The sequence below is a fragment of the Salmo salar genome, chromosome 25, assembly GCF_965601325.2.
Source record: "Salmo salar chromosome 25, fSalSal1, whole genome shotgun sequence".
Lineage (NCBI taxonomy): Eukaryota > Metazoa > Chordata > Actinopteri > Salmoniformes > Salmonidae > Salmo > Salmo salar.
The window spans coordinates 51,319,175-51,381,561 of record NC_138315.1 but is presented as its reverse complement, the minus strand read 5'-3'; the positions used below and the strand labels follow the sequence as shown (position 1 = coordinate 51,381,561).

At 46.3% G+C, this 62,387-nt stretch overlaps 2 protein-coding genes across 10 annotated transcripts; one reads left to right on the top strand and one right to left on the bottom strand.

The window, feature by feature from the left end:
• Positions 1–9,970: 9,970 nt before the first annotated feature.
• slc23a3 (solute carrier family 23 member 3) lies at positions 9,971–31,295 on the top strand. 9 transcript variants are annotated; one of them, XM_082969202.1, is made up of 15 exons: positions 9,971–10,178; positions 10,210–10,392; positions 13,003–13,205; positions 15,908–16,059; positions 16,430–16,497; positions 16,763–16,839; positions 24,343–24,524; positions 24,865–24,964; positions 25,136–25,319; positions 25,598–25,851; positions 26,575–26,680; positions 26,840–27,007; positions 27,332–27,427; positions 29,047–29,266; positions 30,986–31,295. In XM_082969202.1, the coding sequence occupies exons 3-14, from the start codon at positions 13,062–13,064 to the stop codon at positions 29,247–29,249; spliced, it is 1,734 nt and encodes a 577-aa protein (XP_082825328.1). In that variant the 5' UTR covers positions 9,971–10,178; positions 10,210–10,392; positions 13,003–13,061; the 3' UTR covers positions 29,250–29,266; positions 30,986–31,295. The 9 variants fall into 9 exon arrangements, 8 of the variants coding, with proteins under 8 accessions (XP_082825328.1, XP_082825331.1, XP_082825330.1 ...); XM_082969205.1 differs by lacking the exon at positions 13,003–13,205 and having other exon boundaries at positions 15,911–16,059; XM_082969204.1 differs by lacking the exon at positions 13,003–13,205.
• An 844-nt stretch (positions 31,296–32,139) lies between these two features.
• LOC106586914 (indian hedgehog B protein) lies at positions 32,140–53,481 on the bottom strand. The gene is made up of 4 exons (XM_014174660.3): positions 52,526–53,481; positions 49,310–49,571; positions 38,588–40,233; positions 32,140–38,530 (listed from the first exon to the last, which is right to left on the bottom strand). Exons 1-3 carry the CDS (start codon positions 52,823–52,825, stop codon positions 39,536–39,538), a joined length of 1,260 nt encoding a protein of 419 aa, XP_014030135.1. The 5' UTR covers positions 52,826–53,481; the 3' UTR covers positions 32,140–38,530; positions 38,588–39,535.
• Positions 53,482–62,387: the final 8,906 nt, after the last annotated feature.

Genomic DNA, 62,387 nt, shown 5'->3' with positions numbered 1-62,387 from the left:
ACCAGCCCTAAGAGCCCCTAGACCATACTACCATGCTACCAGCCCTAAGAGCCCCTAGACCATGCTACCATGATACCAGCCCTAAGAGCCCCTAGACCATGCTACCATGCTACCATGCTTCCAGCCCTAAGAGCCCCTAGACCATGCTACCATGTTACCAGCCCTAAGAGCCCCTAGACCATGCTACCATGTTACCAGCCCTAAGAGCCCCTAGACCATGCTACCATGCTACCAGCCCTAAGAGCCCCTAGACCATGCTACCATGCTACCAGCCCTAAGAGCCCCTAGACCATGCTACCATGATACCAGCCCTAAGAGCCCCTAGACCATGCTACCATGTTACCAGCCCTAAGAGCCCCTAGACCATGCTACCATGTTACCAGCTCTAAGAGCCCCTAAACCATGCTACCATGTTACCAGCCCTAAGAGCCCCTAGACCATACTACCATGTTACCAGCCCTAAGAGCCCCTAGACCATGCTACCATGCTACCATGCTTCCAGCCCTAAGAGCCCCTAGACCATGCTACCATGTTACCAGCCCTAAGAGCCCCTAGACCATGCTACCATGATACCATGTTACCAGCCCTAAGAGCCCCTAGACCATGCTACCATGCTACCAGCCCTAAGAGCCCCTAGACCATGCTACCATGATACCAGCCCTAAGAGCCCCTAGACCATGCTACCATGTTACCATGCTTCCAGCCCTAAGAGCCCCTAGACCATGCTACCATGTTACCAGCCCTAAGAGCCCCTAGAGCATGCTACCATGTTACCAGCCCTAAGAGCCCCTAGACCATACTACCATGTTACCAGCCCTAAGAGCCCCTAGACCATGCTACCATGTTACCATGTTACCAGCCCTAAGAGCCCCTAGACCATGCTACCATGCTACCAGCCCTAAGAGCCCCTAGACCATACTACCATGCTACCAGCCCTAAGAGCCCCTAGACCATGCTACCATGATACCAGCCCTAAGAGCCCCTAGACCATGCTACCATGCTACCATGCTTCCAGCCCTAAGAGCCCCTAGACCATGCTACCATGTTACCAGCCCTAAGAGCCCCTAGACCATGCTACCATGTTACCAGCCCTAAGAGCCCCTAGACCATACTACCATGTTACCAGCCCTAAGAGCCCCTAGACCATGCTACCATGTTACCATGTTACCAGCCCTAAGAGCCCCTAGACCATGCTACCATGCTACCAGCCCTAAGAGCCCCTAGACCATACTACCATGCTACCAGCCCTAAGAGCCCCTAGACCATGCTACCATGATACCAGCCCTAAGAGCCCCTAGACCATGCTACCATGCTACCATGCTTCCAGCCCTAAGAGCCCCTAGACCATGCTACCATGTTACCAGCCCTAAGAGCCCCTAGACCATGCTACCATGTTACCAGCCCTAAGAGCCCCTAGACCATGCTACCATGCTACCAGCCCTAAGAGCCCCTAGACCATGCTACCATGCTACCAGCCCTAAGAGCCCCTAGACCATGCTACCATGATACCAGCCCTAAGAGCCCCTAGACCATGCTACCATGTTACCAGCCCTAAGAGCCCCTAGACCATGCTACCATGTTACCAGCTCTAAGAGCCCCTAAACCATGCTACCATGTTACCAGCCCTAAGAGCCCCTAGACCATACTACCATGTTACCAGCCCTAAGAGCCCCTAGACCATGCTACCATGCTACCATGCTTCCAGCCCTAAGAGCCCCTAGACCATGCTACCATGTTACCAGCCCTAAGAGCCCCTAGACCATGCTACCATGATACCATGTTACCAGCCCTAAGAGCCCCTAGACCATGCTACCATGCTACCAGCCCTAAGAGCCCCTAGACCATGCTACCATGATACCAGCCCTAAGAGCCCCTAGACCATGCTACCATGTTACCAGCCCTAAGAGCCCCTAGACCATGCTACCATGTTACCAGCTCTAAGAGCCCCTAGACCATACTACCATGATACCATGTTACCAGCCCTAAGAGCTCCTAGACCATGCTACCATGTTACCAGCCCTAAGAGCCCCTAGACCATGCTACCATGCTACCAGCCCTAAGAGCCCCTAGACCATGCTACCATGCTACCATGCTACCAGCCCTAAGAGCCCCTAGACCATGCTACCATGATACCAGCCCTAAGAGCCCCTAGACCATGCTACCATGATACCAGCCCTAAGAGCCCCTAGACCATGCTACCATGTTACCAGCCCTAAGAGCCCCTAGACCATGCTACCATGCTACCAGCCCTAAGAGCCCCTAGACCATGCTACCATGATACCAGCCCTAAGAGCCCCTAGACCATGCTACCATGCTACCATGTTACCAGCCCTAAGAGCCCCTAGACCATGCTACCATGATACCATGTTACCAGCTCTAAGAGCCCCTAGACCATGCTACCATGTTACCAGCCCTAAGAGCCCCTAGACCATGCTACCATGCTTCCAGCCCTAAGAGCTCCTAGACCATGCTACCATGCTTCCAGCCCTAAGAGCCCCTAGACCATGCTACCATGTTACCAGCCCTAAGAGCCCCTAGACCATGCTACCATGTTACCAGCCCTAAGAGCCCCTAGACCATGCTACCATGCTACCATGTTACCAGCCCTAAGAGCCCCTAGACCATGCTACCATGCTACCATGTTATCAGCCCTAAGAGCCCCTAGACCATGCTACCATGTTATCAGCCCTAAGAGCCCCTAGACCATGCTACCATGTTACCAGCCCTAAGAGCCCCTAGACCATACTACCATGATACCATGCTACCAGCCCTAAGAGCCCCTAGACCATACTACCATGCTACCATGTTATCAGCCCTAAGAGCCCCTAGACCATGCTACCATGCTACCAGCCCTAAGAGCCCCTAGACCATACTACCATGCTACCATGTTATCAGCCCTAAGAGCCCCTAGACCATGTTACCATGTTACCAGCCCTAAGAGCCCCTAGACCATGCTACCATGCTTCCAGCCCTAAGAGCTCCTAGACCATGCTACCATGTTACCAGCCCTAAGAGCCCCTAGACCATGCTACCATGATACCAGCCCTAAGAGCCCCTAGACCATGCTACCATGTTACCATGTTACCAGCCCTAAGAGCCCCTAGACCATGCTACCATGCTACCATGTTACCAGCCCTAAGAGCCCCTAGACCATGCTACCATGTTACCAGCCCTAAGAGCCCCTAGACCATGCTACCATGCTACCAGCCCTAAGAGACCCTAGACCATGCTACCAATCCTACCATGTTACCAGCCCTAAGAGCTCCTAGACCATGCTACCATGCTACCAGCCCTAAGAGCCCCTAGACCATGCTACCATGTTGCCATGCTACCATGTTACCAGTCCTAAGAGCCCCTAGACCATACTACCATGTTACCAGCCCTAAGAGCCCCTAGACCATGCTACCATGCTACCAGCCCTAAGAGCCCCTAGACCATGCTACCATGCTACCATGTTACCAGCCCTAAGCGCTTCTAGACCATACTACCATGTTACCAGCCCTAAGAGCTCCTAGACCATGCTACCATGCTACCAGCCCTAAGAGCCCCTAGACCATACTACCATGCTACCATGTTATCAGCCCTAAGAGCCCCTAGACCATGCTACCATGCTACCAGCCCTAAGAGCCCCTAGACCATACTACCATGCTACCATGTTATCAGCCCTAAGAGCCCCTAGACCATGTTACCATGTTACCAGCCCTAAGAGCCCCTAGACCATGCTACCATGCTTCCAGCCCTAAGAGCTCCTAGACCATGCTACCATGTTACCAGCCCTAAGAGCCCCTAGACCATGCTACCATGATACCAGCCCTAAGAGCCCCTAGACCATGCTACCATGTTACCATGTTACCAGCCCTAAGAGCCCCTAGACCATGCTACCATGCTACCATGTTACCAGCCCTAAGAGCCCCTAGACCATGCTACCATGTTACCAGCCCTAAGAGCCCCTAGACCATGCTACCATGCTACCAGCCCTAAGAGACCCTAGACCATGCTACCAATCCTACCATGTTACCAGCCCTAAGAGCTCCTAGACCATGCTACCATGCTACCAGCCCTAAGAGCCCCTAGACCATGCTACCATGTTGCCATGCTACCATGTTACCAGTCCTAAGAGCCCCTAGACCATACTACCATGTTACCAGCCCTAAGAGCCCCTAGACCATGCTACCATGCTACCAGCCCTAAGAGCCCCTAGACCATGCTACCATGCTACCATGTTACCAGCCCTAAGCGCTTCTAGACCATACTACCATGTTACCAGCCCTAAGAGCTCCTAGACCATGCTACCATGCTACCAGCCCTAAGAGCCCCTAGACCATGCTACCATGATTCCAGCCCTAAGCGCCCCTACACCATGCTACCATGTTACCAGCCCTAAGAGCCCCTAGACCATTCTACCATGTTACCAGCCCTAAGAGCCCCTAGACCATGCTACCATGTTACCAGCCCTAAGAGCCCCTAGACCATGCTACCATGCTACCATGTTACCAGCCCTAAGAGCCCCTAGACCATGCTACCATGTTACCATGCTACCATGTTACCAGCCCTAAGAGCCCCTAGACCATACTACCATGATACCATGTTACCAGCCCTAAGAGCCCCTAGACCATGCTACCATGCTACCATGTTACCAGCCCTAAGAGCCCCTAGACCATGCTACCATGTTACCAGCCCTAAGAGCCCCTAGACCATGCTACCATGATACCAACCCTAAGAGCTCCTAGACCATACTACCATGATACCAGCCCTAAGAGCCCCTAGACCATGCTACCATGTTACCAGCCCTAAGAGCCCCTAGACCATGCTACCATGTTACCATGTTACCAGCCCTAAGAGCCCCTAGACCATGCTACCATGTTACCAGCTCTAAGAGCCCCTAGACCATGCTACCATGCTACCATGTTACCAGCTCTAAGAGCCCCTAGACCATGCTACCATGCTACCATGTTACCATGTTACCAGCCCTAAGAGCCCCTAGACCATGCTACCATGTTACCAGCCCTAAGAGACCCTAGACCATGCTACCATGTTACCAGCCCTAAGAGCCCCTAGACCATGCTACCATGTTACCATGATACCAGCCCTAAGAGCCCCTAGACCATGCTACCATGCTACCAGCCCTAAGAGCCCCTAGAACATGCTACCATGTTACCAGCCCTAAGAGCCCCTAGACCATGCTACCATGCTTCCAGCCCTAAGAGCTCCTAGACCATGCTACCATGCTTCCAGCCCTAAGAGCTCCTAGACCATGCTACCAGCCCTAAGAGCCCCTAGACCATGCTACCATGTTACCAGCCCTAAGAGACCCTAGACCATGCTACCATGTTACCAGCCCTAAGAGCCCCTAGACCATGCTACCATGCTACCATGTTACCAGCCCTAAGAGCCCCTAGACCATACTACCATGTTACCAGCCCTAAGAGCCCCTAGACCATGCTACCATGTTACCAGCCCTAAGAGCCCCTAGACCATACTACCATGCTACCATGCTACCATGTTACCATGCTACCATGCTACCATGTTACCATACTACCATGTTACCAGCCCTAAGAGCCCCTAGACCATGCTACCATGTTACCAGCCCTAAGAGCCCCTAGACCATACTACCATGCTACCATGCTACCATGTTACCATACTACCATGTTACCAGCCCTAAGAGCCCCTAGACCATGCTACCATGATACCAGCCCTAAGAGCCCCTAGACCATGCTACCATGTTACCAGCCCTAAGAGCCCCTAGACCATGCTACCATGTTACCAGCCCTAAGAGCCCCTAGACCATGCTACCATGTTACCAGCCCTAAGAGCCCCTAGACCATGCTACCATGTTACCAGCCCTAAGAGCCCCTAGACCATGCTACCATGCTACCAGCCCTAAGAGCTCCTAGACCATGCTACCATGCTACCAGCCCTAAGAGCCCCTAGACCATGCTACCATGCTACCAGCCCTAAGAGCCCCTAGACCATGCTACCATGCTACCATGTTACCAGCCATAAGAGCCCCTAGACCATACTACCATCCTACCATGTTACCAGCCCTAAGAGCCCCTAGACCATGCTACCATGTTACCAGCCCTAAGAGCTCCTAGACCATACTGCCATGCTACCAGCCCTAAGAGCCCCTAGACCATGCTACCATGATACATGTTACCAGCCCTAAGAGCCCCTAGACCATGCTACCATGTTACCAGCCCTAAGAGCCCCTAGACCATACTACCATGCTACCATGTTACCAGCCCTAAGAGCCCCTAGACCATACTACCATCCTACCATGTTACCAGCCCTAAGAGCCCCTAGACCATGCTACCATGTTACCAGCCCTAAGAGCTCCTAGACCATACTGCCATGCTACCAGCCCTAAGAGCCCCTAGACCATGCTACCATGATACCATGTTACCAGCCCTAAGAGCCCCTAGACCATGCTACCATGATACCATGTTACCAGCCCTAAGAGCCCCTAGACCATGCTACCATGATACCAGCCCTAAGAGCCCCTAGACCATGCTACCATGTTACCAGCCCTAAGAGCCCCTAGACCATGCTACCATGTTACCAGCCCTAAGAGCCCCTAGACCATGCTACCATGCTACCAGCCCTAAGAGCTCCTAGACCATACTACCATGTTACCAGCCCTAAGAGCTCCTAGACCATACTACCATGATACCAGCCCTAAGAGCCCCTAGACCATGCTACCATGCTACCAGCCCTAAGAGCCCCTAGACCATGCTACCATGCTACCATGTTACCATGTTACCAGCTCTAAGAGCCCCTAGACCATGCTACCATGCTACCATGTTACCAGCTCTAAGAGCCCCTAGACCATGCTACCATGCTACCATGTTACCAGCTCTAAGAGCCCCTAGACCATGCTACCATGCTACCATGTTACCAGCTCTAAGAGCCCCTAGACCATGCTACCATGCTACCAGCCCTAAGAGCCCCTAGACCATGCTACCATGATACCAGCCCTAAGAGCCCCTAGACCATGCTACCATGCTACCATGCTACCAGCCCTAAGAGCCCCTAGACCATGCTACCATGTTACCAGCCCTAAGAGCCCCTAGACCATGCTACCATGATACCAGCCCTAAGAGCCCCTAGACCATGCTACCATGATACCAGCCCTAAGAGCCCCTAGACCATGCTACCATGCTACCAGCCCTAAGAGCCCCTAGACCATGCTACCATGCTACCAGCCCTAAGAGCCCCTAGACCATGCTACCATGTTACCATGATACCAGCCCTAAGAGCCCCTAGACCATGCTACCATGCTACCAGCCCTAAGAGCTCCTAGACCATGCTACCATGTTACCATGTTACCAGCCCTAAGAGCCCCTAGACCATGCTACCATGTTACCAGCCCTAAGAGCTCCTAGACCATGCTACCATGTTACCAGCCCTAAGAGCCCCTAGACCATGCTACCATGTTACCATGATACCAGCCCTAAGAGCTCCTAGACCATGCTACCATGCTTCCAGCCCTAAGAGCTCCTAGACCATGCTACCATGTTACCAGCCCTAAGAGCCCCTAGACCATGCTACCATGTTACCAGCCCTAAGAGCCCCTAGACCATGCTACCATGCTACCAGCCCTAAGAGCCCCTAGACCATGCTACCATGCTACCAGCCCTAAGAGCCCCTAGACCATGCTACCATGCTACCATGTTACCAGCCCTAAGAGCCCCTAGACCATGCTACCATGCTACCATGATACCAGCCCTAAGAGCCCCTAGACCATGCTACCACGTTACCAGCCCTAAGAGCCCCTAGACCATGCTACCATGTTACCAGCCCTAAGAGCCCCTAGACCATGCTACCATGATACCAGCCCTAAGAGCCCCTAGACCATGCTACCATGATACCAGCCCTAAGAGCCCCTAGACCATGCTACCATGATACCAGCCCTAAGAGCTCCTAGACCATGCTACCATGTTACCAGCCCTAAGAGCCCCTAGACCATGCTACCATGATACCAGCCCTAAGAGCCCCTAGACCATGCTACCATGATACCAGCCCTAAGAGCCCCTAGACCATGCTACCATGTTACCAGCCCTAAGAGCCCCTAGACCATGCTACCATGCTACCATGTTACCAGCCCTAAGAGCCCCTAGACCATGCTACCATGATACCAGCCCTAAGAGCCCCTAGACCATGCTACCATGATACCAGCCCTAAGAGCTCCTAGACCATGCTACCATGTTACCAGCCCTAAGAGCCCCTAGACCATGCTACCATGCTTCCAGCCCTAAGCGCTTATAGACCTTTTTGATGTGACTCGTTGGGTTTCTCCCAAACCCCCCTCACCCACTAAAGTGTGTTTGTGTCAAGGTTGCCAGGTTTCGTATGATGATTCCCGGGTTGCCAGGTGTTGTGATGATCCAGCTTGAATAGACTAACTAACCCTCATCCCTGTTCTATACTGTATGTAATAGTCCTCTTGAACCAAACGTTACTAACTTAACAATACATTTCCTGCATCCTACCTTAAGATATTTAAGGAAACAGACGATCTGTGTAAGGACACTAGATATGGTTCCTGAAGGCGTGATCATATACATCCAAGCGTCTGTATACTGAGAGATATGCTGTTTATTTACAGGAAGTGTAAATGTTTCTCCTGTGTGTGAAAGATGTTAAGTAACTCTGACCCTTCTGCGTTTAAAAAAAAAAAGTGTGACTGTTGGCTTCTGGTTCAGAACACAACTTTATTCTTAATTTTTTATTTTTTGTATGGCGTTAAAGCAATGATCTTGGAAGATATTGAAATGGAAATATAGCTATTGTTGTATCCCCATGTCATGCCCCAGTGCAGTGAGACTTCTGACATCTGGTTTTTCATTGACGTGATGTACCAGAGAGATTTTCATCTGACCTGTTGAAATGATGCTGTAACTGTGTGAGTGTGTGTGAGTGTGTGTGTGTGTGTGAGTGTGTGTGAGTGTGAGTGAGTGTGAATGCTTGCTTGCATCCACCAGTGTGTGTGTGTGTGTGTCCTCTTCATACAGAGTGTTTTTGTGTCCCTCTTCAGAAGTCCCTCCCACTTTATTAAAAAGCCTATTGTCATAGCTGTCACATTCTCCTGTGTGGTGATTGGATAAGACCGTTTTACAGGAGCCATTCTGATTGGTTAGGGACTCGGGAGAAGCCATTCTGATTGGTTAGGGACTCGGGAGAGACCTCTCCTAATCAGTCATATGTATTATTATTGTGCATTTGTCATGTATATTATATATGTCTAATTTACCGAACTGTGACAACGAAGAGACATTTATTGTTATTATAAAAATATTCATATCTGTGTTACGTGTGTAAATTTGTTAAGGAGCATGCCAAAATAAATCCATGTGAGTATTATACTAGAAATCCTCTGTGTTGAACTCATTAGGGTGATAAAGACCTTGTTCCTCCTCAAGCTATGGGGGAATAATACTGTTTTTTTTCGTTTCTAATTGACCAATGCTAATAAAATGGAATTTAGACGCTCAATTTGGGTCTCTATTTTACTTTACTCTGTGGTTCATACTTGCTTCCTGTCCTTGTGTCCCCTATTATCATCGTCAAAGTAAAGTTTTCTCTCAACACAACTTTACAGTATGTATGTTTTCTCTCAACACAACTTTACAGTATGTATGTTTTCTCTCAACACAACTTTACAGTATGTATGTTTTCTCTCAACACAACTTTACAGTATGTGTGTTTTCTCTCAACACAACTTTACAGTATGTGTGTTTTCTCTCAACACAACTTTACAGTATGTATGTTTTTATAACCTGTAGTCTTTTTTGTGACAGACTTAACTTTGTCAGTGTGACAATTTGGCTCAAGATTTACTTCTGGCTTCCCAAGATTATATAATCTCATAGTCATGATAGTCAGGACTTTAAAATCAATCCAGTAGGCATTTTAGCTCACCCACTCATTGTTTTGGTGTGTGTGTGTGTGTGTGTGTGTGTGTGTGTGTGTGTGTGTGTGAAGATAATGATTAAAAGAAAGAGATACAAGTAATGACAAACTACTGACTTGGAACTGTCCTGGGTCAAAGTTCACCTAGGACAGAAGAGAGGGGACAGATTGGCTACACGTTTCAGCTGATCCTCTGTTGTTGTTGTTGTATAGGGGTTTGCAGCGGATGAGTTGAAGACCGAGAGCAGGAGAGAGAGAGAGAGAGAGGAGTGAGAAGAAAAGTGAGAGAGAGAGAGAGAGAGAAGGAAATCTGTATTCATGTAAGGAGTTTAGACGAGAAGAAAACAGCAGTGTATGATAATGGATGCAGGTCAACGTTTTGACCCGGAGCTTCCTGACGAAACCAGAAGCACCAGCAGGACAGATATCTCAAGTGTGAACCAACATCCACCCTGCTTTCTAAACCTGCTGTTGGCGGTACAGGTAAGCCCCTTGGTCACTCATCTAAGTGACAAAGCCATTGTTGTAGTTAAATGGAATATATTTACGCATGACTGTAAGTTGCTTTGGATAAAAATGTCTGCATTATGGCATATATTATAGTATATATATACAGTGAGGGAAAAGGGTATTTGATCCCCTGCTGATTTTGTACGTTTGCCCACTGACAAAGAAATGATCAGTCTATAATTTTAATGGTAGGTTTATTTGAACAGTGAGAGACAGAATAACAACAAAAAAATCCAGATAAACGCATGTCAAAAATGTTATAAATTGATTTGCATTTTAATGAGGGAAATAAGTATTTGACCCCTCTGCAAAACATGACTTAGTACTTGGTGGCAAAACCCTTGTTGACAATCAGAGGTCAGACGTTTCTTGTAGTTGGCCACCAGGTTTCCACACATCTCAGAAGGGATTTTGTCCCACTCCTCTTTGCAGATCTTCTCCAAGTCATTAAGGTTTCGAGGCTGACGTTTGGCAACTCGAACCTTCAGCTCCCTCCACAGATTTTCTATGGGATTAAGGTCTGGAGACTGGCTAGGCCACTCCAGGACCTTAATGTGCTTCTTCTTGAGCCACTCCTTTGTCGCCTTGGCCGTGTGTTTTGGGTCATTGTCATGCTGGAATACCCATCCACGACCCATTTTCAATGCCCTGGCTGAGGGAAGGAGGTTCTCACCCAAGATTTGACAGTACATGGCCCCGTCAAATGATGCAGTGAAGTTGTCCTGTCCCCTTAGCAGAAAAATACCCCCAAAGCATAATGTTTCCACCTCCATGTTTGACGGTGGGGATGGTGTTTTTGGGGTCATAGGCAGCATTCCTCCTCCTCCAAACACGGCGAGTTGAGTTGATGCCAAAGAGCTCGATTTTGGTCTCATCTGACCACAGCACTTTCACCCAGTTGTCCTCTGAATCATTCAGATGTTCATTGGCAAACTTCAGGCGGGCATGTATATGTATTCTTGAGCAGGGGGACCTTGCGGGCGCTGCAGGATTTCAGTCCTTCACGGCGTAGTGTGTTACCAATTGTTTTCTTGGTGACTATGGTCCCAGCTGCCTTGAGATCATTGACAAGATCCTCCCGTGTAGTTCTGGGCTGATTCCTCACCGTTCTCATGATCATTGCAACTCCACGAGGTGAGATCTTGCATGGAGCCACAGGCCGAGGGAGATTGACAGTTCTTTTGTGTTTCTTCCATTTGCGAATAATCGCACCAACTGTTGTCACCTTCTCACCAAGCTGCTTGGCGATGGTCTTGTAGCCCATTCCAGCCTTGTGTAGGTCTACAATCTTGTCCCTGTCATCCTTGGAGAGCTCTTTGGTCTTGGCCATGGTGGAGAGTTTGGAATCTGATTGATTGATTGCTTCTGTGGACAGGTGTCTTTTATACAGGTAACAAGCTGAGATTAGGAGCACTCCCTTTAAGAGTGTGCTCCTAATCTCAGCTCGTTACCTGTATAAAAGACACCTGGGAGCCAGAAATCTTTCTGATTGAGAGGGGTCAAATACTTATTTCCCTCATTAAAATGCAAATAAATGTATAACATTTTTGACATGCGTTTTTCTGGATTTTTGTTGTTGTTATTCTGTCTTTCACTGTTCAAATAAACCTACCATTAAAATTATAGACTGATCATTTCTTTGTCAGTGGGCAAACATACAAAATCAACAGGGGATCAAATACTTTTTTCCCTCACTGTATATTAGATGTGTACTTACTCTTGAAACAGTTCAACATAAACCGGTATGGAGAAACATGCAGTGACCACAGACCACATGCAGGTTGTTGTTTAAATGTCAGTTGTAGTCTACCTACCACTGGCTTGTTGTTGGTACCTCCCACTGGCTTGTTGTTGGTACCTACCTACCACTGGCTTGCTGTTGGTACCTACCTACCACTGGCTTGCTGTTGGTACCTACCTCCCACTGGCTTGCTGTTGGTACCTACTGTCATGGCGTTGGCCTGTGGGTAAGGTTTATGACCCCCCCATAAATACCTTTCTCTCTTCCAATCTCTGAATCTACTGAAGGACAAGAATAGCTGTGTTAAATATAGAGAGTCTGGGAACATCAAACAAATGGGGAAAGGTACCACATATTTTGTTAATAAAACCAGTTGGAAATATGCTTGGGAACGTAATGAGTATGTATGTCAGTTCGGTTGTCATCTGAGACATTATGACTGATGACAGGACGACATAAACTGTACCTGAGAAAGTATACGCCCTCTAGTTATCAGAGTCACATGGAATTGTTATGCAATTGAAATGTTTGATATTGAAAATGTTTGTTAGGAGATTAAATGTAATTTTAGCTTCCGAATGAGAGATTTGGGTTTTCATAAGGAAAGTGCCCTGCTCGATCAGTGGCCCAACCCTGTGAAGAGACAGGGGTTATAAACGATGAAACACCTCCCTCCCCCTCTCCACTATATAAGCCTTTGACGAAAAGATAACCAGGGGTTCCAGTACGGGAGGTCTGCAGCCTCTACGTTAGAAGGACACACATGTCAAGAACAGAACTAAGCCAACCTCGGCGAGAGCTCTGGTATGAACTGGTATGAACTTTGAGCTTATTCACTACAGAAGTGCTACTTCCTAGCCGTTGAGTTAGCAGCGGCCGCTGTAACGTGGGCTAGGAAAGGATGGACGACGGATCCAGTCTAACAGACGGACGAAGATACCACCACGTATCCAATTTACCACCAGAGACATTCTTGCGAGGACAGGAAGGTCTGTTGGCCAACCCGGCCAGCATCTATGACCAATCTACCGAAGCGCAGCTCAGAGTAAATATTTATTGCATTTTCCTTTTCCAAATGGGCGGTAATTTAGAATGCATAAGATAATGTATTTACGATAGCATAGCTGCTGTTTCTGTGTTCCTAAATCTTCCCGCTCTTTCATTCAAGTCCAACCCCCTTTCCTTTGTGTAACCAGCTTTCATACAGGTTCCGTCCACCAGGACGTTTTCTGTATGACATCATTGTATTCTGTGTATTTGTAATTCTGTGTGATTAGTTAGGTATTTAGTAAATAAATAATTAAACCCAATTTTGTATTGCTGATTCAACTTGTTAGCCAGGGTTCGTGAAGATAGCCAAGAATTTACAACTTTCATTATGAGACTGAAAATAAGACAAGGGTTAATATTGACTGTTATCGATGTAAAATATTACAAAGTATTTTAAGAGTTTATTCGGAAGATAACGGCTCTATAAACGTTCTTCCGTGGTGCCCCGACTTTCTAGTTAATTACATTTACATGATTAGCTTAATCAGGTAATATTAATTACAGAGAAATCATTTTATAAGTTAGCATGTCATATCACTTAATCCGGCATAGCCAAAGACATGACACTACCTACCACTGGCTTGTTGTTGGTACCTACCACTGGCTTGTTGTTGGTACCTACCTCCCACTGGCTTGCTGTTGGTACCTACCTACCACTGGCTTGCTGTTGGTACCTACCTCCCACTGGCTTGCTGTTGGTACCTACCTACCACTGGCTTGCTGTTGGTACCTACCTACCACTGGCTTGCTGTTGGTACCTACCCACCACTGGCTTGCTGTTGGTACCTACCTACCACTGGCTTGTTGTTGGTACCTACCACTGGCTTGCTGTTGGTACCTACCACTGGCTTGTTGTTGGTACCTACCACTGGCTTGTTGTTGGTACCTACCTCCCACTGGCTTGCTGTTGGTACCTACCTACCACTGGCTTGCTGTTGGTACCTACCTACCACTGGCTTGCTGTTGGTACCTACCTACCACTGGCTTGCTGTTGGTACCTACCCACCACTGGCTTGCTGTTGGTACCTACCTACCACTGGCTTGTTGTTGGTACCTACCACTGGCTTGCTGTTGGTACCTACCACTGGCTTGTTGTTGGTACCTACCACTGGCTTGCTGTTGGTACCTACCTACCACTGGCTTGTTGTTGGTACCTACCTACCACTGGCTTGCTGTTGGTACCTACCTACCACTGGCTTGCTGTTGGTACCTACCCACCACTGGCTTGCTGTTGGTACCTACCCACCACTGGCTTGTTGTTGGTACCTACCTACCACTGGCTTGTTGTTGGTACCTACCTACCACTGGCTTGCTGTTGGTACCTACCTACCACTGGCTTGCTGTTGGTACCTACCTACCACTGGCTTGTTGTTGGTACCTACCTACCACTGGCTTGTTGTTGGTACCTACCACTGGCTTGCTGTTGGTACCTACCTCCCACTGGCTTGCTGTTGGTACCTACCTACCACTGGCTTGTTGTTGGTACCTACCACTGGCTTGCTGTTGGTACCTACCTACCACTGGCTTGCTGTTGGTACCTACCTACCACTGGCTTGTTGTTGGTACCTACCACTGGCTTGCTGTTGGTACCTACCACTGGCTTGTTGTTGGTACCTACCACTGGCTTGCTGTTGGTACCTACCTACCACTGGCTTGCTGTTGGTACCTACCTACCACTGGCTTGTTGTTTGTACCTACCTACCACTGGCTTGCTGTTGGTACCTACCTACCACTGGCTTGCTGTTTGTACCTACCTACCACTGGCTTGCTGTTTGTACCTACCTTCCACTGGCTTGCTGTTGGTACCTACCTACCACTGGCTTGCTGTTGGTACCTACCTACCACTGGCTTGCTGTTGGTACCTACCTACCACTGGCTTGCTGTTGGTACCTACCTACCACTGGCTTGCTGTTGGTACCTACCCACCACTGGCTTGTTGTTGGTACCTACCTACCACTGGCTTGCTGTTGGTACCTACCCACCACTGGCTTGTTGTTGGTACCTACCCACCACTGGCTTGCTGTTGGTACCTACCCACCACTGGCTTGCTGTTGGTACCTACCCACCACTGGCTTGCTGTTGGTACCTACCACTGGCTTGCTGTTGGTACCTACCTACCACTGGCTTGCTGTTGGTACCTACCTACCACTGGCTTGCTGTTGGTACCTCCCTACCACTGGCTTGTTGTTGGTACCTACCTACCACTGGCTTGCTGTTGGTACCTACTTACCACTGGCTTGCTGTTGGTACCTACCACTGGCTTGCTGTTGGTACCGACCTACCACTGGCTTGTTGTTGGTACCTACCTACCACTGGCTTGCTGTTTGTACCTACCACTGGCTTGTTGTTGGTACCTACCTACCACTGGCTTGCTGTTGGTACCTACCCACCACTGGCTTGTTGTTGGTACCTACCCACCACTGGCTTGCTGTTGGTACCTACCCACCACTGGCTTGCTGTTGGTACCTACCACTGGCTTGCTGTTGGTACCTACCACTGGCTTGCTGTTGGTACCTACCTACCACTGGCTTGCTGTTGGTACCTACCACTGGCTTGTTGTTGGTACCTACCTACCACTGGCTTGTTGTTGGTACCTACCCACCACTGGCTTGTTGTTGGTACCTACCTACCACTGGCTTGCTGTTGGTACCAGTTTCATACTGCAGTTCTGGTGAATCTCTCTCTCTCTCTCTACAGCAGGTGTTTGTGCAGTGCTCTCTGCTGATTCTGGTCCTGGGTGTGTTGCAGCAACATCTACTGTTACAGGATGGAGAGAGAGAGAGGTTACTGTGCTCCATGTTGTTCTACTCCGGTCTCTCCACTCTGATACAGAGCTGTCTGGGGACATGGTGAGGAATAATCACAATCAATCAATTAGTTAGTTTGCCCTTCTTTAAAACATTTATACATTATCTCTCCACTCTCTCACTCACACCTTTACATTTTTTAAAACATTTTTTTAGTCATTTAGCAGACGCTCTTATCCAGAGTGACTTACAGTAGTGAATGGATACATTTCATACATTTTTTTAGTTTTTTTGTACTTGCCCCCCTGTGGGAATCGAACCCACAACCCTGGCGCTGCAAACACCATGCCGGCGTTGCAAACACCGTGCTCTACCAACTGTGCCACAGGGAAGGCCTGTCTATGATGATCAAACCCAAGCATTAAACACATTTGACAGACATGAATACAAATCCGAACTGTCTCATCCTCAGCCTTCCTCTGGTCCAGGCTCCTTCTCTGGAAATCCTTATCCCTGCTATAGTCCTCACTGCTCAGATTGGTGAGTTAACTACATCAATCTGACAACCTACCATTTACCTCAGACCAAGTTCACACTCAGGTTGTACAACTGATGTAAAACTCCTTTGACACAACATTGTGTTTTGGCTGACAAACTCATCCAAATAAAAATAAAAATATCACAACCGTTGTGTGAAATGCGTTGTGTATCCGTTGTACAACACGAGTGTGAACATGGCCTTTGTATCTCGTTGTTTGTATCTCGTTGTGGTTAAATGGTACTTACTGCTATTGCTCTCCTGCAGTTACTGAACCGGCCTGCAGAGGGCACTGTGAGGAGAGTGAGGAGGATATTCTACCCAGAGCCAACCCAGTCAGAGAGGTACTGTACTCCGGCTGTAGTGCTGCTGTCCGTGGTGCTGAACCCACAGACCAGACCACTTCCTCTATCTCATTACCACTTCCTTTGTTACGGCAACATTCCGGAGTTATGTTTAGATTCAAATCATTTTTCATTACCTTTATCAAGAGACTTTACTACTAAAATAGTAAATCAAATCAAATTGTATTTGTCACATGCGTCGAATACAACAGGTGTAGTAGACCTTACAGTGAAATGCTGAATACAACAGGTGTAGTAGACCTTACAGTGAAATGCTGAATACAACACGTGTAGTAGACCTTACAGTGAAATGCTGAATACAACAGGTGTAGTAGACCTTACAGTGAAATGCTGAATACAACAGGTGTAGTAGACCTCACAGTGAAATGCTGAATACAACAGGTGTAGTAGACCTCACAGTGAAATGCTGAATACAACAGGTGTAGTAGACCTCACAGTGAAATGCTGAATACAACAGGTGTAGTAGACCTTACAGTGAAATGCTGAATACAACAGGTGTAGTAGACCTTACAGTGAAATGCTTTACTTACAAGCCCCTTAACCAACAATGCTTTAAGAAGTTAAGAAAAAAAAGTGTTAAGTAAAAAATAGAAAATAAAAGTAACAAATAATTAAAGAGCAACAGTAAAATAACAATAGCGAGGCTATATACAGGGGGTACTGGTACAGAGTCAATGTGGAGACTATATACAGGGTGTTACGGTACAGAGTCAATGTGTAGGCTATATACAGGGTATTACGGTACAGAGTCAATGTGGAGGCTATATACAGGGTGTTACGGTACAGAGTCAATGTGTAGGCTATATACAGGGGGTACCGGTACAGAGTCAATGTGGAGGCTATATACAGGAGGTACCGGTACAGAGTCAATGTGGAGGCTATATACAGGGGGTACCGGTACAGAGTCAATGTGGAGGCTATATACAGGGGGTACCGGTACAGAGTCAATGTGGAGGCTATATACAGGGGGTACCGGTACAGAGTCAATGTGGAGGCTATATACAGGGGGTACTGGTACAGAGTCAATGTGGAGGCTATATACAGGGGGTACCGGTACAGAGTCAATGTGGAGGCTATATACAGGGGGTACCGGTACAGAGTCAATGTGGAGGCTACATACAGGGGGTACCAGTACAGAGTCAATGTGGAGGCTATATACAGGGGGTACCGGTACAGAGTCAATGTGGAGGCTATATACAGGGGGTACCGGTACAGAGTCAATGTGGAGGCTATATACAGGGGGTACCGGTACAGAGTCAATGTGGAGGCTATATACAGGGGGTACCGGTACAGAGTCAATGTGCGGGGGCACCGGTTAGTCAAGATAATGGAGGTAATATGTATATGTAGGTAGAGTTATTAAAGTGAATATGCATAGATAAATACAGTTTTTTACAATCACGTCGACACTAATTTCAAAACTCTAGACACAAAACTCAAAACGGCCATCACTTGTAACACAGGCCGTCCAATGTTCAAAACATTGCACTGAGCATTCATATCTTTAAAGAAACATTGCACTTGCAGAATCATTGGTTCAAATAACCAATTTATCATGAAATACCATAGGAACATTAATTTAGATCAGCCAACACACAAGATACAATAGAAACAGTGTCTGATAAAGAATGATGATGAAAAACTACATCCATAGATAATGTAGTCCAATTGGTTCAATGTTCCACGGTAATTAATGTCAATATGGATCTGCTTTTAGTTCAATGAACAAATGATCTGACCTTTATGTGTTTTGTTTCCAAGCAATTGAGAAAAAAAGTGTCCTGAGTTTCGAATTTTAGATCATCGGTTGTGAGTTTTATGTCTAGAGTTTAGGAAAATGACATCAAGGTTCTGAAATTAGTGCCAAAGTGATTGTAAAAATCTTTAATGGAGATTAGATGTTCAGGAGTCTTATGGCTTGGTGGGGGGTAGAAGCTGTTTAGAAGCCTCTTGGACCTAGACTTGGCGCCCCAGTACCGCTTGCGGTGCGTTAGCAGAGAGAACAGTCTATGACTTGGGTGGCTGGAGTCTTTGACAATTTTTAGGGCCTTCTTCTGACACCGCCTGGTATAGAGGTCCTGGATGGCAGGAAGCTTGACCCCAGTGATGTACTGGCTCGTACGCATTACCCTCTGTAATGCCTTATGGTCGGAGGCAGAGCAGTTGCCATACCAGGCAATGATGCAACCCGTCAGGATGCTCTCGATGGTGCAGCTGTAGAACCTTTTGAGGATCTGAGGACCATTGCCAAATATTTTCAGTCTCCTGAGGGGGAATAGGTTTTGCCTGCTTGGAACATGTTAGTTTGTTAGTGATGTGGACGCCAAGGAACTCTCAACCTGCTCCACTACACCCCCCCCCCGTCAATGAGAATGAGGGCGTGCTCGGTCCCATTTGGTCCCATAAACTCTCCTAATATATGGGACTTCTAGTGCTTTTCAAGTCCCTTTACAATTATAGAAATGAACCCCCCCAAAACCAGGAGACTAAACAAAAACATCAAAGAAGGGAGAGAAGGCGATGTATCAGTGGAGGGGAAGGTTGTTTTTTAACCTTTATTTAACTAGGGAAGTCAGATACAATTCTTACTTACAATGACGGCCTACTCCGGCCAAACCCTAACCCGGACGACGCTGGGCTAATTGTGCGCCGCCCTATGGGTCTCCTAATCACGACCGGTTGTGATACAGCCTGGAATCAAACCAGGGTCTGTAGTGACGCCTCTAGCGCTGAGATGCAGTGCCTTAGACCGCTGAACCAGGGTCTGTAGTGACGCCTCTAGCACTGAGATGCAGTGCCTTAGACCGCTGCACCAGGGTCTGTAGTGACGCCTCTAGCACTGAGATGCAGTGCCTTAGACCGCTGCACCAGGGTCTGTAGTGACGCCTCTAGCACTGAGATGCAGTGCCTTAGACCGCTGCACCAGGGTCTGTAGTGACGCCTCCAGCGCTGAGATGCAGTGCCTTAGACCGCTGAACCAGGGTCTGTAGTGACGCCTCTAGCACTGAGATGCAGTGCCTGCGCCACTAGGAAATTAACCTGGTTTAGAGTAAAGGGTGGAATTGGGGTTAGGATACGAACCCAGTTTAGGGTAAAGGTTTGGGTTAGATGGTGCTCAGTATGGTAGAGAGGAGTGTCTTACAAGTGTATTGGTGTGTGTGTGTGTGTGTGTGTGTGTGTGTGTGTGTGTGTGTGTGTGTGTGTGTGTGTGTGTGTGTGTGTGTGTGTGTGTGTGTGTGTGTGTGTGTGTGTGTGTGTGAGGCTGATGTAGACATTAACGTATGACGAGTTTAATTCCAAAACGCTATATATCCATTTTCAGTAATGTTGGTAAATGAGCTTTTATTGTTTAAAGATATTCTGAGAGATTGGTGTGTTTTTCTCTCACTATCTAATCATGACAGTGTTCTACCCTACTTGGTACTGTCAGGGCACAGTGTTTCCTCCTACTTGGTTCTGCCAGGGCACTGTGTTTCACCCTACTTGGTTCTGCTTGGGCACAGTGTTTCCTTCTACTTGGTTCTGCCAGGGCACTGTGTTTTACCCTACTTGGTTCTACCAGGGCACTGTGTTTCACCCTACTTGGTTCTGCCAGGGCACAGTGTTTTACCCTACTTGGTTCTGCTAGGGAACAGTGTTTTACCCTACTTGGTTCTGCCAGGGCACAGTGTTTCCTCCTACTTGGTTCTGCCAGGGCACAGTGTTTTATCTCTACTTGGTTCTGCTAGGGCACAGTGTTTTACCCTACTTGGTTCTGCTAGGGCACAGTGTTATACCCTACTTGGTTCTGCCAGGGCACAGTGTTTTACCCTACTTGGTTCTGCCAGGGCACAGTGTTTTACCCCTACTTGGTTCTGCCAGGGCACAGTGTTTTCCCCCTACTTGGTTCTGCCAGGGCACAGTGTTTTACCCCTACTTGGTTCTGTCAGGGCACAGTGTTTCCTCCTACTTGGTTCTGCTCGGGCAAAAACTATATGTGCACCCAGGGTTGGCCCCAGGATCTCATTAAAATGCAAATAAATGTATAACATTTTTGACATGCGTTTTTCTGGATATTTTTGTTGTTATTCTGTCTCTCACTGTTCAAATAAACCTACCATTAAAATTATAGACTGATCATTTCTTTGTCAGTGGACAAACGTACAAAATCAACAGGGGATCAAATACTTTTTCCCCTTTTTTTTTAGCGTTTTTCATATAAATCTAAAATCAATTAATTAAAAGTCTTCCAGCAGCAATACTTTACACACAAATGTACATGTAGGTACCCAAATGTGAAAAATTGGTGGATTTAGTTTTATGGAAATAAACTCTTGTTCAGAAAACTTTATCTGCAGGTTATTTGTATTGATTTTATAGACCATTTATCGATATTTACTGCAATTAAACCATATTGTCACTGCAATTAAACCATACTGTTCAATGGTGTGACATATATCATGTCATCTCCCTTTCTGTCCTCATCTCTTGATATTTTTCTGCAATTCAGCCATTTTGTTTCTATCTGTACTGTACAGTGAATATTTCACCAACCTCTCCCTCTCTGTTCTAGTCTAATGCAGGACCATATGTAATCTCTCCCTCTGTTCTATTCTAATGCTGGGCCATATCTAATCTCTCCCTCTCTGTTCTAGTCTAATGCTGGGCCATATCTAATCTCTCCCTCTCTGTTCTAGTCTAATGCTGGGCCATATCTAATCTCTCCCTCTGTTCTAGTCTAATGCTGGGCCATATCTAATCTCTCCCTCTGTTCTAGTCTAATGCTGGGCCATATCTAATCTCTCCCTCTCTGTTCTAGTCTAATGCTGGGCCATATCTAATCTCTCCCTCTGTTCTATTATAATGCAGGACCATATCTAATCTCTCCCTCTGTTCTATTATAATGCAGGACCATATCTAATCTCTCCCTCTCTCTTCTAGTCTAATGCTGGGCCATATCTAATCCCTCTCCCTCTTCTAGTCTAATGCTGGACCATATTTCTCCCTCTGTTCTATTCTAATGCTGGGCCATATCTAATCTCTCCCTCTGTTCTAGTCTAATGCTGGGCCATATTTCTCCCTCTGTTCTATTCTAATGCTGGGCCATATCTAATCTCTCCCTCTCTGTTCTATTCTAATGCTGGGCCATATCTAATCTCTCCCTCTCTGTTCTATTCTAATGCTGGGCCATATCTAATCTCTCCCTCTCTGTTCTATTCTAATGCTGGGCCATATCTAATCTCTCCCTCTCTGTTCTATTCTAATGCTGGGCCATATCTAATCTCTCCCTCTGTTCTAGTCTAATGCTGGGCCATATTTCTCCCTCTGTTCTATTCTAATGCTGGGCCATATCTAATCTCTCCCTCTCTGTTCTATTCTAATGCTGGGCCATATCTAATCTCTCTCCCTCTGTTCTAGTCTAATGCTGGGCCATATTTAATCTCTCCCTCTGTTCTATTATAATGCTGGGCCATATCTAATCTCTCCATCTGTTCTAGTCTAATGCTGGGCCATATCTAATCTCTCCCTCTGTTCTATTATAATGCTGGGCCATATCTAATCTCTCCATCTGTTCTAGTCTAATGCTGGGCCATATCTAATCTCTCCCTCTGTTCTATTATAATGCTGGGCCAAATCTAATCTCTCCCTCTCTGTTCCATTCTAATGCTGGGCCATATCTAATCTCCCTCTCTGTTCTAGTCTAATGCTGGGCCATATCTAATCTCTCCCTCTGTTCTATTCTAATGCAGGACCATATCTAATCTCTCCCTCTCTGTTCTAGTCTAATGCTGGGCCATATCTAATCTCTCCCTCTGTTCTATTATAATGCTGGGCCAAATCTAATCTCTCCCTCTCTGTTCCATTCTAATGCTGGGCCATATCTAATCTCCCTCTCTGTTCTAGTCTAATGCTGGGCCATATCTAATCTCTCCCTCTGTTCTATTCTAATGCAGGACCATATCTAATCTCTCCCTCTCTGTTCTAGTCTAATGCTGGGCCATATCTAATCTCTCCCTCTGTTCTATTATAATGCAGGACCATATCTAATCTCTCCCTATGTTCTATTATAATGCAGGACCATATCTAATCCCTCCCTCTCTGTTCTAGTCTAATGCTGGGCCATATCTAATCCCTCTCCCTCTTCTAGTCTAATGCTGGACCATATCTAATCTCTCCCTCTCTGTTCTAGTCTAATGCTGGGCCATATCTAATCCCTCTCCCTCTTCTATTCTAATGCTGGGCCATATCTAATCTCTCCCTCTGTTCTATTATAATGCAGGACCATATCTAATCTCTCCCTCTCTGTTCTAGTCTAATGCTGGGCCATATCTAATCTCTCCCCTCTGTTCTATTCTAATGCTGGGCCATATCTAATCTCTCCCTATCTGTTCTATTCTAATGCTGGGCCATATCTACTCTCTCCCTCTCTGTTCTATTCTAATGCTGGGCCATATCTAATCTCTCCCTCTCTGTTCTAGTCTAATGCTGGGCCATATCTAATCCCTCTCCCTCTTCTAGTCTAATGCTGGACCATATCTAATCTCTCCCTCTCTGTTCTAGTCTAATGCTGGGCCATATCTAATCTCTCCCTCTCTGTTCTAGTCTAATGCTGGGCCATATCTAATCCCTCTCCCTCTTCTAGTCTAATGCTGGGCCATATCTAATCTCTCCCTCTCTGTTCTAGTCTAATGCTGGGCCATATCTAATCTCTCCCTCTCTGTTCTATTCTAATGCTGGGCCATATCTAATCTCTCCCTCTGTTCTAGTCTAATGCTGGGCCATATTTCTCCCTCTGTTCTATTCTAATGCTGGGCCATATCTAATCTCTCCCTCTCTGTTCTATTCTAATGCTGGGCCATATCTAATCTCTCTCCCTCTGTTCTAGTCTAATGCTGGGCCATATTTAATCTCTCCCTCTGTTCTATTATAATGCTGGGCCATATCTAATCTCTCCCTCTGTTCTATTATAATGCTGGGCCATATCTAATCTCTCCATCTGTTCTAGTCTAATGCTGGGCCATATCTAATCTCTCCCTCTGTTCTATTATAATGCTGGGCCAAATCTAATCTCTCCCTCTCTGTTCCATTCTAATGCTGGGCCATATCTAATCTCCCTCTCTGTTCTAGTCTAATGCTGGGCCATATCTAATCTCTCCCTCTCTGTTCCATTCTAATGCTGGGCCATATCTAATCTCCCTCTCTGTTCTAGTCTAATGCTGGGCCATATCTAATCTCTCCCTCTCTGTTCTAGTCTAATGCTGGGCCATATCTAATCTCTCCCTCTGTTCTATTCTAATGCTGGACCATATCTAATCTCTCCCTCTCTGTTCTATTATAATGCTGGGCCATATCTAATCTCTCCCTCTCTGTTCTAGTCTAATGCTGGGCCATATCTAATCTCTCCCTCTGTTCTATTCTAATGCTGGGCCATATCTAATCTCTCCCTATGTTCTAGTCTAATGCTGGGCCATATCTAATCTCTCTCTGTGTGTTCCTATGTAGCTCCAGGGTATGACTGTGATGGTGGGCATGGTCCAGCTGGTTCTGGGTGTGACAGGTCTGAGTGGTGTGGTTCTGAGACACTGCGGTCCGCTGGTCATAGCCCCCCTGTTGTGTCTACTGGGCTTCTCCATCTACAGAGAGGCTGCTCTGCTCTGCTCAGACCACTGGGCCATCGCCGCACTGTACGTTTCTCTGTGTATCCGTCCGTCCTTCTGTGAATCCGTCTGTCTGTCCGTCCGTCCATCCGTCCGTCCTTCTGTGAATCCGTCTGTCTGTCCGTCCGTCCGTCTGTCTTTCTGCCTGTCCGTCCGTCTATGTCCATCTGTGTATCTATATGTCTGTCCGTTTGTCCATCAGTCAGTCTGTCCTTCCTCTGTTTTCAAATGCTATTTTTGCCTTACTTTGTCAAACTCTCATGCATTCAGTCATGTTTTTGTGAACATTTATGAATATCTGAATTGTATATCATTTTATAGGATTGATAGGCTATAAGGTCTAACACTGTCATGTTTCCCTGTGTAGGACAGTCATTCTCCTAGTGTTCCTGTCCCAGCATCTACGCTCCTACATGCTCCCAGCATGCCTCAGCATGCCTCAGCTGCCTGTCTGCAGGATGCTCTCTGTGAGTCTCTCCTGATTGGTTGATTGATTGATTGTACCCTTTCTGACATGCACTTTCAACATTTTAAGGGAATCGCTTTATTTTTATGTTCCCATTTTAGCAAGAAAATCAAAGCACGTTACTGTAGATGTGAAAGGGAACTGTATATATATATTTTTTTTGTTGTTGCAGGTGCTGCTGCCCCTAATGAGTGTGTGGGCTCTGTGTGAAGTATTAGAAAGTTTTGGGGTTTTACGTCTACGTTCTGTCTCCGAGCTGCTGCCGGCACTGAAGACAAGTAACACTTCCCTTCCCGTACCTTTAAGGTCGGACCTCACTTCCTTCACTGTGCCGTGGCTCAGCCTTCCTCTGGCAGGTCAGCGGAGTTAATGAACACTAACGATAACTGTTTTATAGTCTCTGGTGACATGTTTATACGATAATAACCTGTGGTAGAACATAGAGACTGTCTAGTACATTTTTTTTAGTCTCCGTCTATGTCATCAATCAAATATAGAAATATTTTTAAGGTTCATTTCATGTTGTGAATATAAAAATATGATCTCTCCATATATACTGTGTGTGTGCGTGTGTGTGTGTGTGTGTGTGTGCGTGCGTGCGTGCGTGCGCGTGTGCGCGTGTGTGCGAGTGAAGCAGAGGCAGGTCTACCCCTGCTGTCAGTTCGAGGCATGGCGGCCGGTGTCGTTGCAGCCCTCTCTTCCTCTGTCAGTTCAGTGGGGATGTACGTGCTAACAGCCCGGCTCCTGGGAGTCCCCCCTCCCCCCGCTGCAGCCTGTAACAGGGGCCTTGGGGCCCAGGGTCTGGGCAGTGTGGTGGCTGGCTTGATGGGTGCGCCACTGGGGCTCAGCAGCAGTGTCCCCAACACCTGTACTCTGGGACTCAGCCAGGTACTGATGATGATGTCATGTGAGCATCATTTAGAAGTCAGTCCTCTGTTTATCTCTGACGGTCAGTTTCCCAGGCGCGGCTCAAGTCCTAGTCCTTGACTAGCTGCTTAATTTGGGTCCGGGAAAACTTGTATCTGAGAACAGGGCCCGTATTCACAAAGCGTCTCAGAATAGGTGTGCAGGTCTAGGATCAGAGGGTCCACCCTCTTATTCAATATGGTTTAAAAGGCAAAACTGATCCTAGACCAGCACTCGTACTCTGAGACGTGTTGTGAGCGCTGATTTCCCGCTCTGCATACAGTGTCTATGTTTGACCCATCTCCTCTCTCTCCTCCGGTCTCGGTCCAGGCAGAAAGTGTCTATGTTTGACCCATCTCCTCTCTCTCCTCCGGTCTCGGTCCAGGCAGAAAGTGTCTATGTTTGACCCATCTCCTCTCTCTCCTCCGGTCTCGGTCCAGGCAGAAAGTGTCTATGTTTGACCCATCTCCTCTCTCTCCTCCGGTCTCGGTCCAGGCAGAAAGTGTCTATGTTTGACCCATCTCCTCTCTCTCCTCCGGTCTCGGTCCAGGCAGAAAGTGTCTATGTTTGACCCATCTCCTCTCTCTCCTCCGGTCTCGGTCAAGGCAGAAAGTGTCTATGTTTTCACTCTTTCCCATGATCCAGTCTGGGTCCATTTGGACAGTATGTTTTGAATCTTTCTCCTGCTCCTCTCTCTCTTCCTAGTCTGGGTCCAGGTGGACAGTGCAACTGACAGCCATCTTGGGACTGGCCCTAGGAGTGTCGCCTCGACTGACACAGGTCATCACCTCTGTCCCTTTGGCCATCTACGGTTAGTTTAATGATCTGTCCTCTTGTCTGTCTTTGTCCTGCGTGTCTGCCTACAAGTCTACATGTTATGTTTCTGTTGAGTGACTCTGACGACTAGAGGAAAAATGAACTGATAAAAGGTGATGAATTTCTCCTTCTCTCTCTCTCCATCCCTGTTCAGGTGCTGTTCTCAGTGTAACATACACTATCGCCGTGGCTACAGGCGTGAGGTACTTCCAGTTCACACACATCGACTCTGGACGTAACATCTTCAACATCGGCTTGGCTGTCTTCATGTCTCTGGTACTGCCTCACTGGTTCCGCATGCAGACCCTCTTTATTGATACTGGTAATTTCTCTAATATTAGACAGGTCCCAGATCTGTTTTGTGACGTACAGTCAACTCCAAGCAGACTTTAGACCAGGCCTAGTCTGACATCAGACTGGTCCCAGATCTGTTTTGTGCTCTCTTTCCCAACTCATTGTGGAACTGTCACGTTAAAAATGACTTGCTTGGCTTGACAGTGACATCAATGGACTACACGGCGCAAACAGATCTGGGACCAGGCTACTGTGACATTACACAGCCAGGGACAATAGAGCAATGTGGCTAAATTGCGTGTCTTGTCCATATCCTGATCGTGTGTATACCATCGTGTGTATACCTGTGCAGGTATGGTCAGTGTTGATGTCCTTCTCCATTCTCTTCTGACCTCACCTGTGCTCTTGGTGGGCATCCTGGCTTTCCTATTGGACAATACAGTATCGGGTAAAGTAAATTGTTACTATCTATTTCAACACTGGGGCGGCAGCGTAGCCCAGTGGTTAGAGCGTTGGACTAGTAACCGAAAGGTTGCAAGCTGACAAGGTCAAAATCTGTCGTTCTGCCCCTGAACAAGGCAGTTAACCCACTGTTCCTAGACCGTCATTGTAAAATAAGAATTTGTTCTTAACTGTCTTGCCTAGTTATATAAAGGTAAAACATTTTTTTTTTTAAATAAAAGTTGTTCATGATGTAAGCATAGAAATATAGTAACTAGAATATACAGTCCCATTCGAATCAATGTGGACTGAGGGGCTTTATCCATTCTAGTCATTATGTATAAGTTTTTTTTTTTTAAATGCACTAACATATCAGATGCATGATTCATTAACTCATACAGCACCTGAACATGATTCATTAACTCATATAGCACCTGATCATGATTCATTAACTCATATAGCACCTGAACATGATTCATTAACTCATATAGCACCTGAACATGATTCATTAACTCATATAGCACTTGAACATGATTCATTAACTCATATAGCACCTGAACATGATTCATTAACTCATATAGCACCTGAACATGATTCATTAACTCATATAGCACCTGCTTCTGATTCATTAACTCATATAGCACCTGCTTCTGATTCATTAAGTCATATAGCACCTGATCCTGATTCATTAACTCATACAGCACCCGATCATGATTCATTAACTCATATAGCACCTGATCATGATTCATTAACTCATACAGCACCCGATCATGATTCATTAACTCATATAGCACCTGATCATGATTCATTAACTCATACAGCACTTGAACATGATTCATTAAGTCATATAGCACCTGCTTCTGATTCATTAACCCATATAGCACCCGATCATGATTCATTAACTCATATAGCACCTGAACATGATTCATTAACTCATACAGCACCTGAACATGATTCATTAAGTCATATAGCACCTGCTTCTGATTCATTAACCCATATAGCACCCGATCATGATTCATTAACTCATATAGCACCTGATCATGATTCATTAACTCATATAGCACCTGAACATGATTCATTAACTCATATAGCACCTGATCATGATTCATTAACTCATACAGCACCTGATCATGATTCATTAACTCATATAGCACCCGATCATGATTCATTAACTCATACAGCACCTGCTCATGATTCATTAACTCATATAGCACCTGCTTCTGATTCATTAACTCATATAGCACCTGATCATGATTCATTAACTCATATACAGTGCCTTGCGAAAGTATTCGGCCCCCTTGAACTTTCCGACCTTTTGCCACATTTCAGGCTTCAAACATAAAGATATAAAACTGTATTTTTTTGTGAAGAATTAACAACAAGTGGGACACAATCATGAAGTGGAACGAAATGTATTGGATATTTCAAACGTTTTTAACAAATAAAAAACTGAAAAATTGGGCGTGCACTGTAGCACCTGATCATGATTCATTAACTCATATAGCACCTGATCATGATTCATTAATGATCTTTTCGGGTGAAAATAAAGACAAAAACGATGTCCAAACACCAGGCCTTAGTGTAACGACAGGTGCATGTCATCATGTGTCTATGTTCTTCTCTCAGGGTCTTCATCGGAGAGAGGACTTGACTCGGCAGAGATGGAGAAGACAGGATGGACATCAGTCGACAGTGGGCCAGGGTATCACCGGGAAGTGGTGTTAATTTATGAGTCCCCTTACCTCCTGAGAAGACTGTGGCACTTACCTTGGTTCAGGACGACCCCCTTCTCTGCCTGTAGGATCACAGATGATGGAGACATACTGTAGAGTCCCATCGGAGGATAGTAGGTCTCGTTTTAAAGTTAAAGTTGTGTGGTGTTGATATGTAAAGACAAGGACTGTGGACAATAGGCATAATATGGTATTAGCCAATGATGTAAATACAAACATATAATAATGTATATGCCGTACTGTATATGAAATGTACTGTGTGTCTACATAGTTAGTGACCTGAACAGAGTTTCCTTGTGTGATAGTGGGTTTGTATTGGTGGATTAATGGCATAGCTTTAGGAAGATGTTTTGAGTTGGGGGTGTGCTTTATAATAAATCCTTGCATGAATCTATAAATCATATTTGCGTAGCGGCATACAGACGAGCAGACATGTTTTTAGGGTTTCCACACATGGAAATACAGGGTATAGTATGAATATTTGTTTTTAGCTTTTTATAAACGCATTTCATACAATTCTACGTAAATTAAATAACATAAGATATTATAATATTTTTTTTTAACCACACACATGACTGACATGAGTGGCTACTCTGACTGACAACTGAGATCAATAAAAACAAACTGGACTTGAAGGCAAACAGTAGCCCAGGCCACTGAACGGACACACAGATTATAGAGCCTGTTTCATCATAACGCTCGATGGTTTTTTTGCGACTGCACATGAAGAAACTTTCATGAAATTTTCCGGATTGACTGACCTTCATGTCTTAAAGTAATGTTGGACTGTCGTTTCTCTTTGCTTATTTGAGCTGTTCTTGCAATAATATGGACTATGTCTTTTACCAAATAGGGCTATCTTCTGTATACCAAACCTACCTTGTCAAAACACAACTGATTGGCTCAAACGCATTAAGGAGGAAAGAAATTACACAAATTAACTTTTAACAAGGCACACCTGTTGATTGTGTCACGCTTGCTCCCGTTCCTCCTCCGTGGTGCTCGAGGGCGCCAGGCTACCCTTCTTTACACACACCTGTTACCATCATTACACACACCTGTTACCATCATTACACACACCTGTTACCATCATTACACACACCTGTCACCATCATTACACACACCTGTTACCATCATTACACACACCTGTTACCATCATTACTCACACCTGGTCCCCATTACACACACCTGTTACCATCATTACGCACACCTGTTACCATCATTACACACACCTGTCACCATCATTACACACACCTGTCACCATCATTACACACACCTGTCACCATCATTACACACACCTGTCACCATCATTACGCACACCTGTCACCATCATTACACACACCTGTTACCATCATTACGCACACCTGTCACCATCATTACACACACCTGTCACCATCATTACGCACACCTGTCACCATCATTACACACACCTGTCACCATCATTACACACACCTGTTACCATCATTACACACACCTGTCACCATCATTACACACACCTGTCACCATCATTACACACACCTGTCACCATCATTACACACACCTGTCACCATCATTACACACACCTGTCACCATCATTACACACACCTGTTACCATCATTACACACACCTGTCACCATCATTACACAAACCTGTCACCATCATTACACACACCTGTCACCATCATTACTCACACCTGTCACCATCATTACGTACGCCTGTCACCATCATTATGCGCATCAGCACTCATCGGACTCACCTGGACTTCTTCACGTTGTTGATTACCCCCTATATATCTGTCTGTTCCTCGGTGTTCCCTGTGTCGGCATTAATTGTTGTTATGTGTTCCTGTGCAGACGCTGTTCCTGTTCCGTTTCATGTCCGTCAGTTATTAAACCTTCACTCCCTGTACCTGCTTCTCATCTCCTGCGTCGATCCTTCCAGGTGACTACCTCATGAAGCTGGTTGAGAGAATGCCAAGAGTGTGCAAAGCTGTCATCAAGGCAAAAGGTGGCTACTTTGAAGAATCTCAAATATAAAATATATTTTAATGAACAGTTTTTTGGTTACTACGTGATTCCATACGTGTTATTTTATAGTTTTGATGTCTTCACTATTATTCTACAATGTAGAAAATAGTAAAAATAAAGAAATACCCTGGAATGAGTCGTTGTGTCCAAACGTATGTATATATTATAGGCTACAGTAGGCTACTAAATAAACTTTTCAGTGGCACTTTTCAGAATCACCCAATGATGAAGACATACAGTAGGCTATAAATCAAGGCGATGGCCGATGCACTCCTGCCAATAGCCTATCTCAAGATAAGCTACTTCGAAAAACAGCGCTGTTCACTCAGAATTGCTCAAAAGTTATTGAGAATTATACTTTTTTTGCTTCTACAGACAGACTAGTCTTTTCTTTTCAGCGAAATGGCAAACTGACAGCCGTAACCAACTGTAGAAATGTAATCCATAGATGGCACAGTTATGATTCAAGTCAGGACTGGCTAGCGTACCTCATGAGGTCAGAGGTTACAAGACCCTTCTATGGATTATATGTCTATGGCCACAACGCAACAAGCCGTTCTAAATTTGGGTGGCCTGCTTTTTTTTTTTAGAAGCTGTTGATCCTCTGTGACTAAATGATGCTCTCTGGTGTAGTATTCTGAATCGTTTATTCATGTCTGTTCAGACAAGAGTAATAGAATTTTAGGAAAATATTTTCTTTATATAATTTTGGAATTCATTTGATCAAGGGGTGCCGTAGCACCTCCAGCACCCCTACTATGAAAATGTGTATTTGAATAATAAATAATGACAAATAAATAATTCTGGACACAGCGAAGGGGATTTGGCAGATGGCAGTTTGTAGTGACTGGCTCATGTTGTTTGTCTACTGAAATAAGATTATTAAAGGGCTCTAATAATCCATTTGGTTAACAAAAAGCTAGAGTCCACGCTCATGAGGATAAAACATATTTCTAAAGAATTGCGAAAATGCATTTCAGTCATTTAAAAAATAGTTATTTAAATAGTTTCTCACAACATAATATAACAAAATACATCTGACATATTTTCAGCACAAAGAAAATAATTCCTCAGATTTCATGAAGATAATATTAAAATTGACAATTTGACTGTGAAACACAAAGTTAGGCCAAACGAACACATGAAGACATGACTACAGATAAACCTGGACAGATCGCTAGACGTAGACCGAATAATGCAGACACACTGACAGACATATCATATACATGAGCTTTGAACACCTGTAAACAACAATATGTACTGTGCTAGCTAGGTAAACACCAATGTGTTCTGTGCTAGCTAGGTAAACACCAATGTGTTCTGTACTAGCTAGGTAAACACCAATGTGCACTGCGCTAGCTAGGTAAACACCAATGTGTTCTGTGCTAGCTAGGTAAACACCAATGCTAGCTAGGTAAACACCAATGTGCTCTGTGCTAGCTAGGTAAACACCAATGTGTTCTGTGCTAGCTAGGTAAACACCGATGTGTTCTGTGCTAGCTAGGTAAACACCAATGTGCACTGCGCTAGCTAGGTAAACACCAATGTGTTCTGTGCTAGCTAGGTAAACACCAATGTGTTCTGTGATAGCTAGGTAAACACCAATGTGTTCTGTGCTAGCTAGGTAAACACCAATGCTAGCTAGGTAAACACCAATGTGCTCTGTGCTAGCTAGGTAAACACCAATGCTAGCTAGGTAAACACCAATGTGTTCTGTGCTAGCTAGGTAAACACCAATGTGCACTGTGCTAGCTAGGTAAACACCAATGTGTTCTGTGCTAGCTAGGTAAACACCAATGCTAGCTAGGTAAACACCAATGTGTTCTGTGCTAGCTAGGTAAACACCAATGTGTTCTGTGATAGCTAGGTAAACACCAATGTGTTCTGTGCTAGCTAGGTAAACACCAATGCGTTCTGTGCTAGCTAGGTAAACACCAATGTGTTCTGTGCTAGCTAGGTAAACACCAATGTGTTCTGTGCTAGCTAGGTAAACACCAATGTGCACTGTGCTAGCTAGGTAAACACCAATGTGCACTGTACTAGCTAGGTAAACACCAATGTGCACTGTACTAGCTAGGTAAACACCAATGTGCACTGTACTAGCTAGGTAAACACCAATGTGTTCTGTGCTAGCTAGGTAAACACCAATGTGTTCTGTGCTAGCTAGGTAAACACCAATGTGTTCTGTGCTAGCTAGGTAAACACCAATGTGTTCTGTGCTAGCTAGGTAAACACCAATGTGCACTGTGCTAGCTAGTGAAAGACCAATGTGTTCTGTGCTAGCTAGGTAAACACCAATGCTAGCTAGGTAAACACCAATGTCTTCTGTGCTAGCTAGGTAAACACCAATGTGTTCTGTGCTAGCTAGGTAAACACCAATGTGCATTGTGCTAGCTAGGTAAACACCGATGTGCACTGTGCTAGCTAGGTAAACACCAATGTGCACTGCGCTAGCTAGGTAAACACCAATGTGCACTGCGCTAGCTAGGTAAACACCAATGTGTTCTGTGCTAGCTAGGTAAACACCAATGCTAGCTAGGTAAACACCAATGTCTTCTGTGCTAGCTAGGTAAACACCAATGTGTTCTGTGCTAGCTAGGTAAACACCAATGTGCATTGTGCTAGCTAGGTAAACACCGATGTGCACTGTGCTAGCTAGGTAAACACCGATGTGCACTGTGCTAGCTAGGTAAACACCAATGTGCACTGCGCTAGCTAGGTAAACACCAATGTGCACTGCGCTAGCTAGGTAAACACCAATGTGTTCTGTGCTAGCTAGGTAAACACCAATGCTAGCTAGGTAAACACCAATGTCTTCTGTGCTAGCTAGGTAAACACCAATGTGTTCTGTGCTAGCTAGGTAAACACCAATGTGCATTGTGCTAGCTAGGTAAACACCAATGTGCACTGCGCTAGCTAGGTAAACACCAATGTGTTCTGTGCTAGCTAGGTAAACACCAATGTGCACTGCGCTAGCTAGGTAAACACCAATGTGTTCTGTGCTAGCTAGGTAAACACCAATGTGTTCTGTGCTAGCTAGGTAAACACCAATGTGTTCTGCGCTAGCTAGGTAAACACCAATGTGTTCTGTGCTAGCTAGGTAAACACCAATGTGTTCTGTGCTAGCTAGGTAAACACCAATGTGTTCTGTGCTAGCTAGGTAAACACCAATGTGTTCTGTGCTAGCTAGGTAAACACCAATGTGCACTGTGCTAGCTAGGTAAACACCAATGTGCATTGTGCTAGCTAGGTAAACACCGATGTGCACTGTGCTAGCTAGGTAAACACCAATGTGCACTGTGCTAGCTAGGTAAACACCAATGTGCATTGTGCTAGCTAGGTAAACACCGATGTGCACTGTGCTAGCTAGGTAAACACCAATGCTAGCTAGGTAAACACCAATGTGTTCTGTGCTAGCTAGGTAAACACCAATGCTAGCTAGGTAAACACCAATGTCTTCTGTGCTAGCTAGGTAAACACCAATGTGTTCTGTGCTAGCTAGGTAAACATACATTCCTCTGAAAATGAATGAATGAATCCTTTAATGAATTTGGGATTAGAACACAGAACTCCTGGAACGCACCTGAATACCCTCCCCTCTGTCTCTCTTCATGCTCTTATCTGAGTGTGACTGCTTTCAAATAAGGCACTGTGTATTCCTGTTTGCCTCGTGTATTCCTGTTTGCCTCATGTGTATTCCTGTTTGCCTCATGTGTATTCCTGTTTGCCTCATGTGTATTCCTGTTTGCCTCGTGTATTCCTGTTTGCCTCGTGTATTCCTGTTTGCCTCATGTGTATTCCTGTTTGCCTCATGTGTATTCCTGTTTGCCTCATGTGTATTCCTGTTTGCCTCATGTGTATTCCTGTTTGCCTCATGTGTATTCCTGTTTGCCTCGTGTATTCCTGTTTGCCTCATGTGTATTCCTGTTTGCCTCATGTGTATTCCTGTTTGCCTCATGTGTATATGTGTGTGTATCCAGTATGTGTATATATATATATGCAGTGTCTGTTTTTTTTAAATTTATTTAACCTTAATATAAGTAGGCAAGTCAGTTAATTAAGAACAAATTCTTATTTTCAATGACGGTCTAGGAACAGTGGGTTAACTGCCTTGTTCGGGGGCAGAACAACAGATTTTTACCTTGTCAGCTCATGGATTCAATCTTGTAACCTTTCGGTTACTAGTCCAACTCTCTAACCAGTAAGGTACCTGCCGCCACAGGTGTATGTAGTGTCTGTATGCAGTGTGTGTATGCAGTGTGTGTATGCAGTGTCTGTATGCAGTGTCTGTATGCAGTGTGTGTATGCAGTGTGTGTATGCAGTGTGTGTATGCAGTGTGTGTATGTAGTGTCTGTATGCAGTGTGTGTATGCATTGTGTGTATGCAGTGTGTGTATGCAGTGTCTGTATGCAGTGTGTGTGTGTATGCAGTGTGTGTGTATGCAGTGTGTGTGTATGCAGTGTGTGTGTATGCAGTGTGTGTATGTAGTGTCTGTATGCAGTGTGTGTATGCAGTGTCTGTATGCAGTGTGTATGCAGTGTGTGTATGCAGTGTGTGTATGTAGTGTCTGTATGCAGTGTGTGTGTATGCAGTGTCTGTGTGCAGTGTGTGTATGTAGTGTCTGTATGCAGTGTGTGTATGTAGTGTCTGTATGCAGTGTGTGTATCCAGTGTGTGTATGTAGTGTCTGTATGCAGTGTGTGTATGCAGTGTCTGTGTGCAGTGTCTGTATGCAGTGTGTGTATGCAGTGTGTGTATGTAGTGTCTGTATGCAGAGTGTGTATGCAGTGTGTGTATGTAGTGTCTGTATGCAGTGTGTGTATGTAGTGTGTGTATGCAGTGTGTGTATGTAGTGTCTGTATGCAGTGTGTGTATGCAGTGTCTGTATGCAGTGTGTGTATGCAGTGTGTGTATGCAGTGTCTGTATGCAGTGTGTGTGTATGCAGTGTGTGTATGTAGTGTCTGTATGCAGTGTGTGTATGCAGTGTCTGTATGTATTGTGTGTATGCAGTGTGTGTATGCAGTGTGTGTATGTAGTGTGTGTATCCAGTGTGTGTATGCTGTGTGTGTGTATGCAGTGTCTGTATGTAGTGTCTGTATGCAGTGTGTGTATGTAGTGTCTGTGTGCAGTGTGTGTATGTAGTGTCTGTATGCAGTGTCTGTATGCAGTGTGTGTATGCAGTGTGTGCATGTATGTTTAATTGTGTCTGTACGCAGTGTCTGTATGTATTGTGTGTATGTAGTGTCTGTATGTATTGTGTGTATGCAGTGTGTGTATGCAGTGTGTGTATGCAGTGTATGTATGCAGTGTGTGTATGCAGTGTGTGTATGTGTTCATATTTCAGTGTTGTGTGTCTAGGACTAGTGTGGTCCTGAGAAAAGGAAGGCATATGGTTGGAAATGCTTCAATTCAATAAGGATTATTGAGTCTAATGTTTCTCCCTGGACAGTAATGCATAAATCTGTGAAAAGTGTCAGGAAGCTGCTACAGTAATCTGTTATGGGCTTCAACAACTTTTTATTACACCTTTTTATACACAGACTTGTATTCACTCTCTCTGTTCCCTACCCTGTCTCTCTGTTCTCTCTGTTCTCTACCCTGTCTCTCTGTTCTCTACCCTGTCTCTCTGTTCTCTCTGTTCTCTCTGTTCTCTCTGTTCTCTACCCTGTCTCTCTGTTCTCTCTGTTCTCTACCCTGTCTCTCTGTTCTCTCTGTTCTCTCTGTTCTCTACCCTGTCTCTCTGTTCTCTCTGTTCTCTACCCTGTCTCTCTGTTCTCTCTGTTCTCTCTGTTCTCTACCCTGTCTCTCTGTTCTCTCTGTTCTCTGCCCTGTCTCTCTGTTCTCTACCCTGTCTCTCTGTTCTCTACCCTGTCTCTCTGTTCTCTACCATGTCTCTCTGTTCTCTCTGTTCTCTACCCTGTCTCTCTGTTCTCTCTGTTCTCTACCCTGTCTCTCTGTTCTCTCTGTTCTCTCTGTTCTCTACCCTGTCTCTCTGTTCTCTCTGTTCTCTGCCCTGTCTCTCTGTTCTCTACCCTGTCTCTCTGTTCTCTACCCTGTCTCTCTGTTCTCTCTGTTCTCTGCCCTGTCTCTCTGTTCTCTCTGTTCTCTACCCTGTCTCTCTGTTCTCTCTGTTCTCTCTGTTCTCTCTGTTCTCTCTGTTCTCTCTGTTCTCTGCCCTGTCTCTCTGTTCTCTACCCTGTCTCTCTGTTCTCTACCCTGTCTCTCTGTTCTCTCTGTTCTCTACCCTGTCTCTCTGTTCTCTCTGTTCTCTCTGTTCTCTCTGTTCTCTACCCTGTCTCCCTGTTCTCTCTGTTCTCTACCCTGTGTCTCTGTTCTCTCTGTTCTCTGCCCTGTCTCTCTGTTCTCTCTGTTCTCTACCCTGTGTCTCTGTTCTCTCTGTTCTCTACCCTGTCTCTCTGTTCTCTCTGTTCTCTACCCTGTCTCTCTGTTCTCTACCCTGTCTCTCTGTTCTCTCTGTTCTCTCTGTTCTCTCTGTTCTCTCTGTTCTCTCTGTTCTCTGCCCTGTCTCTCTGTTCTCTACCCTGTCTCTCTGTTCTCTACCCTGTCTCTCTGTTCTCTCTGTTCTCTACCCTGTCTCTCTGTTCTCTCTGTTCTCTCTGTTCTCTACCCTGTCTCTCTGTTCTCTCTGTTCTCTCTGTTCTCTCTGTTCTCTACCCTGTCTCTCTGTTCTCTCTGTTCTCTCTGTTCTCTCTGTTCTCTCTGTTCCCTACCCTGTCTCTCTGTTCTCTCTGTTCTCTCTGTTCTCTCTGTTCTCTACCCTGTCTCTCTGTTCTCTCTGTTCTCTCTGTTCTCTACCCTGTCTCTCTGTTCTCTCTGTTCTCTACCCTGTCTCTCTGTTCTCTCTGTTCTCTGCCCTGTCTCTCTGTTCTCTCTGTTCCCTACCCTGTCTCTCTGTTCTCTCTGTTCTCTACCGTCTCTGTTCTCTACCCTGTCTCTCTGTTCTCTCTGTTCTCTACCCTGTCTCTCTGTTCTCTCTGTTCTCTACCCTGTCTCTCTGTTCTCTCTGTTCTCTGCCCTGTCTCTCTGTTCTCTCTGTTCTCTACCCTGTCTCTCTGTTCTCTCTGTTCTCTACCCTGTCTCTCTGTTCTCTCTGTTCCCTACCCTGTCTCTCTGTTCTCTCTGTTCTCTCTGTTCTCACTGTTCTCTCTGTTCTCTACCCTGTCTCTCTGTCTCTCTGTTCTCTACCCTGTCTCTCTGTTCTCTACCCTGTCTCTCTGTTCTCTCTGTTCTCTACCCTGTCTCTCTGTTCTCTCTGTTCCCTACCCTGTCTCTCTGTTCTCTCTGTTCTCTCTGTTCTCTCTGTTCTCTACCCTGTCTCTCTGTTCTCTCTGTTCTCTCTGTTCTCTACCCTGTCTCTCTGTTCTCTCTGTTCCCTACCCTGTCTCTCTGTTCTCTCTGTTCTCTACCTGTCTCTCTGTTCTCTCTGTTCTCTACCCTGTCTCTCTGTTCTCTCTGTTCTCTCTGTTCTCTACCCTGTCTCTCTGTTCTCTCTGTTCTCTCTGTTCTCTCTGTTCTCTACCCTGTCTCTCTGTTCTCTCTGTTCTCTCTGTTCTCTCTGTTCTCTCTGTTCCCTACCCTGTCTCTCTGTTCTCTCTGTTCTCTCTGTTCTCTCTGTTCTCTACCCTGTCTCTCTGTTCTCTCTGTTCTCTCTGTTCTCTACCCTGTCTCTCTGTTCTCTCTGTTCTCTACCCTGTCTCTCTGTTCTCTCTGTTCTCTGCCCTGTCTCTCTGTTCTCTCTGTTCCCTACCCTGTCTCTCTGTTCTCTCTGTTCTCTACCGTCTCTGTTCTCTACCCTGTCTCTCTGTTCTCTCTGTTCTCTACCCTGTCTCTCTGTTCTCTCTGTTCTCTACCCTGTCTCTCTGTTCTCTCTGTTCCCTACCCTGTCTCTCTGTTCTCTCTGTTCTCTCTGTTCTCACTGTTCTCTCTGTTCTCTACCCTGTCTCTCTGTCTCTCTGTTCTCTACCCTGTCTCTCTGTTCTCTACCCTGTCTCTCTGTTCTCTCTGTTCTCTACCCTGTCTCTCTGTTCTCTCTGTTCCCTACCCTGTCTCTCTGTTCTCTCTGTTCTCTCTGTTCTCTCTGTTCTCTACCCTGTCTCTCTGTTCTCTCTGTTCTCTCTGTTCTCTCTGTTCTCTCTGTTCTCACTGTTCTCTCTGTTCTCTACCCTGTCTCTCTGTTCTCTCTGTTCTCTCTGTTCTCTCTGTTCTCTACCCTGTCTCTCTGTTCTCTCTGTTCTCTCTGTTCTCTCTGTTCTCTCTGTTCTCACTGTTCTCTCTGTTCTCTCTGTTCTCTACCCTGTCTCTCTGTTCTCTACCCTATCTCTCTGTTCTCTGCCCTGTCTTTGTGTTCTCACTCTCTATCTTTCCACATCATGCGTGACCACCCCCCAGGGGTGGAAGTGTCCAGGGTCCAGTAGGAACTTTCCTATCCAATGCAGGACCCGTGAGTACCAGTGTAGTCCGTCTCCTTGCATTGTCCCCAGCCCAGTCCAGCTGTACAACAGGCGTACGGGACCAAAGGCCCAGTGAGCTAGGTGGTGCTGGTCCATAGCAGCGTAGCACGAGGCTAAAACGCCGTCCACCACCAGTGACCCATGGCGTGTCAGAGGGGCGAAGGCCCCGGTGTTCATCTGGATGTGGATCCAGGCGACTGGGGAGAGGTGGGCTTGTGGTCCCTTGTCTCTCCCTGCAGTCAGCACACACTGTCCTGGCCGTACGTCGCTGGCGTACATAGTCCGCATGACAGCCCCCTTGGACGGTTCCCCCACTGAACAGTTGCTCTCAGTCACGAACACAAGATGAGCCGCGGTGAGGGTCAGGTTTGCTCCCGTCTCTGTTCCCAACACGTAGAACTGTTTCCTGGCTGCAGGCTCGTGGTCCAGGAAGGTGAGGAACTCACTGTAGACAAGCTCTCCTCCACTCCCACCAGCCCCTGAGGAGGCCAGGACACGGTCACCTGGCTGGAGGTCCTGAACCGCCCTGCTGCTCCCGTCTTCCAGCGTCACCAGAGAACGACCCGGGAAACAACCCCCGGTCTTAGCTGCTACTGAGTGCTCTGAGAGAGAGAGAGAGAGAGAGAGAGAGAGAGAGAGAGAGATGTATTGAGGACTCTGTTAAGAACTGTAGACTTTGACACAAGAACAGAAGGTAAACTGACCTAAAGAGGGTCTATCAGTGGTCTGGTCTACGATACCTTAGTTCAAATCCCACATTTGAAAGGCCCAACACGTGTACATTCCATGATAGTTTCGTGTTTAACATTTAAGGAAACGCCAAGACCTTTCGATTGAGGTCAACATTATAGCTTTTGAAGACTTGAAGGGTCTCTGACAATACACACCCACGCAGGCAGGCATACACAGTTGCACACAAGCAAGAACACATGCATGTGTACTCCCACACACACACACACACACACACACACACACACACACACACACACACACACTCTCTCTCTTCATTTAAACACATACTCCTTGAAAAAAACTACCTTCCGCTGAAACATTGACAACCTATCTCTCCTTTTCAACTTTAACTTTGCTCAACATTCAAGGCAAATGCATTACCAGCTAATGAGTAACCCAATGATTAAATCTCAACTTGCCCTGAAATGGGTCAGAAAGCACAGTCTGAGAACAGGTAAAGGCGGCATTCCAAGTGGCACCCTATTCCCTACACAGATCAGGGACAAAAGTAGTGCACTATGTAGGGAATACCATTTGGCATGCACTCTAAGACACTGGAATGGCAGTCTCAAGTCTCCACTGGGTCCAAACACAAATATTTGGGAATGGTTAAGTACCAAGGCCAAGTGATAAGATTAGATTAGATATGTGAGAAAGGTGAGCAGGGAAACCAGGGAGATCACGGGGAACTGAGAGAAAACACGACAAGGGGCGGAAACAAACGGAGAAAGTTAATCAGTTAACTGTGACTGGCTCTTAGAGTGGGGCCTCTACCTCCACTAACATAGACCTACTACATACTACCTACTACATGCTACCTGCTACCTACTACATGCTACCTACTACATGCTACCTACTACATGCTACCTGCTACCTACTACATACTACCTACTACATGCTACCTACTACATGCTACCTACTACATGCTACCTACTACATACTACCTACTACATGCTACATACTACATGCTACCTGCTACCTACTACATGCTACCTACTACATACTACCTACTACATGCTACCTACTACATGCTACCTGCTACCTACTACATGCTACCTACTACATGCTACCTACTACATGCTACCTACTACATACTACCTACTACATGCTACCTGCTACCTACTACATGCTACCTGCTACCTACTACATGCTACCTGCTACCTACTACATGCTACCTGCTACCTACTACATGCTACCTACTACATGCTACCTACTACATACTACCTACTACATGCTACCTGCTACCTGCTACCTACTACATGCTACCTACTACATACTACCTACTACATGCTACCTGCTACCTGCTACCTACTACATGCTACCTACTACATACTACCTACTACATGCTACCTGCTACCTACTACATGCTACCTACTACATGCTACCTACTACATGCTACCTACTACATACTACCTACTACATGCTACCTGCTACCTACTACATGCTACCTACTACATACTACCTGCTACATACTACCTACTACATACTACCTACTACATGCTACCTGCTACCTACTACATGCTACCTACTACATACTACCTGCTACCTACTACATGCTACCTACTACATACTACCTACTACATGCTACCTACTACATACTACCTACTACATGCTACCTGCTACCTACTACATGCTACCTACTACATGCTACCTACTACATACTACCTACTACATGCTACCTACTACATACTACCTGCTACCTACTACATGCTACCTACTACATGCTACCTACTACATGCTACCTACTACATGCTACCTACTACATACTACCTACTACATACTACATACTACCTACTACATACTACCTACTACATACTACATACTACCTACTACATGCTACCTGCTACCTACTACATGCTACCTACTACCTGCTACCTACTACATGCTACCTACTACATGCTACCTACTACATACTACCTACTACATGCTACCTACTACATGCTACCTACTACATACTACCTACTACATGCTACCTACTACATACTACCTACTACCTACTACATACTACCTACTACATGCTACCTACTACATACTACCTACTACATGCTACCTGCTACCTACTACATGCTACCTACTACATACTACCTACTACATACTACATACTACCTACTACATACTACCTACTACATACTACCTACTACATACTACCTACTACCTACTACATACTACCTACTACATGCTACCTACTACATACTACCTACTACATGCTACCTACTACATGCTACCTACTACATACTACCTACTACATACTACCTACTACATGCTACCTACTACATACTACCTACTACATACTACATACTACCTACTACATACTACCTACTACATACTACCTACTACATGCTACCTACTACATACTACCTACTACATACTACCTACTACATACTACCTACTACATACTACCTACTACATGCTACATACTACCTACTACATACTACCTACTACCTACTACATACTACCTACTACATGCTACCTACTACATACTACCTACTACATGCTACCTACTACATGCTACCTACTACATACTACCTACTACATACTACCTACTACATGCTACCTACTACATACTACCTACTACATACTACATACTACCTACTACATACTACCTACTACATACTACCTACTACCTACTACATACTACCTACTACATGCTACCTACTACATACTACCTACTACATGCTACCTACTACATGCTACCTACTACATACTACCTACTACATGCTACCTACTACATACTACCTACTACATACTACATACTACCTACTACATACTACATACTACCTACTACATACTACCTACTACATACTACCTACTACCTACTACATTCTACCTACTACATGCTACCTACTACATGCTACCTACTACATGCTACCTACTACATACTACCAACTACATACTACATACTACCTACTACATACTACATACTACCTACTACATACTACCTTCTACATGCTACCTACTACATACTACATACTACATACTACATGCTACCTACTACATACTACCTACTACATGCTACATACTACCTACTACATACTACATACTACCTACTACATACTACCTACTACCTACTACATACTACCTACTACATGCTACCTACTACATACTACCTACTACATGCTACCTACTACATGCTACCTACTACATACTACCTACTACATACTACCTACTACATGCTACCTACTACATACTACCTACTACATCCTACATACTACCTACTACATACTACCTACTACATACTACCTACTACATACTACCTACTACATGCTACCTACTACATACTACCTACTACATACTACCTACTACATACTACCTACTACATGCTACATACTACCTACTACATACTACATACTACCTACTACATACTACCTACTACATACTACGACCTACTGTAAACTACGACGTACTGTAAACTGCTTCAGACAACATCTCCGGTTCAAACTTAAGAGCATTGTGAAAACAAGGCAATCCACACAGACAAACAAAAACATTTTTTAGAGAGTACACATCTCTATCACCACAATTATAATCTCAGAGAAAATCCTGATTTGATCTCCTCTACAGATCACAGATCCTCTACAGAGCGTCGGGCGCGACAAGATAACCCCATCCCTCCCTCCAATTTGGGCAACTTTTGAGCATTTGTTGTTATCTGAGTGAGGCGAATGCTTTAATATCTTGAAAGGAGTTTAAAGATGTTACGTTGAGGTTTATAATAAATACCGCTTTGATGTTCATACAAGCAAACCACAAAACAGTGAGTCCAAATGTGCTCTTCACATTTCCATATCTGAAAACTCATCTCATTTACAATATCAACAGTTATGATCACTATGTTAGATCCACAGTTACAAGAATGACATGCTGTTATACCCGGGGGTTCTACGCCTCTCAATCACCGCCTTCTTTCTCCGTGAAGAGGGCACGAGAAAACCTATTTCCCCTCAGGAGACTGAAAAGATTTGGCATGGGTGTCCTCAGATCCTCAAAAAAGGTTTTACAGCTGCACCATCGAGACCATCCGGACGGGTTGCATCACTGCCTGGTATGGCAACTGCTCTGCCTTCGACCGCAAGGCACTACAGAGGGTAATGAGTACGGCCCAGTACATCACCGGGGCCAAGCTTCCTACCATCCAGGACCTCTATACCAGGCGGTGTCAGAGGAAGGCCCTAAAACTTGTCAAAGACTCCAGCCACCCAAGTCATAGACCGTTCTCTCTGCTACCGCACGGCAAGCGGTATCGGAGCACCAAGTCTAGGTCCAAAAGACTCCTTAACAGCTTCTACCCCCAAACCATAAGACTCCTGAACATCTAATCAAATGGCTACCCAGACTATTTGCATTGCCTCCCCCCCACACTGCTGCTACTCTCTGTTGTTATCTATGCATAGTCACTTTAATAACTCTACCTACATGCACATATTACCTCAATTACCTCGACACCGGTGCCCCCCGCACATTGACTCTGTACCGGCGCCCCCTGTATATAGCCTCCACATTGACTCTGTACCGGTACCCCCCCTGTATATAGCCTCCACATTGACTCTGTACCGGTACCCCCCCTGTATATAGCCTCCACATTGACTCTGTACCGGTACCCCCCTGTATATAGCCTCCACATTGACTCTGTACCGGTACCCCCCGTATATAGCCTCCACATTGACTCTGTACCGGTACCCCCTGTATATAGCCTCCACATTGACTCTGTACCGGTACCCCCTGTATATAGCCTCCACATTGACTCTGTACCGGTACCCCCTGTATATAGCCTCCACATTGACTCTGTACCGGTACCCCCTGTATATAGCCTCCACATTGACTCAGTACCGGTACCCCCTGTATATAGCCTCCACATTGACTCAGTACCGGTACCCCCTGTATATAGCCTCCACATTGACTCAGTACCGGTACCCCCTGTATATAGCCTCCACATTGACTCAGTACCGGTACCCCCTGTATATAGCCTCCACATTGACTCAGTACCGGTACCCCCTGTATATAGCCTCCACATTGACTCTGTACCGGTACCCCCTGTATATAGCCTCCACATTGACTCTGTACTGGTACCCCCTGTATATAGCCTCCACAGTGACTCTGTACCGGTACCCCCTGTATATAGCCTCCACATTGACTCTGTACCGGTACCCCCCTGTATATAGCCTACACATTGACTCTGTACCGGTACCACCCTGTATATAGCCTCCACATTGACTCTGTACCGGTACCCCCTGTATATAGCCTCCACATTGACTCTGTACCGGTACCCCCTGTATATAGCCTCCACATTGACTCTGTACCGGTAACCCCTGTATATAGCCTCCACATTGACTCTGTACCGGTACCCCCTGTATATAGCCTCCACATTGACTCTGTACCGGTAACCCCTGTATATAGCCTCGCTATTGTCATTTACTGCTGCTCTTTAATTATTTGTTATTCTTACCTCGTACTTTTTTTTTTTAGGTATTTTCTTAAAATTGCATTGTTGGTTAAGGGGCTTGTAAGTAAACATTTCATTGTAAGGTTGTCTACACCTGTTGTATGCGGCACATGTGACAAATACAATTTGAATCGATTTGATTTGTCCTGAACAGAATGATGGCTATTTGTTCCACAGTTACAAGGATACAATCCCTGGGTTGTGTTATGTTAAACATTGGATTTATTAACTACAACAACAACAAAAAGGTAAGACGTGTTTTAATTTTGATTTTTTTTGTGCCGCTCTGCACACACAAGCTTGTTATCTCTGGTCCAATGTTAAGAAGTTGTTATCTCTGGTCCAATGTTAAGAAGTTACTATCTCTGGTCCTACAGTTAAGAAGTTATTATCTCTGGTCCAATGTTAAGAAGTTATTATCTCTGGTCCAATGTTAAGAAGTTGTTATCTACACATAATATCCCACAATATCCCATAATGACAAAGTGAAAGAAAACACGTTTAGTAATTTTAGAAATGTGTTGAAAATGAAATTTAAAACAAGTCTAATTTCCATAAGTATTTACACCACTGAGTCAATACTTTGTAGACTTATCTTGATTAGGTAAGTATTCAATCCCTTGAGTCAATACATGTTAGAATCCCCTTTGGCAGCGATTACAGCTGTTGAGTCGTTCTGGGTAAGTCTCTAAGATCTTTCCACATCTGAATTGTGCAACATTTGCCCATTACTGTTTATAAATTCTTCAAGCTCTGTCAAATTGGTTGTGTATCATTGCTAGACAACCATTTTCAGGTCTTGCCATAGATCTTCAAGTAGATTTAAGTCAAAACTGTAACTCGGCCACGCCAGTATAGATTTGGCCTTGTGTTTTAAGTTATTGTCCTGCTGAAAGATGAATTCATCTCCCAGTGTCTGGAGGAAAGCAGACTGAACCAGGTTTTCCTCTAGGATTTAGCCTGTGCTTAGCTCCATTAGGTTTATTTTTTATCCTGAAAAACTCCCCAGTCCTTAACGATTACAGAGCATACCCATAAAATGATGCAGCCACCACTATGCTTGAAAATATGAAGAGTGGTACTCAGTAATATGTTGAAATTGGATTTGCCCCACACATAAGACTTTGTATTCAGGACAAAAAGTGAATTGCTTTGCCAAATTTTAGACAATATTACTTTAGTGCCTGGTTGCAAACAGGATGCATGTATTGGAATATGTTTTATTCTCTACTTCTTTTCACTCTGTCAATTAGGTCAGTATTGTGGAGTAACTACAATGTTGTTGATCCATCCTCAGTTTTCTCCTACAACAGCCATTAAACTCTGTAACTGTTTTAAAGTCACCTTTGGCCTCATGGTGAAATCCCTGACTGGTTTCCTTCCTCTCTGGCAACTGAGTTAGGAAGGATGCCTGTATCTTTGTAGTGACTGGGTGTATTGATACACCATCCAAAGTGTAATTAATAACTTCACCATGCTCAAATGGATATTGATTGTCTGCTTTTTTTTATTTTTACCCATCTAGCAATAGGATCCCTTCTTTGTGAGGCATTGGAAAACCTCCCTGGTCTTTATGGTTGAATCTGTGTTTGAAATTCAGTGCTCGACTGAGGGACTTTACAGATAATTGTAGGTGTGGGGTTCAGAGATGTTAAACACTATTATTGTGCACATTGTGAGTCCATGCAACTTATTATGTGACTTGATAAGCACATTTTTACTCCTGAACATATTCAGGCTCCTTACCATAACAAAGGGCTTGAATACTTATTGACTCAAGACATGTCAGCTTTTCATTTTTAATTAACTTAATTCGACATTATGGGGTATTGTGTAAAGGCCAGTGACAAAAACATCTACATTTAATCTGCAGGTAGCAAACAAACGTCTATCAACAGTTGTCGCAGTGATGTTCTATTGAAATGGATACTTGCATAGTGGAGTCTTTTTGTTTAGACATGCAGCTAGCTAGCTACCTAGCTAAACAATGAACCATAATCCCAACTCATGACGTTACTACCCTGCATGAATCTGCAGGTACTGTATCTAACCAACATCTGAAAATGTTACTAGCTAGACTATTTTACCCGTATGCCACGGTTTCCATTAGTTTGAAGATGTAATCCGAAGACAGGTGTTTTCTCCATCTCTTTAGCATACTCGAATTCCACTGATTTTAAAACTCGGTCCTCCAGAAAGTGGAGAGCAACACTTATGCAGTTTTACTACGTGATACTTATTTTTAAATGCCACGTTAGACAGGATTACCCGACATACTGACCAGCTCGAATAGACAGACTCGTGCTATATGGCAGACCAATCCAAACTCATCTCTCTGCATGTCCAGCCCACTCATTATCTCAGCCAATCATGGCTAGCGGGAAGGTTGTTAACTTTTTCTGTAGCTAAACCAACTAGGCTCGTAATTTAAGAATGTTATTCGTATTTACAGATGGCATACAAGTTTGTTATTCAGGCACATGAAAGTTTACATGTTCGAGAAGGCATTTCTGCCAACAACAAAAACCCGCATTTTGATAAACAAACAAACGTTTACGTTCAAACGGCTCTCCTGTGAAGTAGTGACCCGCAACATACGCCTAGTTTCCTGAAACGGGTCACAAATGTAAAAAAAGGTCAGAGATTTAAAAAGGAACAGAAAGGAGCAATATAAACCGTAACTTTTTTTTTGGGGGGGGGGGGTTCAAACCGGTTTAGAACTTTATTTTGATGGTTGGAATGAAACAAATAATAGTTCTGTTCAGAACGAAACGATTGGGAAATTATTTCAGTTCCAGCCCTTGCTTTCTAAAGAGGGTTCTACATTGAACTCAAAAGGGTTCAACCCGGAACCAAAAAGGCTTCTACCTGGAACCAAAAAGGCTTTTACCTGGAACCAAAAAGGCTTCTACCTGGAAGCAAAAAGGCTTCTACCTGGAAACAAAAAGGCTTCTACCTGGAACCAAAAAGGCTTCTACCTGGAACCAAAAAGGCTTCTACCTGGAACCAAAAAGGCTTCTACCTGGAACCAAAAAGGCTTCTACCTGGAACCAAAAAGGCTTCTACCTGGAACCAAAAAGGCTTCTACCTGGAACCAAAAAGGCTTCTACCTGGAACCAAAAAGGCAGCAGAAGAACTCTTTTGGAACCCTTTTTTTGAAGAGGGTTCTGTGAAACACTACTACCCCAGAAGCCCAGGTCCAGATCCTACCTAACCTCTAACCCCTTCCCCTGCAGACTCCTGTCCTCCCCTGACACTGATGGGCTATAACGGTGGTGGGCTCTACAACCTCTCAACCACTGTCACCCAATCAACAAAAAGGTTATAACATCACCACTACATTTAACCTGCAGAATTCTAGACTCTCACCAACAGACAGAAACCATCTCTGAACGAGCCAGCGCGGTCTGAGACTTCAATCACATGTATTGCATGTTGCCACGCAAGGTGGCTCACTTATATGATACAGGGCTGCGTTCTGTGTGTGTGTCATCACATCACCCTACCTGATTTGACACTGCAGTGCACGTGGGCCTTGGACTCGTAATACACCCAGTCGAAGCCGGCCTCCACGGCCAGGCGAGCCAGCATGGCGTATTTGTTCCTGTCCCGGTCAGACGTGGTGATGTCCACCGCTCTTCCCTCATAATGGAGGGAGTCCTCTGAGTGGTGCCCGTCCTCGTCCCAGCCCTCTGTCACTCTCAGCGTCACCCCAGGCCACATGTTCTTCACAGAGATGGCCAAGGAGTTCAGTTTGTCTTTACAACGCTGGGGGAGAGAGAGGAGAGAGAGGGATGACTAATAATGCTGGGGGAGAGAGAGGAGGGAGGGAGACACCCGGGGGAGAGAGAGGGATGACTAACAACGCTGGGGGAGAGAGAGGAGAGAGAGGAGAGAGAGGGATGACTAACAACGCTGGGGAAGAGAGAGGAGAGAGAGGGATGACTAACAACACTGGGGGAGAGAGAGGGATGACTAACAACGCTGGGGGAGAGAGAGGAGAGAGAGGGATGACTAACAACGCTGGGGGAGAGAGAGGAGAGAGAGGAGAGAGAGGAGAGAGAGGAGAGAGAGGAGAGAGAGGAGAGAGAGGGATGACTAACAACGCTGGGGGAGAGAGAGGAGAGAGAGGAGAGAGAGGGATGACTAACAACGCTGGGGGAGAGAGAGGAGAGAGAGGAGAGAGAGGAGAGAGAGGGATGACTAACAACGCTGGGGGAGAGAGAGGAGAGAGAGGAGAGAGAGGAGAGAGAGGGATGACTAACAACGCTGGGGGAGAGAGAGGAGAGAGAGGGATGACTAACAACGCTGGGGGAGAGAGAGGAGAGAGAGGAGAGAGAGGAGAGAGAGGGATGACTAACAACGCTGGGGGAGAGAGAGGAGAGAGAGGAGAGAGAGGGATGACTAACAACGCTGGGGAAGAGAGAGGAGAGAGAGGAGAGAGAGGAGAGAGAGGGATGACTAACAACACTGGGGGAGAGACAGGAGAGAGAGGGATGACTAACAACGCTGGGGGAGAGAGAGGAGAGAGAGGGATGACTAATAAACGCTGGGGGAGAGAGAGAGGAGAGAGAGGAGAGAGAGGAGAGAGAGGGATGACTAATAAACGCTGAGGGGGAGAGAGAGGAGAGAGAGGGATGACTAACAACGCTGGGGGAGAGAGAGGAGAGAGAGGAAAGAGAGGGATGACTAACAACGCTGGGGAGAGAGATGAGAGAGAGGAGAGAGAGGAGAGAGAGGGATGACTAACAACGCTGGGGGAGAGAGAGGAGAGAGAGGGATGACTAACAACGCTGGGGGAGAGAGAGGAGAGAGAGGAGAGAGAGGAGAGAGAGGGATGACTAACAACGCTGGGGGAGAGAGAGGAGAGAGAGGAGAGAGAGGAGAGAGAGGGATGACTAACAACGCTGGGGGAGAGAGAGGAGAGAGAGGGATGACTAACAACGCTGGGGGAGAGAGAGGAGAGAGAGGAGAGAGAGGAGAGAGAGGGATGACTAACAACGCTGGGGGAGAGAGAGGAGAGAGAGGAAAGAGAGGAGAGAGAGGGATGACTAACAACGCTGGGGGAGAGAGAGGAGAGAGAGGAGAGAGAGGAGAGAGAGGGATGACTAACAACGCTGGGGGAGAGAGAGGAGAGAGAGGAAAGAGAGGGATGACTAACAACGCTGGGGGAGAGAGATGAGAGAGGAGAGAGAGGAGAGAGAGGGGATGACTAATAAACGCTAGGGGAGAGAGAGGAGAGAGAGGAGAGAGAGGAGAGAGAGGGATGACTAACATAATAGGATATTAGAGTAAGAGACAATGGTTGTCATGGAACAACAGAAGAACAAGATGATAACAAACAGACAGGATGGTTATGACAGAGAGAAACACAGATTCAAAATGATAGCATAGAAATGAACATTTACACAGAACAAAAACATTTAGAACATAAACATGTAAGCATTGGTAGGACTAAGCCTGTAGGCATAAATATGAACTAATTACGATATAAAAGACTTGAGGAAACACTACATAGTAGAGGAAGAACAAATTAAATGATATAAATAAAACATAATTATATATAATGAAATATATACATTAAATGTAATACAACCTACAATAGCCTTCCCTGTAGCTCAGTTGGTAGAGCATGGTGTTTGCAACACCAGGGTTGTGGGTTCGATTCCCACGGGGGGCAAGCAAAAAAAAATGTATGAAATTGTATGAAATGTATGCATTCACTACTGTAAGTCGCTCTGGATAAGAGCGTCTGCTAAATGACTAAAAATGTAAATGTACAACGATGAATGAAAATCTCTCAGGGAAACAACTAAATACAAGGACTATATATCCTAAACACATAAAGGCTGTTGAGTTTTCCGCTACACCCGCAATAACATCTGCTAAATATGTGTACGTGACCAATTTGATTTGATTGGAGCTGTTGGTCAAAGAGCCGGAGACATGTAGGCTAGAAACATGTTTTCGCTTTACACATGATGTGCTATGCTACTGTATGTTTGCCTCCCAATAAAATGGCGATAACTGTTGCCATGATATGTCTTGTGTTACATGATGGTCTTGTTTTTAGAAGAGATCAGAGGTTTCGCTGAACAAGTCTGCAAATAAACCCGCAAGCTATTCAAACATAAACCATGCGTAATGGCAGGTGCGTAATTTCACTCTCCGTTCAAAATGTATAACAAGAGCATTTGAAAGGTTATTTCGCAAAACGTTTTTGAAATAGATGTGAATATATTATGATCAATAAAATTCAACCGGTTATCAATTCATATCAATTCGCGTCATTTTTTTATTTTGCTGATGTCCACGTACATGTGTAGTCTAATTTAGCTCTCAAACAGGAGACAAGTTAGCGCGCCTAAAAGTCTAAAATAAGGTTAGTTACAGTGTTGCAATATAACCTACATTTAGAGGAGGTAGACTAGTTATAGCCTAGCCTATTATTGCATAATTGACGTGTAGGCTAGTCTAATTTTGAACCGTCAACAGAAATCAATTGAACCAAAACATCGATGAAAACGCTGAATAAAAAAAAATTAAAAATGAAGTTTGAAGTAATGGTTTTTTAAACATTTAACAAAAGTGCAAACCAGATGTAAAAACGAACGATAAACAGCGTGTCTAATGTGACTATCAGGTCACCTAGCTACAGCTGTCAAAGTGGGGATAAAACAACATCAGATGAAGTTTTAAAAACCCTCATTCCTGCTTCTCACCTGGGTCATAAGTCGATCGGCAGCCGTATTCTCCTCATCTTTAAATATAATATCAGGGTTATAGTTGGGAGTGAGCTCTTTGAACCGTTCTGAACTTCTCGTTATTTTCCCTTCATGTCTGCCACTGGCGCCCAGTGTTTTCTCCGCAACGTTTGGGCTGAACTGCTTATAAGAGAGGGGTGTGAGCTTCTTCGGCGGACGTCTCTTGCCATATCCCCTCCCCGGCCCACAGCACTCCGTTACAGGTGCGAGCAGCAGGGTGCACCCCATGAAGAGGCCCACAAGCACGGAGCGACGCATCCCACCCAGACCGGCCGGACCGGGCACTCCGACGCGGAGTGGTAAGGTGGCACAGGTCGCCGTGGTGTCTCAAACTACCCTCTCCCCCTGGAAACGTCTTGTTCCCCCCACGGGGAAAGGGATGGGGGGGAGGGGGGGGGGTAGAGGACAGAATCTTTAATATTGTATCGGTCTAATCCACGACATCATGCTTGCGCACAGCAACTGTCCATAAAAGCCCCCCCCCCCCAAAAAATACAGCCGTTTTAGCCGAATGCGTTTTATGATACCAGCAGCGGGGTAAAAGTTCAATGTCTCTGTCTGTAACTGTAACGTCTTTCTTCTAGTCGGGACCCAATAGATATGGGCATGGAGTTGTAAACTATGTTGATTTAAACAAACAGGTTCAAAGTCGATCTTCTGTAGTGAACAGTGGTCGCAGATTGTCTTCTCGGTGCTGTGGTTTGCCACTGAGGAGCTGTCAATGTCTAACGAGGAGGAACACTGCTGGTTCTGGCATTTCACCTTCTTGTCCGTTTGTCCCGGACTCCAAAAAGGTTTCTTTTCAGTGGCGCATGTTTCCGCTTTGCTTTTCCAATTTGAAATTGGGAATTTGTGCGATCCAAGCGATCCAAGTTGCCACTTGAGACCGCACCCTGCCAGTCCTGCCCTTCTATCCTGCGCTGTCACTCCGCCCATCGGGTCACTTTAGTGTGGTTGTCAGTGCCATTGCCCCACTGCCCCTACACCCGCGGCACCACCACTGCCCCCTTAGCCTGCCACCTCAGAAAGCCCGTTAGGCGCTAACACGGATCACTCTGAGACTTCTCTGCTGCAGTGGAAAGAGGACATTTCATAGTGTGGAGGAGTTAGCCGTTTCAGTGTGTGCATACTTACAGTCTCTCCAAATAGCACCCTATTACCTATATAGTGCACTACTTTAGACCAGGGCCCTATGGCACCCTATTACCTACGTAGTGCACTACTTTAGATCGGGTCCCTATGGCACCCTATTACCTATATATAGTGCACTACTTTAGACCAGGGCCCTATGGCACCCTATTACCTATATAGTGCACTACTTTAGACCAGGGCCCTATGGCACCCTATTACCTATAGAGTGCACTACTTTAGACCAGGGCCCTATGGCACCCTATTACCTATATAGTGCACTACTTTAGACCAGGGCCCTATGGCACCCTATTACCTATATAGTGCACTACTTTAAACCAGAGCCCTATGGCACCCTATTACCTATATAGTGCACTACTTTTGACAAAAGTGCTCCGGTCAAATTTGGTGCACTCTGCAAGAGATAGACAGAGCCTCTAGCCTGGAATGTATCCTAACATCTCTTTATCAGCTCCTGTCTATGTTGACATTTACATTACAATACATACAGCCTTGGGCTATACGGTGTTACACTGTAAGCATGACAATGATGGCCAGGACAACTAATTGCATGGGTGATTATTAAACTAGTCATGGTAGTCTAGTAACCTAGTAAATTGTTATAATTCAGAAAATACTAGTTATAACGTAGCCTAGATATGACTTGGGTTAACAGACATTGACATGACTTGGGTTAACAGACATTGACATGACTTGGGTTAACAGACATTGACATGACTTGGGTTAACAGACATTGACATGACTTAACAGACATTGACATGACTTGGGTTAACATATATTGACATGACTTGGGTTAACAGACATTGACATGACTTAACAGACATTGACATGACTTGGGTTAACATATATTGACATGACTTGGGTTAACAGACATTGACATGACTTAACAGACATTGACATGACTTGGGTTAACAGACATTGACATGACTTGGGTTAACATACATTGACATGAGTGGACAGAAAAATTAAGAACACCTGCTCTTTCCATGACAGACTGACCAGGTGAATCCAGGTGAAAGATATGATCCCTTATTGATGTTACTTGTTCAATCCACTTCAATCAGTGTAGATGAAGGGGAGGAGACATGGTTAAAGAAGGATTTTTAAGACTTAGGGATTGAGACATGGATTGTGTATGTGTGCCATTCAGAGGGTGAATGGCCAAGACAAAAGATTTAAGTGCCTTTGAACGGGGTATGGTAGTAGGTACCAGGCACACCGGTTTGTGTCAAGAACTGCAACGTTGCTGGGTATTTCACACTCAACAGTTTCCTGTGTGTATCAAGAATGGTCCACCACCCAAAGGACATCCAGACAACTTGACACAACTGTGGGAAGCATTGGAGTCAACATGGGCCAGCATCCCTGTGGAATTCTTTATCACCTTGTAGAGTCCATGCCCTGGTGAATTGAGGCTATTTCAACACTGGATAGAACTCTGTTAGCAGTACACCAGTCGGGAGCCCCTTGCCTTAGACCACTGCACCAGTCGGGAGCCCCTTGCCTTAGACCACTGCACCCCTCGGGAGCCCCTTGCCTTAGACCACTGCACCAGTCGGGAGCCCCTTGCCTTAGACCACTGCACCAGTCGGGAGCCCCTTGCCTTAGACCACTGCACCCCTCGGGAGCCCCTTGCCTTAGACCACTGCACCCCTCGGGAGCCCCTTGCCTTAGACCACTGCACCCCTCGGGAGCCCCTTGCCTTAGACCGCTGCACCAGTCGGGAGCCCCTTGCCTTAGACCACTGCACCAGTCGGGAGCCCCTTGCCTTAGACCACTGCACCAGTCGGGAGCCCCTTGCCTTAGACCACTGCACCAGTCGGGAGCCCCTTGCCTTAGACCACTGCACCCCTCGGGAGCCCCTTGCCTTAGACCACTGCACCCCTCGGGAGCCCCTTGCCTTAGACCGCTGCACCAGTCAGGAGCCCCTTGCCTTAGACCACTGCACCAGTCGGGAGCCCCTTGCCTTAGACCGCTGCACCCCTCGGGAGCCCCTTGCCTTAGACCACTGCACCCCTCGGGAGCCCCTTGCCTTAGACCGCTGCACCAGTCAGGAGCCCCTTGCCTTAGACCACTGCACCAGTCGGGAGCCCCTTGCCTTAGACCACTGCACCCCTCGGGAGCCCCTTGCCTTAGACCGCTGCACCAGTCAGGAGCCCCTTGCCTTAGACCACTGCACCAGTCGGGAGCCCCTTGCCTTAGACCACTGCACCCCTCGGGAGCCCCTTGCCTTAGACCACTGCACCCCTCGGGAGCCCCTTGCCTTAGACCGCTGCACCAGTCAGGAGCCCCTTGCCTTAGACCACTGCACCAGTCGGGAGCCCCTTGCCTTAGACCACTGCACCCCTCGGGAGCCCCTTGCCTTAGACCACTGCACCCCTCGGGAGCCCCTTGCCTTAGACCGCTGCACCAGTCAGGAGCCCCTTGCCTTAGACCACTGCACCAGTCGGGAGCCCCTTGCCTTAGACCACTGCACCCCTCGGGAGCCCCTTGCCTTAGACCACTGCACCCCTCGGGAGCCCCTTGCCTTAGACCACTGCACCAGTCAGGAGCCCCTTGCCTTAGACCGCTGCACCCCTCGGGAGCCCCTTGCCTTAGACCACTGCACCAGTCAGGAGCCCCTTGCCTTAGACCACTGCACCAGTCGGGAGCCCCTTGCCTTAGACCGCTGCACCCCTCGGGAGCCCTCTGCTGAACTCTCTACAGCTGCTGAGAAACAGAACATGAAACCAGCGGCACGAATAATAATAACAAAGGTGTTTATATTTGTCCAATATCACACATGTACAAGTGTGTATTCTACACGGGAGTGTGAATTGGATCATTTTGTTGTTGTTGTTGTGTATATCCCAACTCTCCCCGTTATCAACTGTTAAAGTCTGGATCCATTAAGGTTAAAGTGCTTATGAGCAACATCAACAGATGTTTCAGCTTGTCAGCTCAGGGAGATTCAAAACCAGGGACCTTTCGGTTACTGGCCCAGCGCTCTGACCACTAGACTCTAACCACTAGTCTACCTGCATGTTACTGGCCCAGCGCTCTGACCACTAGACTCTAACCACTAGACTCTAACCACTAGTCTACCTGCATGTTACTGGCCCAGCGCTCTAACCACTAGACTCTAACCACTAGTCTACCTGCATGTTACTGGCCCAGCGCTCTAACCACTAGACTCTAACCACTAGTCTACCTGCATGTTACTGGCCCAGCGCTCTGACCACTAGACTCTAACCACTAGTCTACCTGCATGTTACTGGCCCAGCGCTCTGACCACTAGACTCTAACCACTAGTCTACCTGCATGTTACTGGCCCAGCGCTCTAACCACTAGACACTAACCACTAGACTCTAACCACTAGTCTACCTGCATGTTACTGGCCCAGCGCTCTGACCACTAGACTCTAACCACTAGTCTACCTGCATGTTACTGGCCCAGCGCTCTAACCACTAGACACTAACCACTAGACTCTAACCACTAGTCTACCTGCATGTTACTGGCCCAGCGCTCTAACCACTAGACTCTAACCACTAGGCTACCTGCATGTTACTGGCCCAGCGCTCTAACCACTAGACACTAACCACTAGACTCTAACCACTAGTCTACCTGCATGTTACTGGCCCAGCGCTCTAACCACTAGACTCTAACCACTAGGCTACCTGCATGTTACTGGCCCAGCGCTCTGACCACTAGACTCTAACCACTAGTCTACCTGCATGTTACTGGCCCAGCGCTCTAACCACTAGACACTAACCACTAGACTCTAACCATTAGTCTACCTGCATGTTACTGGCCCAGCGCTCTAACCACTAGACTCTAACCACTAGGCTACCTGCATGTTACTGGCCCAGCGCTCTGACCACTAGACTCTAACCACTAGTCTACCTGCATGTTACTGGCCCAGCGCTCTAACCACTAGACACTAACCACTAGACTCTAACCACTAGTCTACCTGCATGTTACTGGCCCAGCGCTCTAACCACTAGACTCTAACCACTAGGCTACCTGCATGTTACTGGCCCAGCGCTCTAACCACTAGACACTAACCACTAGACTCTAACCACTAGTCTACCTGCATGTTACTGGCCCAGCGCTCTAACCACTAGACACTAACCACTAGACTCTAACCACTAGTCTACCTGCATGTTACTGGCCCAGCGCTCTAACCACTAGACTCTAACCACTAGTCTACCTGCATGTTACTGGCCCAGCGCTCTAACCACTAGACACTAACCACTAGACTCTAACCATTAGTCTACCTGCATGTTACTGGCCCAGCGCTCTAACCACTAGACTCTAACCACTAGTCTACCTGCATGTTACTGGCCCAGCGCTCTAACCACTAGACACTAACCACTAGACTCTAACCATTAGTCTACCTGCATGTTACTGGCCCAGCGCTCTAACCACTAGACTCTAACCACTAGGCTACCTGCATGTTACTGGCCCAGCGCTCTGACCACTAGACTCTAACCACTAGTCTACCTGCATGTTACTGGCCCAGCGCTCTAACCACTAGACACTAACCACTAGACTCTAACCACTAGTCTACCTGCATGTTACTGGCCCAGCGCTCTAACCACTAGACTCTAACCACTAGGCTACCTGCATGTTACTGGCCCAGCGCTCTAACCACTAGACACTAACCACTAGACTCTAACCACTAGTCTACCTGCATGTTACTGGCCCAGCGCTCTAACCACTAGACTCTAACCACTAGTCTACCTGCATGTTACTGGCCCAGCGCTCTAACCACTAGACACTAACCACTAGACTCTAACCACTAGTCTACCTGCATGTTACTGGCCCAGCGCTCTAACCACTAGACTCTAACCACTAGTCTACCTGCATGTTACTGGCCCAGCGCTCTAACCACTAGACACTAACCACTAGACTCTAACCACTAGTCTACCTGCATGTTACTGGCCCAGCGCTCTAACCACTAGACTCTAACCACTAGGCTACCTGCATGTTACTGGCCCAGCGCTCTGACCACTAGACTCTAACCACTAGTCTACCTGCATGTTACTGGCCCAGCGCTCTAACCACTAGACACTAACCACTAGACTCTAACCATTAGTCTACCTGCATGTTACTGGCCCAGCGCTCTAACCACTAGACTCTAACCACTAGGCTACCTGCATTTTACTGGCCCAGCACTCTGACCACTAGACTCTAACCACTAGTGTACCTGCATGTTACTGGCCCAGCGCTCTGACCACTAGACTCTAACCACTAGTCTACCTGCATGTTACTGGCCCAGCGCTCTAACCACTAGACACTAACCACTAGACTCTAACCACTAGTCTACCTGCATGTTACTGGCCCAGCGCTCTGACCACTAGACTCTAACCACTAGTCTACCTGCATGTTACTGGCCCAGAGCTCTAACCACTAGACACTAACCACTAGACTCTAACCACTAGTCTACCTGCATGTTACTGGCCCAGCGCTCTAACCACTAGACTCTAACCACTAGGCTACCTGCATGTTACTGGCCCAGCGCTCTAACCACTAGACACTAACCACTAGACTCTAACCACTAGTCTACCTGCATGTTACTGGCCCAGCGCTCTAACCACTAGACTCTAACCACTAGGCTACCTGCATGTTACTGGCCCAGCGCTCTGACCACTAGACTCTAACCACTAGTCTACCTGCATGTTACTGGCCCAGCGCTCTAACCACTAGACACTAACCACTAGACTCTAACCATTAGTCTACCTGCATGTTACTGGCCCAGCGCTCTAACCACTAGACTCTAACCACTAGGCTACCTGCATGTTACTGGCCCAGCGCTCTGACCACTAGACTCTAACCACTAGTCTACCTGCATGTTACTGGCCCAGCGCTCTAACCACTAGACACTAACCACTAGACTCTAACCACTAGTCTACCTGCATGTTACTGGCCCAGCGCTCTAACCACTAGACTCTAACCACTAGGCTACCTGCATGTTACTGGCCCAGCGCTCTAACCACTAGACACTAACCACTAGACTCTAACCACTAGTCTACCTGCATGTTACTGGCCCAGCGCTCTAACCACTAGACACTAACCACTAGACTCTAACCACTAGTCTACCTGCATGTTACTGGCCCAGCGCTCTAACCACTAGACTCTAACCACTAGTCTACCTGCATGTTACTGGCCCAGCGCTCTAACGACTAGACACTAACCACTAGACTCTAACCATTAGTCTACCTGCATGTTACTGGCCCAGCGCTCTAACCACTAGACTCTAACCACTAGGCTACCTGCATGTTACTGGCCCAGCGCTCTGACCACTAGACTCTAACCACTAGTCTACCTGCATGTTACTGGCCCAGCGCTCTAACCACTAGACACTAACCACTAGACTCTAACCACTAGTCTACCTGCATGTTACTGGCCCAGCGCTCTAACCACTAGACTCTAACCACTAGGCTACCTGCATGTTACTGGCCCAGCGCTCTAACCACTAGACACTAACCACTAGACTCTAACCACTAGTCTACCTGCATGTTACTGGCCCAGCGCTCTAACCACTAGACTCTAACCACTAGTCTACCTGCATGTTACTGGCCCAGCGCTCTAACCACTAGACACTAACCACTAGACTCTAACCATTAGTCTACCTGCATGTTACTGGCCCAGCGCTCTAACCACTAGACTCTAACCACTAGGCTACCTGCATTTTACTGGCCCAGCACTCTGACCACTAGACTCTAACCACTAGTGTACCTGCATGTTACTGGCCCAGCGCTCTGACCACTAGACTCTAACCACTAGTCTACCTGCATGTTACTGGCCCAGCGCTCTAACCACTAGACACTAACCACTAGACTCTAACCACTAGTCTACCTGCATGTTACTGGCCCAGCGCTCTGACCACTAGACTCTAACCACTAGTCTACCTGCATGTTACTGGCCCAGAGCTCTAACCACTAGACACTAACCACTAGACTCTAACCACTAGTCTACCTGCATGTTACTGGCCCAGCGCTCTAACCACTAGACTCTAACCACTAGGCTACCTGCATGTTACTGGCCCAGCGCTCTAACCACTAGACACTAACCACTAGACTCTAACCACTAGTCTACCTGCATGTTACTGGCCCAGCGCTCTAACCACTAGACTCTAACCACTAGGCTACCTGCATGTTACTGGCCCAGCGCTCTGACCACTAGACTCTAACCACTAGTCTACCTGCATGTTACTGGCCCAGCGCTCTAACCACTAGACACTAACCACTAGACTCTAACCATTAGTCTACCTGCATGTTACTGGCCCAGCGCTCTAACCACTAGACTCTAACCACTAGGCTACCTGCATGTTACTGGCCCAGCGCTCTGACCACTAGACTCTAACCACTAGTCTACCTGCATGTTACTGGCCCAGCGCTCTAACCACTAGACACTAACCACTAGACTCTAACCACTAGTCTACCTGCATGTTACTGGCCCAGCGCTCTAACCACTAGACTCTAACCACTAGGCTACCTGCATGTTACTGGCCCAGCGCTCTAACCACTAGACACTAACCACTAGACTCTAACCACTAGTCTACCTGCATGTTACTGGCCCAGCGCTCTAACCACTAGACACTAACCACTAGACTCTAACCACTAGTCTACCTGCATGTTACTGGCCCAGCGCTCTAACCACTAGACTCTAACCACTAGTCTACCTGCATGTTACTGGCCCAGCGCTCTAACGACTAGACACTAACCACTAGACTCTAACCATTAGTCTACCTGCATGTTACTGGCCCAGCGCTCTAACCACTAGACTCTAACCACTAGGCTACCTGCATGTTACTGGCCCAGCGCTCTGACCACTAGACTCTAACCACTAGTCTACCTGCATGTTACTGGCCCAGCGCTCTAACCACTAGAAACTAACCACTAGACTCTAACCACTAGTCTACCTGCATGTTACTGGCCCAGCGCTCTAACCACTAGACTCTAACCACTAGGCTACCTGCATGTTACTGGCCCAGCGCTCTAACCACTAGACACTAACCACTAGACTCTAACCACTAGTCTACCTGCATGTTACTGGCCCAGCGCTCTAACCACTAGACTCTAACCACTAGTCTACCTGCATGTTACTGGCCCAGCGCTCTAACCACTAGACACTAACCACTAGACTCTAACCACTAGTCTACCTGCATGTTACTGGCCCAGCGCTCTAACCACTAGACTCTAACCACTAGTCTACCTGCATGTTACTGGCCCAGCGCTCTAACCACTAGACACTAACCACTAGACTCTAACCACTAGTCTACCTGCATTTTACTGGCCCAGCGCTCTAACCACTAGACTCTAACCACTAGGCTACCTGCATGTTACTGGCCCAGCGCTCTGACCACTAGACTCTAACCACTAGTCTACCTGCATGTTACTGGCCCAGCGCTCTAACCACTAGACACTAACCACTAGACTCTAACCATTAGTCTACCTGCATGTTACTGGCCCAGCGCTCTAACCACTAGACTCTAACCACTAGGCTACCTGCATTTTACTGGCCCAGCACTCTGACCACTAGACTCTAACCACTAGTGTACCTGCATGTTACTGGCCCAGCGCTCTGACCACTAGACTCTAACCACTAGGCTACCTGCATGTTACTGGCCCAGCGCTCTAACCACTAGACACTAACCACTAGACTCTAACCACTAGTCTACCTGCAT

Coding starts and splice junctions, on each gene's coding strand:
- slc23a3 (XM_082969202.1), top strand. CDS start 13,062: ATGGACGACGGATCCAGTCTAACAGACGGACGAAGATACCACCACGTA. Junction 16,498..16,762: donor AGTCCTCACTGCTCAGATTG/GTGAGTTAACTA, acceptor GCTCTCCTGCAG/TTACTGAACCGGCCTGCAGA. Junction 25,320..25,597: donor GCTCAGCCTTCCTCTGGCAG/GTCAGCGGAGTT, acceptor GTGCGAGTGAAG/CAGAGGCAGGTCTACCCCTG.
- LOC106586914 (XM_014174660.3), bottom strand. CDS start 52,825: ATGCGTCGCTCCGTGCTTGTGGGCCTCTTCATGGGGTGCACCCTGCTG. Junction 49,572..52,525: donor CCGATCGACTTATGACCCAG/GTGAGAAGCAGG, acceptor TCTCTCCCCCAG/CGTTGTAAAGACAAACTGAA. Junction 40,234..49,309: donor GCACTGCAGTGTCAAATCAG/GTAGGGTGATGT, acceptor TCTCTCTCTCAG/AGCACTCAGTAGCAGCTAAG.